The following is a 72,089-nucleotide window of genomic DNA, read 5'->3' as shown; positions in this document are numbered from 1 at the left end:
GCCACTATGTCATATAAAATCCCTATTCCCAGATTGTGTTAGTTTATTAGGGCTGCCATAACAAGTACTACAGACTAGGTAGCTTAAAAAATAGATTGATTTTCAAAGAAATTGATTTTCTCACAGTTCTGGAAGCTGGAAGTCCAAGATCAAGGCATTGGCAGAGCTGATTTCTTCTGAGGCCTCTCTCCTTGGCTTTTGGGTGGCCATCTTCTCCTTGCATCTTCACCTAGTCTTCCCTCCACGTGTATCTGCGATCTAATACCTTCTTATAAAAGGACTCCATTCATATTGTATTAAGTCCCACCATGTAACCTCATTTTACCTTAATTACCTCTTTAAAAGCCCCCATCTCCAAACACAGCCAAGTTCAGAGGTACTGGAAGTGAGGACTTCAGCATATAGATTAGGGGGAGGTCACATTTCAGCACAAAACACGGAGTCGGGGTAGAGACATATGTGCAGTATTCAAGAGATAGAAGAGAAGCAAAAGCCTTTGTTTTGGTCTTTGGCAGGTGGTTGTCATAAGGTTTTTTTCAGTGTCTGCAACTTCCAGGCATCCTCTTAAATCACCCATTTTGCCACTGCAGACAGCCTAAATTATTAGTGGTAGTTTCCTGTAATTCCTCCACTTCCTGCTTTTCTGAACACTGGCAGTAGTTTCCCTAACCTTTGTTCTCCTGCATCTTCTAACAGCTTTGTAAGCATCTAATTTCCTGTTTAAAATTCATTCTTGTTTGAGGTAACTACAGTGCTTTTTGTTTTTTGACTGAATCCTGAAGGCTGCAGTAGCTATTATTTTAAATGGTGTTGGTGAGTCAAGTTTCAAGGGAACCATTAAAGAAAAGAGGGTGACAAGCCAAGCATAAATAGATTGTGGAGAAATCGAGGATAGGATACTTGGAATTTATCCTGTGGTCTAGAACATTACAGACTTTTCCCACTGAAACATTTCTATCGACAGAAAAGAATAAACTGATACTCCCACAGGTTCTGACAGCAACTGCTACAGTAAGAAAATTCTTTGAAATCTTTTGAAAGTCGCCCCAATTTTTCATCTTGATCTATAATATATCCATTTGTTTTAAGTAAAATGATATTTTTATTTACTAGCCATCAAGTAAAATGAACATCCTAGAGTGATGTTATGTTTACTCTATGGTTTTGAGTACTGTCTGGACTCGGTCACAAACCACAGTTTGAAAAGCACAGCACAAGGCAATCTGGAAACACCGAATAGTTTTGAGGAACAAAGCAAAATATGGCAGTCATTTTTCTAAATGATCTTTGTGCTACTGTGTAGAGAGTGAAAAAAAAAAAAAGGCAAGGATGGAGGCAGGGAGATCTGTTAGAAGACTATTGTAATAATAGTGATAATAGTGTATTAATAAAGGTGAAAAATAATGAGACACTGAAGTAAAACCCTGGCATTGAGTATGAAAAGAAAGGAGCCGATACAGGTGACCATAAGAGCTTGTGCAGGCCATTTTCACCTCCGGACTTTAGCAGAATAAACAGGTTGAAACATTATGACACCCAAAACTCCTTCCCAGTCCAAAGATATTGCAATTTCTTTCTGCTTATCTGTACCTTGCGCTTGCTTCATAGTCTATTGTAAATGTTTATAGTTTTTTCTCTCAAAGGCCAGCTACAAGGACTTTTGCTGCAAGTTTGCCAATGATTCAAAATTTTGTAGACTTGTTTGCTTTCAAGGAAAAGAGGAAGTTCTAGGTATACGGAACAGTGATATTTTGACAGATTTCTAGTAATTTGTGATTCTAATTTGACATGTTACCTGGCATATAAGAGGCACACAATAAATATCAGCTGAATTATCAAATGAATGAATAAATGACAAGTTACATATTTCAATGCATTCAAACACTTCTTATGGCAAATCTTCCCTTATATTATCTGTGTAACCTTACATTATCTAAGCACTTTAGCTTACAATTCAAAGCTTTGTTCATGTATGTGCTGTTCTCTCTGTTATAAGGCTTTTTGCCTCTTAATCCACCTGGAAAATGTCTACTCACTTGTCACAACTCAACTTAAATATCATATTGTCAGAGAAGAGTGTGGCTGCATTAGACAAACATAGGTATTTAGAGTCACACAGACCTGGGTTTAAATGCAGGCTCTCATGCATACAGTAGGAAAATGTCTCATGAGTCTTTTCTCATAAACTTTTGGTTTATTAGATGATATGTAAAACAAGAAAGAAAAATTATTTTACCAAATCTAGCCATAATTATTTTACCAAATCATGGCTATGAACCATATTTCTGCAGGCAGTTCACCCTGGTAGTAGCACCAAGCCTCATGTTTGGCCTTCCTTGGTGTCTCAAATTGCTGTTCACATGGAAACATGATCAAAGGTTGGATAGAAAACATATCTGATGGTGTAAAATCTCAAATACATACTGGATGCACCAGAACTTTAACTCTATACACTTCCTGGCTTTTGTCTGGGTCAAACATGTTCATGAAGCTTGTACAATCTTGTGCTCAGGAGTCCAAACTTTGGGTTGACCGAAGCTGGGCAATGAGGCTCAGAAAACCTGAAAACTCTCATTAATCACACTATTATTCAGAGATCAGTGAGGAATTCATGGCAAAGCTGTGAGGAATCAGCTGAAAGTGTGGAATCCCTCATACTTCCATCCAACCCACACCATCACCTTTGTGGCTAAGTCAATCTGGTCAACCCACCAAATGTGGCTTCTGCTTCTTTTTAGTCATTGTCACCCTCTTGGCCTTCGAGTTCACAGATGTGTTCAGCTGCCACCTTCACTCTCAAACCTGTTTTCCCGAAGAAACTCAGAAATACTCGAATTGTACTTTTGTTATTACACATTTGGAGGCCCAAACAAAATAAAATGTATGTAACGGGCAGGGAATTATGGGAACCGTGAAACAAACTTCAAGATGACACCAAACCTGTTTATATTCAACTTGACTTTCATATTGCAAACTTGGCATCAATAAAATCATTCTTTACTACAAAATAATTTTTGAGACACATTAGATTTCAGTCTTTAGACAAGTTTCCTAAACGCTCTTAATTTTCTCATTGTAAATTGTGAATAATAATTCCTACTGTGAAACATCAATAGAATGTCGATATATAGTAGCTGCTCAATAAACAATGTCTTCAATTATGCCTCCAAAAACTTTACCTTTCACAAAATGAGTTTCCTTCCTTAGTACCATACATACGGAATGCCCTTACCTATTAAGTGAGCAAAATAATACCTAATTCATAGGATTATTAGTACTAAATTAGATATGACACATAAAATGTACAATCTCATCACAATTTTCATTTGACTTATCCTAAAATCTAATATGTTTCCATTAGAGTTCCAATCACTTTGTAAGTGTTCATTATGTGTCTCTCTTGACATACAACTATATATTCTTTGCGTTCTTCATGTGTGTCTTCGGGAAAAATGAGTGAATAACATGTGTTGGGTATCTACCACAGGCTAGACCTATATAAGATACTTTTCATACATTATCTCCTTGGCTCTTTCCCCAGACTCTGTCAGGAGACATCAGATCCCATCACCAGATGAAAATACTGATGCTATGAAAGGTCAAGGACCTGAGACCAGGTGTGACAAAATGCTCTTTGCATGAGTCTAGCCTAACTAAGGCTAAAGCCTGTGTTCAATCAGTGTCGAAGAATGTCCCCGTGGATGATAAGGCCCCTACCCTGACAATAAATATTTGCTAAGCACTTGAAAGCAAGCATTCTGAAGCCAATATACCTCGGTTCTTCCACTTTCCAGTTGTCTGACTTTTAACAAGTTCTTAACCACTCTGTTCCTCACTTTAAATCAATTATACAATAGAAATCATAATAGCATATACTTCATCTTATTGTTTGTTTTGAAAATGAAATAAGATAGTGTATGTAGATTAGTTTTTATAGTGCCTGGCATATAGTAAGTGCTCAAAAAATGTCTCTCCTAAATAATTAACTCTTAGAGCCCTTGAATTGCACTGCTGGAAAGACTTAGGAAGCCCCCATGAGCTGTGGTAGGTCTGGGCCTCGGGAACCACAGAAAATTGAATGCTGCTGATGATGGGTAGCGAGGCCCATTTCCAGCTGTAACAGCCTCTGCATTGACAAAGGGATGGTGTTCATTTCCTTCGAAAGTTATTTTTCTCTCTTTTCAAGGCTTTAGGGCAACTGCTGTTTCAATAGGAAACTCTCCAAAGCCTTGAGTCAACAGTCACTCATTCTAGGAGGTGATTCACACACCAGAGTGTGTGGTCCACAAATGGTGTGGGGGTGGTACCTCTTGAGGAGAGATGGACATGCCCCTAAATGAGTTGTTTGTGATCACAGGCTGCTCACGAACAGACAAGAGAACAGATGCACCAATTAATTTCTTGTCATGTCCCCTCCACACTTCTTCAGGAGGGGCACAAATGTTGCTCTAAAAGATGTTAAACTCAGGAATGAGAAGTGTCATTTCTCCTGTCCCCCAGGCCTTTTCGAAATGAGGGCTGGTTAAGAGTCAGAATGAAGAACTGAAGATTTGGATGGTTCCGAGGTTTGTGCTGTTCATATTGAGGTAAAACAAGAGTTCCTGAAAAGCTGACTGGAGAGGGATTGTGGAGCCAAAGGCAATTTCACTAGGGTCATAGTTTTGCCCCTAAATTTTTACTTGATGGTAAAAATTTTATCAAGAATAATTAACCTGTTATCTGTTTGTTTTTTCCAATAGATTGTGCATGCCCCAGGGGTACTAAATCCTCTTCCATATCTGTAATAGTCAGGACGGTAGTGTCCTGCACTGGCCATGTATCAAAACACCTGGGTCTGAATCTGAGCTCTGGGTAAATTACTTAACTCCTTAGTACCTCAATCTCCTCACTTGTAAAATGGGGACCCTGGACAATACTTACCTGATAGAGTTGTTGTGAACATTAATTGATCTAATGCAGTACTACTGAAAATGAGATCCACAGAGGAGAGCTCATCTACAAACTGTTACCAATCCTTTGTTGGTTAAGTAAAAAATGTGAGAGTCACCTTTTGGGAACCTTTATAGCAATTGAACATTATAGCAACAGTGTTATTATATTTTATAAAAGAATTAGTCTGTATTAGATAATTTAAAAAAACTGTCCTTAATCAGTTTGAGAACCACTTCTAGTGTGCCTCTTATAAAGCAGATGTGTTCAAGCATCTACTTGTTAAAATACATATCCTTGTATTATAGATATCTTCCTTTTATTTCTCCTTTATGGTTGTATTTGAGCTTTATGGGTCAGTGGTATGATTTCCATTTCAGGATTTTTAAAGAGGTGTTTAAATTGCTTATTATTAAAAGTGAGTGTTGTAGAGCTAAGAACCACTGATGTAAAACTTTATTAAACACAAGGACTTTGAATTTGATTCTAGGATGGAGTGTGAGAAACTTATGGTTCTAAGTGGGAACCCTGGGAGCATAGTGAAATCCTATCCTCCAGCAATGTGGTACATGGTGGGCTCTTCTCCTTGGTTCTGCTGTTGGGAAAGCCCTCTTGATACGCTCTTGCTTGAAAGCAGTCTTTCCCACCTTATAGTGCATTCCAAAAAGTAGAGTATAGGTTTCGCTCAATACCAACTCATTAAATATTAAACAAGAGCAAATATTGGGCCAGAGAAACTGTCGTAAAAGTGATTATTTTAAAACTGACCTGTTCACAGGCATTTAAGTTGCCCTCAATTTTCTCCTCCATAAAATAAGAGTCATCATAGATGAATGATAGTGTAGTGTAGCAGAAAGAACAAAAACTTTGGATTCAGGAATAATTGAGTTTGCTTTTTAATGCTGCCATATATTGACCAACAAGTCACTTAATCTCTGGGCCTCAGCTTCCTCACTAGTAAAATGAGCATAATAACACCTATATCTTCCAGGATTTGTGTGAGAATCAGCAGTGATATTTGTGTCCTTGACATAAAGTATTTCAATAATTATTAACCGCTATCTCCCCGTCCTCATGTTTCCATGAAGGAATCTCTGTGAAGTAAATTAAAGATAGCCACATATCTTTTGCTGTTCCTTTCACTGAGAGGTTGGGTCTAATTCTCTTCCCTTTGAATATGAGCTGGGCTTAGTTACTTTTTTGACCATAGAATATACCAAAAGTCATGTTCTAGGAATTGCAAAGCTAGGTCCTAGGAAACCTTGCAGGTTTCACCTGGGGCTCTTGGAAAGCTTACAGTGGGGGAAGCCATCTGCCAAGTAAGTATCTGATTACTGTACATCTTCCATGCCGTGAGGAAAACCAAGCTAGAAAAGGAGAGAAGACATTGGAGAAGAAATGCTCGGCTAGTCCCCAGCTGGATCAGTCATTCCAGCCCCTGTCAGACATGAGTGAAGAAGTCTTCAGATGACTCCAGTGCCAGCTATCAACTCTGATGATAACCACCTGAAAGGCCCTGAGCAAAAACACCCAGTTAAGCCTGCCAAAAGACAGAACTATAAGAGAAAATACTATAATGCTACGTTAGCCACTCCATTTTGGTGTTGTTAAGCAGCAGAGGATAACCAGAACATTCTTCTAGAGTAAAATTTCTGGTCTACTCCTCACTAAATTATTAATGATTGGTTGGTTGTCAATAGTTTAACCTCCATTAGTCTACGATCCTGTACTGTCGAGGGTTACGGTATTCCAGATTGCTATTCCCGTGTAGCCCGCCCTTTTTTCCCATTTTGCGACCTGTTAGCATTCTCCTCCTTCTGCCTTCTGAGGTGAGTGGTTGTTCCTTGCGGGGAAGGGCTGATCGTCTCACTGATCTTGCCTGTGACTGGATGGGCAGAAAGAAGAAACCAATTTGGCTTCAGGTTGAGGCTACTTTCTCTAATCCAGATATAATATTTTTATCTCCTTCTTTGATTCAACTGGTTAGAACCAATAGTGGGGAGCTTTAGACCTGGCATCTCAGAGAAACCCCAAGCTCCCTTTCAGCTCTGACCTTCAGTAGGGTAAATGATTAGGAATGAGGCAGGTTTCTAACGTGCCCTGTACCCTTGCTGCTATGGAACTCTCGTCCATATTGCTAATAATATGTTTAATTTCTTTTAACTTACAAACAAGCTAAAGCAATTATAATTATGTTGATAAGTGGCTGGTTTTCTCTTGACACTTCTGATGGTTTCCTCATATTACTTCTCACAAAGATCAAGACAAAAACTTTATACCACAGCCAGGCTGATAAACAAAGGCCTGGAGACAGCCGTCATATCCTGTACATGACTCAAACATGACTTCTAATCTCCTCAACCCCTGGGAAACCAACAATATGCATCTGCTTTATTAAATTCTGCTGGGCCTTTATTATTATTTTAGTTACTGTTGTATTGCGTCCAATCATTCTTGCTGCTCAGGACATAGAAGGAGAATGGAAATTCTGTTAAAATGACAGATATGGCAGTTTTCTCCCTCTTCATAATTATTTGAATTCATTCAAATAATTCGTTCATTCATCCATCCATCCATCCATCTAGTCATTCATTCAGCATGTCTTCATTAGGAGTCTTCTCTGAACTAGGACCTGTGCTAGGTCCTGGACATAAGCGAATTACTCTCAAGTCCTTTCCAGAACTGTGAGAAATAAATGTCTATTGTTTAAACCATAGTCTATGGTATTTTGTTATAGCAGCCCAAGTAGACTAAGACAGCAACAAAATTCAACACAATCAGAACTATCTAATACCAAGGTACAGAACAAAAACAACAGAAAAGGGGTTTTAAACTTTACTTCTTTTCTCTCTAAATGATGAAAATACTTTTCCCAAACTTTTCTATATTTTCTATGTTTATAAAATAGCTCATACACGCTCCAAGTAGTCACAGGCTAACATTTATTGAACACTTACTCTATGCCAAGATCCATGATTTCAGTTGGTCCTCAAAACGCTCATATGGGGCAGAAACTATAAAGTTCTCTGTTTTACATAAGGGAAAAATTAGGCACAGAGAGGTTAAGTCATTTGTTAAAGATCACACAGCTGGCACACAACAGAGTAGGTATTCAAATTTCAGTCAGTCTGTCTTTACAACTCCCACTTTTAAGTTCCAAACTTCATGTTCTTCCTTGCCCTCATCCTTAATTTAGACTCCAAAGATGTTATACTACTGCAAAACTTTAACCCTCATTTGTGTATTCACATTTTAATACTGGGAAGGCAATAAGCCTATGGAGGTGGCTCAGAAATCCAGGTTGCCTGAAGGAATAAATTCCTTACTTTGAGGACATGAATGAATTCTCAGGGATTACTTAGTAATATTCTTCATCCCGGGGTTCTCTTCCACCCTTTCCAGCTTTAGCTTTCTGTTATCTTTCTCATTGGCTGAATCGCAGAACCCAAAATTGGAAGGACCACAAAGACTATCTACTCCAATTCCCAGCAAAGGGGTACTCTAACCACTCCCTGAATACGCCTCCAAGGGCAATCGCTGCCCTCAACATGATGATGCCACATGGCACAGCTCGCTGTTAGCTGGGGCCATGTTCTCTCATTGAGGAAATTTGCTACAACCACATTATCTGCAGAGGAAAATAGAGCAAATACAGTGCTGTTCTTACTTTTCCCTCACAGAAAAGAAATTTTAATATGCCACAATAAATTGCTTGTCCAACATATTCAAGATATATCAATGCCTAACTATGGTAGAAAATGTCGCCAATACTCTGTCAAGAAGCATCTTGGAGCAGGCCGAGCTGCCTCTGACTATGGCCTTCTTCCTCAGTCTGCTCCTGCACCAGTCTTCCACATCTCCGCAAACAGCACTTGCATCCCTTGCATTGCTCAAGCCAAAAACTTAGGAGTTATTCTTGATGCCTCCTCTGTCTCACCCCCACAGCCAATCTGTCACCAAATCCTGTTGATTACATCTCCAAAATAGATCTCAATTTCATCTACTTTTCTATTGCCACTATTCATGTCTAAACAGTTATCATTTCCCATCTGGATCCCTGATCTCCCCCATTCTCACATTCTCACAATACTTTTACCAACAGATCGCGCATCTTTTTACACACACACACACACACACATCCCACAATCCATTAACCATCCAATACTCAAAGCGATCTGTTAGAAAAATATGCTAGATCATGTCACTTTCCTGCTTAAAACCCATAAATGGCTTTCCATTGTTCTCAAATATCATGAAAAACCCTCCCTGACCCTTCCAAGGCCCCCGTGATCTGGCCTCAGTCCACATCTTGGCTTCATCACATGCCATTGTCCACAGCATTTATCATATTTCAGTCTCAACAGACAGTTTTCATTTCCTGTCTGCCTTGGGGCTCCCATCACTTACCATCCTGGGATACTCTCCCTGTGCTGCCCATTCCCTTCCCTGATCTCGGTTTGGCCAGTTCCCACTCATCCTTCAAGAGTCAGCTTATATGCCACTTCTTCAGGGAGGTCGTCCATGATTTCTCAATTTATATTAGCTCCCTATGGAAGCCAGGGCTCTTTTCATGCAAATAACAAAAACCCAGTTCTGACTGATTTAGTCAAATAAACAATTTTTCTTAAGTAAATAAGCAAAAAGGAATTTATTGACCTGCGGAACTGTAAGGTCTAGATTTGGTCTTACTTCAAGCACAAGAGATCCAGCACTCGAACAGTGTCGTCAGAACTGGGTGAAACTCCATCTCTTTATTTAAGCTTATATTTGACAAATGTTTATTGAATATTGATTAGGTACTAGGCACTGTTCTAAGTGCTCGGATGTATCAGTTAAGAAAAAAAGAAAAAAGATTAAAATCCTTGCCTTCATGGAGCTCCCATGGAGCAAAGGAAGATACACAAAGAACAGTAAAGATAGTAAATATGTATACCATATGTTAGAGAAATGCAGCTAATATGAAAAATGCAGAACAATATGATGCAGATTATAGAAGAAGGAAATAGAGTTTGCAATTTTAAATAGGGTAGCCATGGTAGACCTCATGAGAAGGTGAACTTCCAGCAAAAATTTGAAAAAGATGAGGGAATAAGCCATGGGACTAGAGAATGGCCAGTAAAAAAGCCCCACACAAGACTATGTCTGGAATCTGGAGGACCATTAAGGGAGCAAGTGTGGCTAGAATGAGCAAAGGTGAAGGGGAGGAAGTCCCAGGTAGCAGGAGTCCCATCCTGGAGAGCATCCACAAGCCATTGGAGTGTTCTGAGTAGAAGAGTTAAAAATCTGACATGTAAAAGAATTGTTCTGTGCTGAGTGAAGATTTTGGAGGAGGGCAAGAGAAGAAACAGGGAAACCAGATAGGCAGCTACTACAGTCATCCAAAGGAAAGTGATGGTGGCTTGGACCATAGTGAAAGCAGTGAAACAATGAGAAGGGGATAGATTCTGGACATATTTGATAAATTTGACATGGGGTGTGACAGATGCCCAGGATAAATACTTCATTTCTCAGCCTCCCCTGAAGGTAGGAGGAGTCACCTAATTCTAAATATTGGCTCATAAACAGAGGGAAGTAAGCAAGTTCTCAGAGGAAAGGGGCATGCCCTCCACTTAACCTCTACCTCTGCCTTGCTGGCTGACATTCAGCTGCAACGCTGGCAGCCACCTTGATCATCCCAAGGAGGGCAACACTTTAGAGACCTACAACCTAGGGGGTAGCTGTCACACCAGCCCTGGTCTGCCAACGCATGGCTCCTTATATGAGAAAGAGAGACACTTCTGCCATGTTTAAGTTCTCTGCAGAAGTCATATGTCTGTTATGCTTAAGATAATGGCCATGTGGTGTTCCTCATCTCAGGAGTTCCCATAGGATTTCATCTTACAATCTGAAAGTCTAGGTCAGCCCAAGAGAGCTATTTCAATGGTATCAATTAAGCCTTTTAGAAGATACTAACAGAAAGACAGAAATATTAATGCCTTACTTTCCATAATGAATTATTTAACTCACAAACTACTTTAACTCATTATTTTAAATAAATAATTCTTGAAACAATTAAATAATTCTTGAAACAACACTATGAGATGAGTATTATTCTCTGCTCCACTGTGATTACTCAGCAGGTAAGGACCACACATTTTAATCACCCCTGTATCCACATCCCCTGAATCTTCAGTCCAGGGCCTAGCAGGCAAAGGTGTTTACTAGATATCTAATTAATAAATAAATTTACAAATCCTTTGATAAGTGAAAACTGTTTCCCCCATTTTCTAGATATATAAAACAAAAGATTCAAAGTTAAGTGACTTGCTCCAGGTCACACAGCTCACAAGAGATGAAGACAGAAAGCTATGCCAAGTTGACACTGCTTCAGATTTTACCCAAAGAGGGTGGGGAAAAGATGGAGAAAGGGTCAGAGAAAAAGCTGAGGGAAAATTTAAAGAGACAGAAGACAAGGGGTAATAAGCAGAGATCTAACTTTTTCTCTGAGATATATAGTCTAAAGGGAATGGAAAAAATACATGAAACTGATTTCTATGTTTCCAAGTCCTCAGGTGGAGCATGGCCCATATAGCAAAGGCACCTCAAAAGCCTGGGCCTCTCTCAGAAGGCAAGCATACATCAGGGCAGGCATTGGAGCTCTCAGCTGTCTGAACTCCAGAGCTGCTGCCAGTCACTCTCCCAATGCACATTCCCGACACAGATACTCTCTCTGGGTAATGGATCCTTCTGTAAGTAAAGATTTTTTCAAGAAAGCCAGACCAGCAAAACATTAGCTGCTTGTGTTTGCTGGGAACAGAAATGAGTGTGTTTTTTCTCTTAAATCGTTCTTGTGTGATTGCACAACCTGAAGGGAAATTCTTAGACCCCAGATTTTTTTTTTAAACCATTCTGCAGCTTTAAGTCTGTCTGCCTTACTCATTTAGTGGGGAGGATGTGGGCAGGGTCACATGATCTCAGCTATAAAGTGAGCAGCAAGACCATGGTATTTATCTGAGGCTGTAACTGACAGCAAAGGGCCACGATGACCAGGAGTCATAGAACTCTCCCCCCAGACGGCAGCAAAGGCCTGGTCCCCAGTGTCATTCTTAGCCACACCTTGCAGGGCTCCAGTTTATTTGAGGGAGGGGCTGTTCTGAACAAAGACCTATAGCAGGTGTTATGGTCAAAACCAGACGGGTTGTGTATGGAGTGCAGAGTAGCCAAGAACAACTATTGCCTGAGGCAGTAATATTTGTTAGGTACCTACCATGAGCCAGACCCTGGGCTAGGCCTTTCCACTTTATTTCATTTTGTTTTATATCATTTCATCCTTCCAAGAGCCCTGTGAGGATCCTTACCCACCATTACAGATAAGGAAACTGAGACTCAGTAAGGACAAGGACCCTTCACACATATCCCGCTAGTTAATACAAAACCAGAATTTCTTCCTGTTCATTTTCCACTCTACCCTTCACTATTCACTCCAGCAAATATCACCTTTTCCATTCAGAGACTCCGCCTAAGCTCTTAAATTAGGATAAGCCGTGAGCAGACAAAATAGAAATAAAAATGAAACTCCTGCAGCAGGAGAGTGTGTGTGCACGCGCATGTGTGTGCATGTGTCTGGGAAGCTCCTCAGTGACTCTGTGTTGCCATTCAGAGATGCAGGTCGTCTAGGTCCCAGGCCAGGATGGGGAAGTGTAGACAAAAAGGGGAAGGGGGAAGGGAGCCCTCGCTCTGGAGCTAATAAAGTGTAACCACTGCATCCCAGGCATCTGAGTCTTCCAAGGTCTCTGGTTCCTTTTATGCCAGATCCAGACTAAGGCTGAAAAATCCTAGCAGTCATAGTATATTTTCAAAAGCTTAGTCGGATTAGTCAGAAGAATGCCCCGGAATCTTTGCTAATGCAGTGAGGTCTGTGTTCCAAGACATGAGGCTTAGAGGCCAAGAATCTTACTGAATATCATCTGGGCTGCTTAATGGAGGAAAATCACAGCAAGTTCAAGGTGTCGGTGACTGTGATGGAAATGGGCTCCAGTGAGCATGAAATTAAATCAAATAAAAGCGTGGAAAGCCTTGAAAAATCCCTTCCTGCCTTAAATAAAAACCACAGAAAATGTATATAAATAATTCCTGATGTCCAATTTTTTTCTTTCAAAGTAAATCCTTTCAAAGGGTTAGAAGAGTTTGGGACAGCATGTGACCTCGCAAACATACCCTCGCAAGTAAATAAGTAACACAATAGCTGTACTTTCAAAATTATTTTTACTACCACATTTATTTAAACAAAGATTTGTTTTAAGAGGTCCTTGGCTTTCTTATAAAGGTGAGAGAATATGATTTGTGGCATGGAGACAAACATACACAAAACAGATTGTGGAAAATCTTCATACACTTTAAGTTCTTGAGTCGGCATAAACAAAAAGATGGTAATATGATATTTTTTTTCGATGCTGAATAGTAGTAGGTCTGTTTCATTGTACTCTGCAGGTTTCTGAGATGGATGATGAAATTCTCATCCTGTGAAATGTCGTGTTTGAAGCAGGCTTTTATTTTATATTATTTTAGTATAGTTTATATATAATATTATATTAGTTATATTAGTTTCAGGTGTATAGTATAGCGATTTAACATTTTTATACCTTACAATGTCATCACTCCACTAATTCTAGTAACCGTCAGTCACTGTGCAAACTTATCACAATATTATTGACTATGTTCCCCTTCACCTTTTCACCCATCTTCTTACTGTCCTCCCCTCCAGCAACCGTCCCTTTGGTCTCTGAAGTAGGTTATTAAAGCTATGTCAAAATGAGTAAAGATAGGTAGAGATCTGCTCAGTTCAGCAAATATTTGTTGAGTACATATCAACCATACATATGCCAGGAATTATACCAAGTATTAGAAAGAGTCAAAGTTGAACAATTCAAATTCCTCCCCGCCCCCATAGCTCACAGTTAGGTAGGGGACATGAAATTGCAAGCATCAATTTTAAGTTGTATAGTTTCACAAACCTCCGATATCAGGATGCAACTTACACTTTAACAATATGTCAAAATGTAATTAACACCGTTTTTTCTTAGTGTCATAAAAAATAATGAAATAACTGTCTATCCATTACAAAGAAGCTCAGATTTGATGAAATATTTTAGATGTTATATAAGATAGAACATAGACAGAACTTAAATAAAAAAGGAGGTCCAAAATTCTCTCTTAAACCTAAATGTACCATGCCTCCCAGGAAGAGTATTTGTAGCTGAAGAACTTAAGTCCTAATTGTTAAATAAGGGTAAATAAGGTAGGAGTAATTACACAAAAGCACATATTTTTTGTTCATAATCATAAGACAATGAAATACACTGCTATTTTATGTAACTTTAATTAATAATAATAGATATTACACAATTCATTTCCATTTACTTTTCTTCCTTGAAATTTTTCAGGATCCCTCTCTTTCAGTCATAATAGATGGTTATAAATTTGATTTACACACCTGCAGATAATATGCATAAAAGCAGTTTTATTTTCCAGAATTTGGTCTTTCACCCAAATATTCAATTTTGTCTTGATTGTATGGGTTCAAAGTTATTCTCCAGTCTGTGGGCCATTGCTTTCTCAGAGATGAAGAACAATATGGACGCTTATGATGAAAAACAAAAAAACAAACAAAACTTTGGGGAAACAGTTTTTCAATATTTTCAGCTTAGCATGTATGATAAGTATTTCTCAATCAACAAAACTTCCCTCTAGTAATTTCCTCCTCTTCACAATCTCCATACACCTTCTGGTTCATTTACAACAGTTTACTGCAAATCCCTTAATACAACTTTCACTCTTCATGCCTCCTTATCTTGGCTCCGGCTTTTTCTTGTGACTGGAATGCGCTTTCCCTATTTCCACACTTGGAAGATTCATGCTCAGCTTTCAGAACCCAGGTCTTAGATTGGGCTTTCCCAGGAAAGAAGGGATTAAGACCAGGCCTTGAATACAGAGAATTTTGGAGGAAGTAGACCCAAGGATTATGAAGGATGTCTGGAAAGATTATAACAGTGAAGGAAAGTCAATATAAGAGTAAGTTATTGCTTTGTTCCCTTCTTGTGGCCAACTGAGACTCCATCCTACAGGGATCCTTTGAGGAACTACGGTAGGATGCAATTCAGAGTTGTTAGCTGTGAGTTGGAAGACAGGGGCATTTATTCATTAGTTCCTGCTTCCCACTGATCATCGGTTACCTTATGGGGAAGCCCTGGTGCAGACAATGAGAGCTGCATGGTGCTGTCAGGTTACACTATTGGGAAGCTAGTTGCCATTGCAATAGCTGGTGTAAAAGGTGAGTTGAGAGGAGGAGAGGCAGTCCACAAGACTCGGCTTTCCTAACATGCACAGAATTAGCTTTGCCCCATCAGACCTGCATGGTGCCAGGCACAGACCTCTGCCTAATGGCATTTTTTCCTGCTGTTTTGTAATTATCAGTTTGCATATTGAGTATAAACTTCTTATTGGTGGTAAAAAGATCTTGTTCACTTCAGCGGCTACTGAAGCTAGCAGAGTAACCTGTATAAAGCACGTAGACGAAGGACGCCTTAATGGGATAAAAACACACAATTTTAATTAATGGGAAATGACTATTTCCCAAATGGTTGATATGACCATTCATATGAGACCTTACGATGTAGTGCAAAAAAAGGAGAAATAAGTCAGGTGGACTGAAAATAAGTCAGCATAGACAAAGATGTGATCATCCATGATCATGGAGAAAAGGAAATATTTTTAAAAAGTATCAGTTATATTTGGCAAGATTTTTTCCCTAAGAAACCTGATAATAAAAAGAATCATCACATGATCAACCACTCACTATAAAATTCTAAGCAAATTTCAGTTAATTCATATTGATAAAATCTATCTTTGATCTCACTGGATTGCTGCAATGACTTCCTGATTCACTCAGAATAAAAACCGATGTCTTTACAATGACACCTAAAGCTCTGCAAAATGTGGTCCTGCCTGGCCTCCTCTCCTAATGTCCTCTTTGCTCCCTTCCCTCCACCACACTGGCCTCTACCAGGCACAGTCTCGCCTGGAGCCTTTGCACTGGTCACTTTCTCCTGATCACTTTCTCCTGACATCAGCTTTGCAACTACCTCAACTTTGCAAGACTCTGCTCAGATGCCACCTTTCTAATATGAGCTCCCCTGAGCCTTCTATTTAAAATCTGCAGCCCTCCACCGTTCTGAACTCTTGAGCTCCTTATTCTGCTCTACTTTTTTCCCCCATAACACTCAATCACCTCTAACAAATATATAATTAATTTATGTCTATTGTTTATTTTCTCTCCCCCTCTACTGGGATGTGTTTCCACCAGAGTAGGAAACTGTTTGTGTTATTCATTGATGTATCCCAAGAACAATGTCTGGCTCATAGTTATTAAGTTGAACTGACTATCCTGAAGCTCAGGAGATAACAATATGCTTCATAACATAGAGGACATATCATTCATCCATTCTGCAAACATTGAGCACTTACTAAGTGCTGGGCATGGATAACTTAGATATGATTCCAGTCTCAAGGAGGTCCCAGGCTGGTGTAGACACAGGTAGGCCAGGGTGATGGGTACTCTGACACAAGCACACACAGTGGCTGTACGGTCGCAGAGGAGGGGGCGTGTGTGGATGGTCAGGAAGATGTTAAACAAGGAGATGACAGTAAAGCTCTGTAGAAAGAAAGCTTCTAGACAATGAAGGGAAGGACACTGGACTGGATTTATGCATACACATTCCATCATATGTGAGCTACAGAAATGAGTCAGCACAGGTTTACATTTGATCTTAAGCAGTCTTTCAGAATCAGTATAGAATGAACTTTTTCCTCAACTTATTTACTTTCTGCCTCCCCTTATTTTCCCCTGAAAGACTCTAAATAAATAAGCAGGCAGCAGAACTTCATGTATTTCTCCCACAGTAATGGGAAGGGACTTTGGGAATCTATTTAGGTTTATAAATTTTCCCTTTTCTATTGGATTTGTATTTCTTTTGGTCAGGATTATAATTTGATTGCTTTATAAATATCTCTCTATGTATACTTTTTCTCATTTAAAATATCCATTGAAAAAATATATCCATTGATTATGTATTTATAAAGTATATTTTCTGTTTTCAATTTTAAAAAATTCTGGCCTTATTCTTTGCAGATCATTATTTTATTCATATAACAAGTAATGATTAAGTCTTTGTTATATAGCAGACATTGTGTTAGATGCTGTGGATAAAAAGGACAGAAGCATATTCCCTGTCCATACGAAAATTTTAGTAGTGGGATAGAAAGGCATGTGAAATAATAAGAAAACTGAAGCATTCCATTAGATACGCGAGAAGGATTTAAGGCAACAGTTACAAACGTTAGGTCAGATGTAGCTCATGTAAGTATTTGTTTGGTCCAATTGTGTTCTTTAAAACACTTGAATTTGTGGTTTTCACAAATTAAATCTTGATTTCTGGCTTCTCTTAAAAGAAAAATTAGAAGATCTGGCAACTCTGAGCCAGAATTCCAAAATGGCAACAGGAGGTTAGAGCTGAATCAGAACCAGCTCTTTCAGAGGGAGGGAAAGAGGGTGGGAGAAATGCACAGTGGCCCTGAGAATGTGGATGGGCTGAGAATGGGAGATGGGGTATGGACTCCAGGCAGAGGGAATATTTTGTTTGTGGCTTATACTTAACTAACCAGCCAACCATATAAAAGTCCATGCAAATTCCGACACTCTTATCGCCCTGTTTTAGCCCATAACAATGTTCAGTAAATGTCTGTGAGATGAATAAGAACACAGTCAAAGAATTTCACCCCTGGAAAAAATTATTTCATAGGTCATTTTAGAAATGAAGAAGCGGGAGTCTAGAGAGGTTGGGTTAATTTGCCCAATACAATGTTAACGTGAGCCTGTAGTGGTTAACAGATTGTACTAAAGGCTGCCGGGAACCAAGGGGAATTGCAACATAGAACAGTATGGTGGGCATCTGTTGTTTTGCCTACCCAGCATTTATTCTCCTCTCTCTGGAAGCAGTGCCCTTATTTTGTTGGGGGAGCCACCAATCCCCTTACTCCATGTGGTCCTGGTGGATGTGAGTCCACCTGGCTTCTGGAATAGCATGTGACCCAAGCCTGCCCAACCACACTCGTCCTCCTAGAGCTATTGAGAAAGAGGCATAATCCTTCCACTGAGAGTTGCTGAGAAAAAAAGATGCAATTCTGAATGATGCTATTAGTATCCCACCTAAGATAGCATGATGTAATGAAAGATGATAAGCTACATTTCCTCGGGTAAATTGTTTTAAGTATTCTGGACCTTGATTACTACATCTGTAAATGGAAATAACAATTCCTTACCTCAAAGGGCCATAAAGAAATAATGTATGTAAAATGCCAGGCACACAGTAGGAGCTCATTAACATTGGCATCTTTTCCTCCCCTTCCAAATAGTGTCAGATGGATGTAGCATTACTGTAATTAAAATGTAAGAAGTGTATTGGCAGACTTGCCTTACAACATATTGAGAACAGCTTTTTCAGTAGCTACCTTATGTGATTTCAGGGAATTGGGGAGGGAAAATAAAATAAAATGCAGCTTGCTTTCCTGGAACAATTCAAGCCATATCCAACGCCTGCCAAGCATAGCCTATAAGTCTATGTCTGCATTCATCTATTATCTCACCTCTATGTAGATAAAGTGGTTTTCCTCCCCGCTCACTGGCCATTTTATTTTTAAAATGGGAACTCTTTTGAGTCCTTGGCAATCATTTAGCTGACAGTTTGGATCATAACGTAGTAATAACATTAGTGAACAGTTGTATGACACTTCCCGCTCTAAAAGCATTTTGCAAATCTGAGCTAATTAGCATGAATGCTAACATGCCAGCTTTTTATGGATTACTATTGCAATTATACTTTGCCTTTTCAAAAAAAAGAAATGCAGTGATTTTTTTTCACCAGAAATGAGAAAAAACAAAATGAATAAGCTGCCTCTCCAATGGATTCAAACACAATGTAGTTAAAATATAAGACAGATGCTTTATTGACTGAATGTTCCTCTAACAACGTTCATGAGAATTTATAGGTATGGCACTACCTGCTAATTGTTTTAGAATCAACAAAGAAAATAAACTATATTCATTAGAGAAAAGGGATTTGTAAACCTAAGACAAGTTTCCAACCTTCAAAATGCACTTTCTACTCATTTCTAGACTTAATTACCTCAAAGAAATAAGAAAATTATTTTTTCTGTGATTCACTATGATTGTGATTCATAAACCAAATGAGAAAATGCCAGTTCACATGGTATTGAAAAATGCCCTGTTCTTTCCATTGTAATATGAAAATGGAATAGAGTCAGTATGGAGTCAGAAAAGACTTGGGTTGGAGTCCCAGGTCTGGTACTCAGTTCTGTGACTGTAACTCCCTGAATCTTGGTTTTCTTACCTCTAAAATGGGGATGATAATACTTACTTTGCAGGATTCCTTGGAGGAATTCCCTGCACTCTTCCTTTTTTTATACAAATCCAGATTTCCATCTGATATCATTTTCTTCCTTCTGAAAGATGTCTTTTAACATTTCTTGTAGTAAATATAGGTTGATCCAAAAGAGATCCTGCCTTCCACAACATCTGGGATATGACAGGTGATCATATTACCCTGATCCACCCTGTCTGTAACACATCTTCCTCTCCTCATCTAAAATTACTCTGATGCTCAGCCATAAAAAAGAATGAAATCTTGTCATCTGCAATAACATGGACAGACCTGGAGGGTATTGTGCTGAATAAAGTAAGTCAGATAGAAAAGACAAATGCCATATGATTTCACTTATATGTGGAACCTAAAGAACAAAACAAACAAAACAGAAACAAACTCATAGATACAGAGAACATTTTGATGGTTGCCAGATAGGAGGGGGCTTGGGGGAATAGGTAAAAAGGGGAAGGGATTAAGAAATACAAATTGGTAGTTAGAAAATTGTCATAGGGACATAAAGTACGGCATAAGAAATATGGCCGATAATATTGTAATAACTATGTATGGTGTCAGATGGGTACTACATTTATCGGGGTGGTTGGTCACTTTGTAAGTTACATAAATGGTAAATCACTATGTTGTACACCTAAAACTAATATAATATTGTATGTCAATTATAATTGAAAAATAAAAAAAAATTAAAGGTTTAGATTTAGAACACATCTACCACCAAAAAGTCCCCTATCCACCCATCTCGCTTAATAACCCCTCCCCCAAAGGTAACCACTATTCTGACCTCGAATCCAACATCTTAGATTAGTTTTATCTGTTTTTGAACTTCATATAAATAGCGCCATAAGACATGTAAAAATTAAAATAAAATTACTCTGTTCATTCAGTTTATAGGAAAGCTGAGCACTGTAACAAATTAAAATCTTCTTCCCTATATCTGATTTATGTGTTTTTAAATATCTAATTACACTTTAAAAGGATTAGAAATAAATATAAAAGTTCATTTTGATGGGAAATATATAATCACCTGAAAACTTTCCTTTTAACATACCATGAAATCGTAGAGCTCTCTCAGTTAAACTTGGTCATTTTGTCCTCTGTTCTTTGTACAAAATTAGCAAAAGTGATGTGAGGAGATATGACTCTGGGAAGACTGCCTGGAGCACACTTAAATGTCTATAAACTGGCTTATATCCTCTTAATGTGCAGAGTGGTCAGAACCCAAGAACTTGAAACTCACACTACCTGAAAGGCTTGCAAGACTAATGTGGCCACCAGTCTGTCAAATTGTTCCTTGCATTGAGAATTGTGACTGTCTCATGTCTATAAAACTCACATCAATATGGTCAGACCATTCTCTTGTTTCTGTGGGAATATAGTTCACAAAATCTGAAGATTGCTTTCTGACTACAGAGTCAGAACAAGGAGAGTTAAGTATGTTTCCAAGGTAACATACAAGTTTCATGCCATTAGTCATGGTCTTTCACGACCATTTATTCAACAAATATTTGTTGAGTTCCTGATATGCAGCCAACACTGTTATGAGCCATAGGAATAAAGCAATGAACAAAAAAAGTCCCATGGCACTTACATTATCATGGTATAGGTGGTCTGGCTAACAGGATGAAAAAATATTAGAATCTTTCTCTATCCATACTAAAACAGAAAACCTGTAATACTCCAGCTTCCTTCTTCTTAGACATTGCTTGAAAAACTACTGACAGCATTTACTCCTGTGAATTTAGATGTGTGAATTCATTCAGGCCTGAATGTCTTTTCATTGTTTTGTTTATTTAAATATCTCTGCTCTGATAAGGTGATCTCACCATTTTATTTACAGTCCTTGAGGATCAACTATCTATAACCTCAAGAACTGAAAACATTTGTATGTGATACATATATAAACTAGAGAGAGGCTGGTGTGTAGGAAACAATACCAGCTTTGAAGCTGGCTTTGTTTTGAATTCTTGCTCCATTAATACCTAGTTCCCAGTTCTATGTCCTTTAGCAAGTTAGCAACCCTCCTTTAATAGCTTTTTAAAAAAATAGTACAAGTAATATATGAATAAACTTTCATTGTTAATATTCAAACTTTGTTTTATTATTTTAGTAATTACATTACAGTTGATATTATACATCTTTAATATATCACAGTGATAACATATTCAATTACCACTCCCTGTCTAGAATAGTTATACTACTTCATGTATAGTATAATGATCTGGCAATAATATACTTACATTCCTCCATTTCTGGACTTTATATTATTGTTGTCATACATTTAACTTATATACGTGTTATAAAGCTCATATTTTGTTGCTATTATTTTTGCTTAAATAGTCAATTCTCTTTTAATGAGATTTAAATACTAAGAAAAAAATTTTTATAATTTATCATAATTACCTGTGTTCTTCCTTTCTTTATGCAGATCCAGATTCCCATCTGGTATCACCTCCTTCTGCATAAAGGATATCCTTTAACATTTCTTGTAGTAAAAACAAATTGATGCTGAGTTCCTTCAGATTTCATATCTTAGAAATATAATTTGGCCTTCATTTTTGAGATATATTTTTACTAGGTATACAGTTTTCTAACCTGATTTTTTTTCCTTTCAGTCATTTAAAGATGTTGATTTAACACCTTCTTGTTTCCATTGTTTCCAACTAGAAGTTTGTTGTCGTTTTTATCTTTTCCCTGTGTAGGTAACATGTCTTTATTCTCTGGAGAGTTTCCCTCTTTATCACTGTGATTATGATGGGACTTAGTCTTCTGTCTGGGATGCCTTGAGTTTCTTGGATCTATGAGCTTATCATTTTCCTGAAAGTTGGAAAATTTTTCAATCATTATTTTTTCAAATATTTTTCTGACCCCTACTGCCTACTTTTCAGAACTCCAGTTGCATGTATATTAGGAAGCTTGAAGTTGTCCTACAGCTCATTGATTGTCTATTTCTTAATTTTTAAAATTTCTCTGTGTGTTTCATTTTGGATAGTTCTTTTGTTGCACATTTAAGTTCACAAATCCTTCCTTTTTCGATGCTTAATTTTCCATTAATCCAACTCAGTGTATTTTTCATTTCAGGCATTGTAGTTTTTATCTCTGGAAATTCAGTTTCATTCTTTTTATATTTTTCGTGCCTCTACTTTTTGAATACATAGAATACAGTCATAACAACTGTTTTAGTGTGCTAACTTTAACATCCATGTCAGTACTAGGTGGGTTTCAATTGATAGATTTTTCTTATTATGGATCATATTTCCCTACTCCTTTGCATGCCTGGTAATTGGATGTCAAACACTGTGAATTTTGTCTTGTTGAGTGCGGGATATTTTTGTATTCCTATAAATATTTGGAGGTTATTTATATATACCTTGTGGTGGGGGGAGGGGTGGGCAGTGGAGATACAATTACATTTACCTGGAAACAGTTTTATCCTTTCACATCTTATATTTAAGATTTGGTAGGCAGTACCAGAGCGGTGCTTTACCTAGAGTAAATTATTCTCAACTGCTTTCACAATACTCGTCTGAGTTATTTATCAAATGCCCCATGAATCATGAGTTTATTCCAATCCGGCCAGTGGGAATAGGCACTATTCCTGGCTCTGCGTGAGTATTAGGCACTGCACTATTCCTTCCAATGTTTTTCCATTGGTTGTCCCTTTCATTTAGGGAAGAGGGTCTTCTATTTTGTATTCCCCAGAGTCTAGAGCATTGCTCTCAAATTTTGACTGATCAATATCATCCTCAAAAATGTGGTGCAGGAGAAGGTTCATTCTGGGATGAGTGCCCCTCTTTGTGGTCCCACAAGAGCCTGTAATAGCAGAAATTATAGTATCATCTTGAAATTGCATGTTTGATAGACTTCATGAGGGCAGAGACTGAGTTTGTCTTGTTCAGTGCCATTTCTCCAGTTCTGAGCAGTAGGAGTGCAACAAGTGATTATGAAACATAAATTCTGAATTCTTCATTCTGTTTCCAAACTGCTTGGTGAGAAAATTGGTCTTTAAACAAGTCAGAGTGCAGACCTCTAGAATAGGAAATTTTAAATAGACCAGGTCTGACTTTGAGGCTTTAATCCTAATCTGGCAGGTCTAGGATAGGATTATAAACCTAGACCCTTATAAGCTTGTTTCACATAAAGCCAACTAACAAGGAGCATATAGGAGGAGACTTCAGACTAGTCTAAAGGTCTTAGGGGGCATATTTGAATTCCATGCAGGCCTTTCCTTCCTTACAATTATATTTTAATGCCTGCTGATGCTGACATTGGGCCAGAAAGCCGTCAGTACAGCACTGCGGGAGACACTGTTCACAGGTATTTTGTTTATGATCTAGGAGGCATTTGATACCATGCATATGTAGCCAGTACTACCAAGGTTCCCATCCTGGCCTGCTATGGAAAGATCAATGGAAAGCATCTCTATTCTATATTTTCTTTTGAACATCTGGCCATATACATCTTTCTAACTTTAAACCTTTCTAAGCTGTAAACCAAAGTCAACAAACATCTTAGAATTCCTACTCCATGTCAGGCATTCCAGTTACCACTGGAACTGGTCACTGGATAAGCCCTTTAACAACAGAAACAGCACCCCCAAGGTGGCCTAAGGATGGGACAATATTCAGATTCTGAGCACTGGATCTCCCTCTTTACAAATCTTTTTCTCCATCCTTTGCCATCACATTCATAATACAGCTCATCTTATGCCCTGAGCAAAAACAAAAGTGAGATGGAACAGATTGAGAAGTGTAGGGAGTGAATTCATTCCACTGATTCATTCATTCATTCATTCATCAGTTCAATATTTATTGAGCACCTACTATGTGTCAGACTCCAGGCTGAATGTCGGTAGTATAAGGACTAGCAGACATAGCCTTTGTCCTTAAAGAATTCACAGTCCTGTGGTAGAGGAAGACAAGTGAAGAACAGTTACAATAATGTGAGTGAGGGGTGCTAAGGTAGAATACATAAAGCTAATATCTAATTTTTTGAAAGAACATACATTCTTTGAGAAAAATTGTTTATCTTTCACAGTTCCCAACAACATAATTTGTAGAAGGTGAGCACTCCTTAAAGAGCCAAGAACCCTGGATATCCTTTGTCTTTGACTAGCTGTATATCCTTTGACAGTCATTTCAGCTTTCTGAGCCTGTTTCCTATCTATAAAGTGTAACTGATGATACCAGTCCTGCCTACCTCGCCAGGTTATTGTAAAGATCAATGGTCATGGGACTTTTTAATTAATTATAAAGACCTCTAAAAAATAAAATATGCAATCCTAAGTTATATTCTTAAATGTGTTTTGAATTTTAAAATAGAAGTTGTTCAGCACTTCACATAAGTGCTGAATGATCTTGAAAGAAAAAAAGGAAGAAATGAAGAAACAGAAATGAAAGAAAAAAACAAATAGATGAGGGTTCTTCATTGTACTCACTTTCATAGTTCAAAGCAGGTCTGGCTTGACTTTTTCCGCATTCCAGATATTTACTAATATTTACTATCATCTCCATTTTACAGATGAGAAAACTGAGGGGCCAAAGAATTTGTCCCAGAGCATAATGTCTTCAAAACTCAAGCCTGGGCCACTTCCCAAGGTCTTTAAACGTCGACAAAAGTCAAAAGGACCAAGCGCCAGAAGACTGTAGGAAACTTTTCTCTGAAAGCTTCGCATCCCTTGCTTACGGCTGACCGAGGCTTCGACTCCGCCCAGTGACGCATAGGCCCCGCCCCCTGGCTCTCCACCTCTCGCGGGATCTCTCGGGAGGACGGATGGGGTCAGGTCCCATCATGGCGGCTGAAGAGGCAGATGTGGACATCGAAGGGGACGTGGTGGCAGCGGCGGCAGGGTGAGGCGTAGAGACTGGGTCTCGCTGGGATGCGGAGGGGCGCAGATGCGAGGAGAGTACCCCAGAAAGGCCGCGGATCTGTCAAGGGCTAGGGGAGCGTAAGAACATCCGCTGGTTCAGGGTCTTTTGGCGGCCGGGGAGGGGCCGCGCCCATCCCGCCAGTCACCTATATCTGAGCCCAGAGGGCGGGTACCTGGGGCTAGTGTTGGACAGCTCTTTCGCCTTTTACCGGGCGGCTCCGACTTCGCCTAGCACATTGCACTCTCTCCAACAATTAAATTCCTTCTTCCATTACCTCCACCCGAGAATCTCGCCAGAATCCGCCCTCTTGCCCCCGCCCGACTATAACTCTAATAAGGGTGGCCTCTGGACGGACCTGAGTTCAGGGATCCTTGTTTCATTACTTGCAAGCCGTGTGACCTTGGGCGTGTCGTTTCATTTCTGCTGGCCACAGGTTTTCTCTTCCACATAGGGATAGTTGTGAAAAACTTCCTGAGAGGCAGCTTGACTTAAAGGAAAGGGTAAGGAGTTTTAGAGTTGGACAGCTCTCGGTTTTCCTTCTGCATTGGTTGGCCCTGCTAGTTACTAGCAGTGTGACCTTGGGCCAGACATTTAACTTGTCTCAGGCTCATACAGCTCGTGTAAACTGACGCTCATGATATGTACCTCATACGATTATTGTGAAGTTATTATTGGATGTATTTTAGCATATGGTAGGTGCTCTGAAAATGTTGTTTTTGTTTTTTACCGTTCTGTTACCTTCAGGGTTGGTATTGTGAAGACACAGTGAGGGGTCACAATTTATTTAATACCAATTCCTGCATAACAAGCCATTGTGGTTTTAAACAGCAACATCCAGCTTGAGAGATCTAGCCCTTTGGCTCCTTGCTTTCCGAATAAGAAATTGATACATACCATTTTGAAAGTGTGCTTCCAGAATCTCCTTTAGTAATGGAAGAGGCCTGGACTGCTAAGGAATCAAAAGACCTTGGTACTAAACTCACATACATTGCTTGTAATTATGAACAACTTTATTAGGTTAAACCATGTGAAATTGCCAATCTTAGACCATTTTTGACCTATATAAAGGCAATTTCATATAGTCCAACTTCGTTTTAGGGCCTCTGTAATTGCAGAGAAGAGTACGAACCCTGGACTAAGATAGGGGGTTTAAAATTCTTTTGAACTACAAAGTACTGTCAAAATGTGAGAAATGATTAAATTCATATATAGTTATTCTCCCCCAAATCTTTAGCATACCAGTCCAAGCTATACAATGACTAGGGAGCCTTTAATGACAATCACTGTTTACATTTATGTAGATGAAGTTAATCTTGACCCAGTGCTTTTGCACGCATAATTTACTGCTCACAAGAGTGTGTAAGATAAGTGGACAGGGATACTTATCTGCAGTCTAGAGAGAAATGAGTTGGCCTTGGAAACACTAAAGATTATCTGAGAGTATTGGCTTTCCCCCATTTCTATAGGTTCTTTATTTTTCTGATTGTACTTGGTTTTTCTCTTTTCTCTTTCTTCCTATTCTGTTTGAGCCTTATGTCTAATGGTGGCACGGATGATCATCTTACTCTTATGCAAGGAGGATTTCAAAGGTTATTGGTTCCTGATGCTCAGAGCCATTACCTTACACAACTCCAGGGAACGTCAGTAACATATTCTGGTGTAGGGTGACCCTTGAAATGTGTAGTTATAGCTCTAGATAACATCCATGGAACCCTTGAGGGTTAATTTAAACACACTTTTAATTACAGATGGTCCCTGATTTACAATGGTTCAACTTAAGATTTTTCAACTTCACAGTGGTGCAAAAACAGTATGCATTCAGTAGAAATCATACTTCAAAATTTGAATTTTGACCTTTTCTTGGCCTAGTGATATGAGTGTATGATACTCTCTTATGATGCTGGGAATTGGCAGCAAGCCACAACTCCCAGTCAGACTCTCAAATCACAAAAGTAAACTACTGATACTTTACAGTGAACTGTGTTGCCAATGTTTTTTGGATATTGTGTTTTGAGCACGTTTAAGATAGGCTAGGCTAAGCAATGATGTTTGTTAGGTGTATTATATACATTTTTGACTTAGGAGTTAAGGAATATTTGTGCTTGCTAAGTGCTACGTACTAAAGTTAGAAGATGGCATTGAAACTTTTTCGTTTCCTTTCTATTTCTTCTACCATTCCCTCTCTTTCTTTTCTTCGGCTGCTCTTTTAAATCAGTGTTCCAAGGGGTTTTGTCCATAAGACTTCTACTTAGTAACTCCACAGTCCCTGGTGATACCACTTCTCAAGAATGAAATTTCTGTCTGTTGGGTGGGACCACATGAAATTTTGCCAATGTTTGGCCATTTTTGACCTACAAAAATTGTAGTTTCATAAGTTCATCTAATAAACATCTAATGCTGATGTTTCCCAAATCTGTTGCCAACCCAAATCTATCTCCTAAGCTTCAGATTGTTTATCCAACTCTGAATCTGTATGCACTTGGATATTCAACAAGCACCTCAATCTCAGCTCAATCTCAGCTTTCCCAACCAAACCTGCCTCTCTTAGGTTCCTAGTTCAATAAATGGCACCGTCCACACAGTCACCCAAAGCATAGACCTACATATACCCTTTTCTAACCTCTTTCCTGCCACTCTTTCTGTTCTATTATTAAGGGTCTGTTGATTCTAAGTATCCTCTCAAATCTATTTCCTTCTTCCTATTCACACTGCTAAATTACTGTTACCTTTTTCTAGTATTTGTATTATCACTCTCTCTTAACTGCTTTTTGTCTTTTTGGCCCCTTCTGTTTTTGTTGTTGTTGTTTGTTTGTTTTTTGAAGTAAGAGTAATTATCTTTTTTATATGCAGTCCATGTTATCCCTTTCAATTTTCAATTGGCTTTATGATAAAATATTCATTCCTTAACTCCTAGAGACCTGTGTGATCCATGCCTCACCTACTTTAATCATTCAATCATTCAACAAATATTGGTTGAGCACCTTTTGTATACCAAGCCCTGGGTATATAGCAGATACCAAAACTTAAGTCCTTCCTCTCATAGAACTAACATTCCTATTAGATAAGACAGACAGTAAACCTTATATTTTTGTCAGATAGAGATAAGTGGAAAAAGATAAAGGTGAGAAGGTGGATGTCTTGTCAGCTTTATCCCTTGTACTTACCCAGGGAAAATTACAAGGTCTGAAACTACAGGATCTCAGGTCAGTGTGGATATTGTGTAAGAACTAAATTTGAAAAAGAGAGAAGCAACAGAATTAGCAATAAATTGAATGTGCATTGTGAGGAAATAAGAGCGGGCTCAGATTTCTACCTTGGGCCTCTAAGGTGGTGGAGATGCCATAGACTGAGATAAGGAACAATGGAAGAGTAGCATATTTGAGAGGAAAGGTGAGCTCAGGTTTAAACATGGTAATTTGTTGTACCTATGGAGATTCAGCTGGATGTCCAGATGCATACACCAGAGGTGTGGGTGTGGCTAATCCTTATTAAAGAACACAATGTAAAAATATTTCTGAAGTAGACTTAGAGTGATACCAGTCCCACCACTTGTACCCATGGTAGACCTAGTTAGTTAAGCAAAGGTTTTTTTCTATGAGAAAGAAACAAGGTTTAAAATCCTTTATATCATTTTCTTGGTAGCCTCTACCAAATCAGAGTTGACACATGAGTTAAAATCTTTTTGCCATCAGCAGTTGCTTTTAAGTTATTGTAGATAATCTGTTAACTCCACTGTAGGACTAATTGAAGATTCAAAAATATAAACCCATGTATAGGTTTTTGTAGGCTAAGAAGTACAAAATTCTTACCATTAGAATAGGTCTGAGAAAAGTTAATAACTTAACTAGGAAACTTTATAACTTTAGGACATATAAAAGTAAATATTAAATTTAATTATATCATAGATTTGGCCTCCCAAACCTTAACTATTTAACTATTCAGCCTTTTTGCATATGAGATGAATAGTATGACTTTAGAGAGTTCTAATTACTTCAGTGAAAGGAGTGAATTAACAAAGTTTAATCCCTCATGGACATAGAAAAGACCTCAAGTTAATTTTTTAAATTATATGAGTTATTAGAACGACATCACACTTTCTTAACTCTTCACTGTACTTCCCTTCTTTGAGTATTATATTTTGGTTCTTCCACTATTCTTGGTTTTGTTTTTGTCATTTTGAGAGTGGTGCTACTTATTGTGGGTTTTATGCTTAGATATAGCTAAAAAAATTAATTATGAAGTTGAATTCCAATATTTATATATGGGTACTCCTCAAAAGAAACATGAAGTGTTGGTTCATGGCCACAGAACATGTGTGGCTGCTACTTTGGTGTATTTTTTTGCCTCGTGAAGTTGTTTATTCTTGGGAAACAAAAGAGGTAAACAGACTTGATGTTTAGCAGTTGAAGTAGGGTGGCTTAAAACCACTATATATATCATAAGCTAAAGAGATAGAGTAGGCACTTCTGTAATGCTAAATCTGTTAAGAGGAGAAGGGAACTAAATATTTGCTTAACGTTTCAACCTGCCAGTCACTGTGCGGTGTAAATTATGTCCATTAACTGGTATAATATTACTTTATTATGTATTTCTTAATTATTACAGAAGTGATGAAAATACAGCATCTGTTTTGCAAGATCACTATCTTGATTCATCATGGAGAACTGAGAATGGCCTTATTGTAAGTATTTAATGAATCTATATGGCGCATTAACCTATTACTCATTACTCAGAGTACCTCCTTTTTTTTACTTGGTGCTAGTACTCAGCAATCACAGAGGTAATATATTGAATGCTCTTCTTAATTTAAAAATAGGAAAAAATTATTACTTTTGACTTTGAAAAATGGCCTGGATTTGGGTACAAGTCATTGCCCTACCACTTATCAAATTTGTGAAGCTGAGTTTCATCATCTAAATAATGGGGATTATTGCAGGGTTCATTTCCTCATTTAACATTTATTGAGTACTTACTATGTGCTAGATTTGGGGGATACAACTATGATCAAGAGAGAGGAGCTTATATTCTAAAGGAGAGTCAGATGATAAGTAGACAAACTAATTATAAATTCTGAAGGACGTAAGCAAGATGCCCACTAAGAGTGACAGGGCGGGGAACTTACTTTAGAGAAAGTTGTCAGTGAGAGAAACCAAGAAAACAACATTTAAGTTGAAATGTAATAGAAAGAGAGGAGTAGATATGTGAAGAGTTGAGGGAAAACACTGTAGGCAGAAAAGATAGCATGAAGGCTCTGGTTGGAAGCAAGTGTCTAGAATATAGTGGGTAAGGGGGAGAGTGACAGCTGTGACATGTGAGAAAGGCAAACGAGAGCTCTATCATATTTATAGGAAGGAAGACTAGAATCAAAGAAACCAGTTAGGAAATATTTGCAGTAATCTAAGCAAGATTTGGTGATGGTGTGGCCTGAGATTGTGGCAGAAATAAAAATGTACAGATTTGAATTATATTTTGGAGGTAGAACTGCTTGGTAGATTGGATATGGGATTGAAAGAAAAGGGAAGAATCCAGGATGATTCTTGGGTTTCTAGCAGGAATAACTTGATGGCTATTTACAAGTTAGAAAGTCAGGGAAGAAGCTGGTGAAGGAAGGTATGTAATGGTATGTTATGTTTTAAATATGTTAAGTGTGAGAAGCCTGCTAGATATCCGAGTGGAAATTTTGAGTGGGCCATTGGAAATAACAGTTTGGACAGAACTTGGAAAAGAGACCTGAGCTGAAAATTTTTGTTTTGAGAGTTGTAAATGATTGTGATCATCAAGGGGAGATTGTGGCTTGAAGGAAAAAAGAATTGTGAATTTTGGAAACAGGCAAAGTATCTAGCAAAATGCTTATACCTAATAGTTCTTCATACATCATAGCCATTATGACTTTATTATGGGTAGGAACTTAAGCCTTGGAATCCAGCAGACTTGTGTGCAAAGTCTCTGCTCTTCTACTTGAAAAGTTAGCAGTGCTATGGATGCATCCGTGAAGTAATAATGCCCATCCGATAGCAGTATCATGGGGATCAAAGACATCTTGTGTGCTTAGTAAATGGTATTATTTGTTATTATTTGTAATCATATAATGTATTTTCATTTACAAAATATAAAAGATAATTTCAAAAAGTAGTGAATAAGAAGAAAAATATATTCTCTTAATAGCCTTGGACTCTGGATAACACCATCAGTGAAGAGAACAGAGCTGTCATTGAGAAAATGTTGTTGGAAGAAGAGTATCCTTTAATGATTATGAGGAAAGAAAAGATTTAAGGGTTAAAAATCTCTAAATGCAAACTTACAGAAGAGACCACTGTTAATTACTAGATGGATTATATTTAGCCCCAGATGACTACTATATAATGTTACCTACCTAGGCAAAACTGCTTTTTATTCCTCTGCTTCTGTTTTACTGCTAAGTCTGAGATATAACTCAGTATTTTTGAGTTTCTGTTGTTAGCCAATTCTTTATACTGTCTGAATATTGAGTTGAAATTATAGAATGTTTTAAGTTAGCCAGACCCTTTAGTCCAAGTACAAGTTCATTTAGTTGAATCCTGCATTTTCAATTGTATAAGCTGAAATCCCAAAATGTTGATTTGTCCAAGGACACAGAACTGGAATACGCAAAGGTTCTTCTCACTTCCTATGCTGCCAGTTTACAGGTGTTACACGGGAGGAATCTAAGTAAAAACCACAAATACAATATGATGAAGATTTTTCCCCCCAGAAATTGTGAATTCTTATCCCATGGTCCAGCCACTGGCTTCTTGTCCTCATTTCTTTCATCTATATGTGATGTTGGCAGCTTAACTTCTTTGAAACTCAATTTTCTTATATGTAAAATGAGAGGACCAAACAAAATGATTTCTGTTTTTTATGATTTATAAAGACTATCAATACTAGTCTATTAAGTAGTGGTTTGTTTTTAACTCTTTCATCTATATTTCATGGATTTCTACCTCTTTTTTAAGCCAGAACTTTTCTATTCCCCTTATTTCCGATTATTGCTATGTTGATGTCAGAGTGTCTGTATACATTTAATTATTATAACTTAACCTCTTTTAGGCTTTCTTATTCTCTTATTCTCCCCAAACATGACAGTTATAGCCTATATCAATGCTTTTCAATAGAAAAATAGAGTCAACATATAACATTTAAAATTTTTAGTGGCCTCATTTAAAACTGGTGAAATTAATTTTAATACTATACTTTAAGCCAGTATATTTAAAATGTTATTTCAGCATTTAGTTAATATAAAAACATTATTGAGATCTTTTACATTCTTATTTGATACTCTTTGAAATTCTGTGTATATTTTATACTTAGAGTACATGTCAGTCAGTTCATGCTAGCCACATTTCAAATATTCAGTGTTTACACAATAGGGCTATTGGCTAATGTATTGAACAGTGCAGTTCTAGGTTAATGAATATGTAAGTAGTCACTGGTTCATTTCCAAATTTGGAAACAAAGAGTAAAAGCTATGTGAGAACTTGGAGGACAAGGATAATGTTTCCTTGTTTCTTTGTCTTTGTACCTGGTACTTAGTAAAGTGCCTGACATCCACAATATATAGTTAATATTTGTTGAGTGAGAGCTATCTCAGATTAATCTAAGAGTAGTACAGTAGGCCAATTTTAAGAAGTTTGAGAGGAAGGCTTTCTGGTAGATTTGACTTAAGAGTTTGTTATTTTTATTAGGATAGAGAATAACCCTGAACTCTTCTCTGTTACTTTGAGAAATATGAAAACAAATACTCCTAAATTATCCTCGACAATCAAATTTATCTATTACATTCTCCGTATGTTTTAGGAAAAAAGAATTAAATAAAATATTGAAGATGTTTCGTAGCCACTTTTAAAAAGAAAGAGAAACTAACATGTAGCACACATTTTTTTGCAGATACTGTGTTGTGTGATTTCACATTTAATATTTTAATCCGTGTAACAACACTGTGAGGTGTAAATAATTTTATCGTTTTTGCAGACCTGAAAAGGGCTTTGAGAGAAATTCATTTAGCTGGGATTCAGATGGCTTTCATGCATATATGAGTGCCTACTTTATATAAGTTACATAAAAATTATAACTTTATTATTATTTTTCAAGTTTCCTTAATAATTACACAGGTATTATTTATCTAAAAAATCACTTCCGGAAAAATACTGGCTTGATCAAAAGGAAGATGATAAAAAATACATGAAGAGGTAAAATCAATTTATAATACTTTTAAAAGTCTGAATTGTATTTTTAAAAACTTTTTCACATACTTCTTTATTTTCTTTTTTTCATGTATTGCAGTCTGCAGAAAACAGCAAAAATCATGTATGTACTTATGTTTTATAGTTTAAAACCTTTTTTATTAGTTAAAACATGGGAAAATTGAACAAAAATTATAATGTCCTGTGGAAAAGCCCTCTTGATTTTGGGTTATAAAAAAATACAAAATCAAAATTTCTTGTACAGGTATTGAAATATGCCCCAAGGTAATTTTATGATGTCATTTATTTGCCAGAATTTCTCTTTTGGTTGGTTCCATCACATTATGGGAAAGATGATTTCCTAGGAATTTGTGGGAGTTTTTGAAAATCTGCTACTTAATATATTAGGAATTGGCTTAATTTCTATTGCCCTATCAGTTAATTTTCAATCATTTCAAACAAAAATTTAATTTGAATTTGTAGCTTTCAAAAAAATTAGAGAAACTTAACTATTTTATTTAATGTTTATGAACTTGTAGGTTTATGATCCCTTAAAGGGTAAGGCTTACAAATTTGTATTGGCCAGAAGTTTGAGTACTGAACAGACTTTGGCTTTTGCATTTTGCTAAATTAACAACAACAAAAAATAAAATTAATGAAAAGATTAATAGTTTGTTTGAATTAAGTTAGTGAGCCTCATCACTACTTTAATTTCTTAAGATACTGCAATTTCAAAATCAATAAATATAATGCCATAGTTTTTTGACTTTTCTGGCTCAATATTTATATGGAAGAATCAAAGAGAATATTTCTGGAGCCATTTAAAAATCTTACATGCCTTTCAGGATTTAGAAATGTATTAACATCTGCTACTTCGTGTTCCAGTCTAAGGAAGCCTATTTGCTTGTTACACATTGACTTCCTTTGATGTCTTTTAGTGTTATCTTCACTTAGACCCAGGATTATGTCTTTTGGGGCTCCTATCATCCTAAACTAGAGAAGTATATAAAACAGGGTAAATCTGTCCCTCCAGGTAGAGGCTGCAGCTTTCTTCTTCTTCTTCTCCCTTTTTTCTTTTTTTTAATTCTTAAGACTCAACATATTGAATTTAGCCCATGGCTATCTATAACCTTAGCTGCATAAATATAGAATGTTCCATTTCAGAAATTTTTTTGCAATTCCTTTTTTTCCCCTCAGGGTACAATCTCCTACAAAACCAGCCAGTTTCTCAGTAAAGTGGACGATAGAAGAAAAAGAGCTGTTTGAACAAGGGCTGGTAAATAGAGCAATTTTTGATTTATAGTAAAATAATTTTAGAAGCAAATATTGATAGAATTAAAAGGTTAAATTAATTTGTAGAGTCCAGGAATTTCTTTTTAAGTACAGTGATCACGTCTATAGTTTTTCTGTAATTAGACCAAAGACGTTGATAGTGTAGGACAAAAGACTTCAACTCATATTTAAGTTACAAAAATGTTAAAATAGACTTGGATTAATATTTTGGATCGTTTTCACCTTTTTTTTGTTTTAATAAAACCCAAGAAATTGAGGTATCTCTCTATACATGACACCAACTTCCTGGATTAAAAGGCAAAATTATTTAGTCATCTGATGTTTTCTCTTGGAAAAAAAACTTGTATAATTGGAACTGTCTGGATGATCAGCTGAGTTCTTTTTTATTCAGATATTTGGCATTGTGCATACAGTCTAAATATTTTAGTGGATATAATTGAAGACTAAAAACATTTCTTTTGCATGAATTTTTCACTGAGATTTGTATAAATTTCTACAAGTTACATAATGGAAAAATATGCACACAAATTTCTAATTCTGAAAATACTCCCTAATATGAAGAAACTTTTAATAATATATTCAGAATTTTTTTTAACTATTAAGAATAGGTTATATCTTTTCCTTTAAGGTACACACTACCTAGTATTATACTAACTAATTTTGAAATTACATGTATTTATATATTACATATATAGAATATTTAATATTTATGTAGGAGTCATAAATGCTAGTTGAAATATTATTAATAATGTTTCTGCAGATAATGGGAAATAAAATGTTTGTATTTTTATATTTAGTCATCACCACGATATATATTCTGTGATGTTCTTATATAAATACCTAAACTATCTTGAAGGTTTTATCTCTTCCCAAGGTTTTTCTCCTGTGCTGTTGATGTTTTTTGTATTGGTCTTTCAGTCTGTTGTATAATTATCATTTACATTATCTAACTGTAACCATTAATTTAAGATTGCTGACAACTTTGGTATTTTGCCCCTTACTAAAGACCATATACACACATACAAGTGGGTTGTGAATTTTTAGGTTATTACTATTGATATTGATAGTAGTTATGGGGGCTACATCTGTATGGTTGAAAATTTAAAAGGTACCTAAAGTTATGAGGTAGTAAGTCTAACACCTGTCTCAACCTTCAGTTCTCTATGTGTGAGGTAACCATGTTCATCTGTTCTTTGTGTATCCTTCCAGATATATTTGTTCCTAAATAAGCAAAAGTGTATTTATGTATATACATATGTAGATAATCTATCTATATACATTGACAGATGTTTTAAACTTAGAATGTTTTCCTATAAAAATACATGGAGTTATTAGTTGTATTTCAGCCTTTTTAATCTTTTCACATAGTTTGTTTGTAGACTGAATGCTCTCAGGTTTGAGAGAAAAGAATTGTGTGGTGAAGATTTTTCCTTCCTTCCCTTAGGCATAGGGTTCTCCCTTTGCTCTATTTTGAAATTGGTGAATATTTTCTTTGCTCCTCTTGTTAGTGTCCTCTCCTTAATTTTCATAGTGCCCAAGCCTCTACAGTCATACTTTATCAGGATCTTTCCTGTCTCCTAAAGTGCACCATGCTACCAAGTCACCTATTTGACTTTATCCCACAATAAAGATAACTAATTCTTCAGTAAGGTGTTAGTTAACAGCAATATAAATAATTAATTTATACCTACTAGTAATTTTCCCAGAAGAACTTTTCAGTTTTAAGAAAATATACATATATCGTATTTTCTAATGAATACCAGAAATAGTGTACAAATTAAGATTTATTAATTGGGGCAGATATTTGAAGATGACTTGCTACCAAAAGTCAGGACTACTTGGCCAGTAAATCTGCCCTGGGATCAACTTCCCTGAGTTGTGGCTGTTTTTTTGTTTGTTTTTCATAGCTACTTTGGGAAGTAGAGAGAGAGTATATTTTGTTAGAGATATTACAAAGGAGATTTATGTATGTAGCAAATGATAGACTTGATACCTAAAAATCCCTTTTAGATTAAAATTATATGCGTGCCTTTCTTCAGAACACACCAGAGCTCCCTTGGGTTCTCAGTTTTTTCTCACCACAGCTTCAATGTTAGCAGATGGACAGCCTTTACCAATAGAGTTGTGTAGGGAAGTGTTGGTTGTAGGTCACGTCATCTGTGATTCTTTCTTGTAAGTCAGTTCACTGTGATATGTGTGTAGAGTTATAGCATCTACTATGGAACACGTAATGAATGTTGTAACAGATCGAATCTGGGTAAAAAAGATATTTTGAAATTAGTGTCAGAACATATTCAGTTGATTCTATAAATGGAAATTATAACCTACCTCCCTTTCACATACTGGTTTTTTGGGGTTTTTTTTGTTTTTTTTTTTTGAGTTATCTTAAAATTTAGAACATTGTAATGTGCAATATGAATATATACAATTAGGAATACATAAAAGTGATGGAACGTTGTTTAGATAGTTATGAAAAGAAAACTAATTTATAAATGATTTTGGTCCGTTTTCATACATCCAGATTCCAAATGAGGAATGTGGGCTTTGATTTTGAGTCTTAGCTGTATATGAGGCTTTATTGTATACTTTAGAAAATAAATAAAGATGGGTTGTTGTTTTAGTTTGCTTTTTTTTTAATGTGGCAGTTGCTTGGAACACTAACAAGCAAGTTGAACAAAAGCAACTTCTTTTCCATTTTGATAATCTAGGCTAAATTTGGCCGAAGGTGGACTAAAATTGCAAAGCTAATTGGAAGTCGCACTGTATTACAAGTAAAGAGTTATGCCAGACAATACTTTAAAAATAAGGTAAGGAGAATATAAATATTCTAGTTAATAATGATAACATTTTAAATAATAAAGTTAGTAAGGAAAAATAGTTTTTTTTAATTCAGGCATTAAAGTCTTAATGTTCAAAAATTTTATAGTCGAAGTATTTTATACTCATTAAATATTCTACAGTTTTTTACCTTCAAAAATCTGAAAGCTTATCTTCAGTGTTTTGATTATTCCTGTTAAATTGGTATTATGTTATTCTACTTAATTTCATAGTTAAATAGAACAAAATATTAATTACTCATTTAATATGCAGTTGTAAACATGTTAAAGAAAAGCACAATATATGTACACTATAACAGTAACGTACTCAGTTTAATAGCATTGTATTTATCCTATTTTTTTTGTGCCAGTGATTAAATTTTAAAATCTTAATATTATGGTGGTTTTATCTTGATTTTTAATAAGGTAAAATTGGATGGTCCAGAGAAGGAAACTGCAAATCAGAAAAATAGCAGTTATATTCAGATTAAAAATGAAGATGAAGGCATAAAGGCATGGACACCATCAAGTTTAAGGGGACGTGCCGATCCCAACTTGAATGCTGTAAAAATTGAAAAGTTATCTGATGATGAAGAAGTAGATATCACAGATGAGGCAGATGAGTTGACTTCTCAAGCACCCCAAGAGAATCCTAGCAGTGATCTCTTATTAGACATTTCAAGTAGTAAAAGTCATGAAACCTGTCAAGGAGAATTTATTGCCTCTGAGAGCCAGGAAGATCCCATTTCTAATTCTTCCAGAGAATATCTTCAGAATATAAAGCAAGGTGAAATGGAAACACTTTCAAGCTCAGGGATTACATTTTGGACTGAAAAACAAAACACCAGTGACAAAAAATCAGTTGAATTAACTGATCAGAAATGTAATGAACTGATGAAAAACTATGATAAACATGATGGAAATGGAGTAGTAGGTGATACCAAGCGGTTGCCTTCTCCAGAGCCTTGTGAAGTTCGGAAAGATGTGAGTGATAATGAAATGCTTTTTCATTCTTCCTGCCAAATGGAGGAGGAGAGTCACGAGGAAGAAGAGCTTAAGCCGCCAGAGCAAGAAGTAGAAATAGATAGAAATATTATTCAAGAAGAAGAAAAACAAGCAATTCCTGAATTTTTTGAGGGGCGCCAAGCTAAGACACCAGAACGCTATTTGAAAATTAGGAATTACATTTTGGATCAGTGGTAAGGAAGAATTATATTTTAGATGCTGTTTAAATGATACTATAGAGTATTTTAATTAGGGTTATGCAGAATTTCGTATTTTACATTGCTAATGATCCAGAGAGCTTTAACACAGTTAATATATTTCAATAGGCAAAACTTAAAATTTCTCACAGTGAAACTTTTTTTGTTAAGCTTTAGTAAACATTGTCATCTGTAGCTATCTTAACTCATCTGTCTGTTCATTAAGAGTGTTTGGACCTGAAAAAAAAAAAAAAAGAGATAGATGATTGCCTTAAGCAGTTTCTTAAGACAATGTAGGAAGACACAGAAAACACTACTGCCTTGGTAAAAAGAGATAGTGTCATTCCTCATTTATCATGTACTTTAAAGTACAAAGGAAGAAAACTGTGGTGACAGTAGTGTCATTAAATGGGGCCAGATTGCAGAATCCAGTCTCCTGAATAGCTGCCTTAAATGCTTTCAGCTTTGAACCCGTGGCATAATGTGTTGACAGTTCTTTCATCTAGCTTCATTGGGATACAGGAATTTTCTGATATATGAAGTTTACCCTCTAAATTGTCAGTACTTTTTACTTATATCATTTAGTGAGGGATGGAGAACAACCCAAAAAAAACTCCGCACATTATTTGTTAAAATGCTTTGAAAATAATTTGAATTTTTTATAATTGTTTAAGACATCATTAAACATTCATAATTGTTATTGCTTGAGGATTGTGTAGGGCCCTCTTTACAGAGGGCTTCTGCTATAACCTAGGAAGATTATCAAGGAAAACAAACAACCAGCTTATTAAATCACTAACCTTCATTTTATGCACACAATATTAAGTACATTGGCTCTTAAAGATAGCCATATTCTAAAAGAAAGATTTTCTTGTTCCTGACTCATGGTTATCTTGAAGATGAATGAGACTGCTAAAAGTCTAAGTTCTGGATAAGAGTGATATCAAAGTAAAGAATACTTAGAAGAAACAATTCTTGACATTTGCATAGTGCTTTACAGTTTACAGAAAGCTTTTCTGTATCATCTCATTCCTCACAACAATCCTATAAAATAGGCAGGTGATATTTTCTCCATTTGATAGAACAATTCTGAGGTCAGGAGAGGTGTAGGGACCTGCTTTGATTATACAGGCAGCCACTGACAGGAAGGACTTCAGTGCAAGTCTTGACTATAAGTCACTCTTTCCATTATTCCACATTGTCTGAGTCACACTATTAAAAAAGATAGATCTCTCTTGGTATTTAATTTTGATTTGCAAATAAGAAGATGATTGGCCAAAATTGAAGGACTTCAAAATAACTAACTCAAAAATGTCTATATGAATCATCAGTGAATACTTACTGTTATTTTAATCAAATTTCAATTGTTACTTTGAATTTTGGATTCTGAGATATTAATTTATATAGATATTTTAAATTATATAGCAGTAATTTCCTGATGTTACTTACCTGAGTTTATGAAACCAGTTAAATGTTTCTGTTTCAGTAGGTGTGAAAGCAAAAAAATGTTTTGAATAGGAACTCAAATGTTCTTCTCAGAAATAGAAAAGAGAGTGGTTAGAGACTGGGGGTGGTGGTAAAAAAAATAGAAGGAAAAAATGTTTTAAAAATAAAAAGTCTTGCTAGATTTGTTTGTAGCCAAAAGATCCTTTTCATAAAAGCACATGCAGTGGACTCCCTGTTTAGGAGAATGTAATAAAAATAGTAAGCAATACCATTACTGAATGCCTGCCAGATACCATACATTATATTTAAATCACCTCAATCCTCTTGACAACTTGTCCTTATGTTACAGATAAGTAAAAAGGACTTGTTAATAGGTCACATTAGATGAAGGTGATTTCCTGAGTCTGTGGTGTTAACTCATTTTCTCACTTCCAACTCAGAGCCATTTTATTCTACTTTGGATGCTTTCACCTCCAAATCTTGGCGAATCTTGCTTTCTCATCTCATTCAGGTCTGCTCAAGGGAAATTGGAAGCCTTCTCTGACCACCTGATCTACAATAGCTAACATTTCTCCTCCCTCTCATTTCTTACCATTTTTATTTATCTTCATAGAACTTACTACTACTGAAAATGTGATTTTTTTATTTGTGTATTGTCTCCTCCTCCTCACCTCCCCATGATAATGCAGGCTCCATGAGGGCAGATTTTTTTCTGTTTGTTCATTGTTAAATCCCTAATGCTTAGAACAATGCTTGGAATACAGAAGGCACTATTTGTTAGGGGGGAAAGATTGAATGAATGACTCATCATTGTATCATGAATACATGTTTTGAAGGGTCTTACCATTTGTTCAGCACTGTACTAGATTACTAAATTCTGCTTAAAGCCCTTTGACCTGAGTTATCGTTAATTAACATTAATCCAGTTTTTAGACTTCTGCAGTTTTTTTGGTAGCCAGTTATACCATGCTCATTCCTGTTTTCTGGCCGCCTTTCATGCAATCTGTTTCCTTTTCTTTCAAGACACTCTGAAATCTCAGCTTTTCAATGGAACTTTTGATTCCCTCCTACATCACAAAGTACTTTTTACCTTCCCTGAAGTATTATAGAATTTATTTTAAATTTGGTTTCTGCTTAGGCCTTCTCTAAACACCCTATCTAAAATAGTCTGTGCCCGTTTTTCTCATTGTATCCATTTATACTCTTCCTAGCACTTAACTGCTATCTGACAATAAAATAGATTTCATTAATTTATTGACTGTCTCCACCATTAGAATGTAAGGTTAGGAACTTTATTCATCTCTGTATCCTTAGTGCCTAGAATAATGCCTCATGCAAAGAATATGAAATATTTGTAGGATAAAATCAAGACTGAATAGGAAATACCTAAGTTGTATGATTTATCTGAATACTTGGTTTATAATGTCTGTTTGAATCCTGTCCTTTCCTAGTAAAGTAAGTGCTTTAATTTCTCTGACCTTTTTTCTGACCTCTAGCAAATCTAGCAAGACTTTTTATTTTTCTGCTTTAATTTCTCTGACCTCTAAAATGAGAATCTTATAGAGGAGTTCTAAGGATTAAGGATGTTAACTCTTGGTACAACATCTGGCATAAGCACTCAGTAATTGTTTGCTACTGTTATTAAGTTCTGTATTACTCTTAAACTTTATATTGTACCATCTAACATGGTACATTAAGTATATTCAGTAAATATGTATTTGATCATACAAACCTCATTTCTTTCATAGTCTTTGGGAGTTTCTTGATTCCTTTGATACAAAGAATAGATATAAAGCTTGTAATATCTGTTTCTGTGTTCCACTGAGAGTAAGCACTTAATATTTATTGGCTTAATGATTAAAAACTAGTATAAAACTTATAAGCATTTTAAGGTAGTTGATAATTAAAAGATACTGTCCAGCAAAGTAAAAGTAGATGAATTTAAGTAACATTAAAAATTGGAAAAGTCTAATACTAAATACTTCCAATATATTATCAAAGTTCTCTTTTTATTCAAAGATTTAGGCTTGACTTTGGAACTGTATATAAACAAACTTCTAAGTTAAAAGTCCTGGGATAATGGAAGCTATTGAATTTAATATCGGGGAAGAAATAATACTTGTAAAAATCACACTATACTTATAAGTTATTGTATCATTTAAAGATATTTTATTTCAGAAAAAAGTACACTTGGGACTTATGTATCAGCATTGTATTTACTACACATTTAGATATTGAGGGGATAAATTTTTAAGATATTTCAGATATTAAAAGTTTCCCCCGGAAGTCTTTTTGCATGTTTTTATCCAAAATAATTGTGCTTCCATCTCTTAATTAGGGAGATATGCAAACCGAAATACTTAAATAAGACCTCAGTACGTCCTGGCCTGAAGAACTGTGGGGATGTTAATTGTATTGGACGGATTCATACATACCTCGAGTTGATAGGAGCAATCAATTTTGGATGTGGTAAAAATAAAAACCCAACAACATCTTTTATTCAACATTTTTATCCTTATGGCACCTTTTAATTTCTTTGATGGTTAGAATTCAAGTTGATTTAGGTGTAGATATAGAATTCAGAGAGCTACTATAACATTATGGAATAAAAGTATTGAGATTTTGCTATAAAACAGATTTTTGTTGATTAAATTATATTTCCCTTTGACCTATGTGAAAATTAGCGGTGTAATTTTAAAGAAAATATATTCAGTCTAAGTGGTAGAAATAATTTAAGAATGCAGTTCTTTGTCAAAAGTAAAATTATTTTATGAAAAGTCTAATAGCTCATTTAATTTGCAAATACTGTATTCATGCTAGAATCACTGTCTAGCAATGTTTAAATAAAGGAAATAATTATGAGCCTCTATACTTAAATGTAATAAAAGTGCCAAAATATTTTTCATGAAAGAAAGTTTTTTTATCCTAGTTTTTTCTATTGTAAGAGTTGATAAATATGCATATTTTAAGTATATTATACCCTTTTATTAACATGACACAAACTTTTTGAAAAAAAGTAATAACCGTAGTTGCAAAGTGATAAAGTAATTAGAACCTGTGTCTATGAAAAGACAACTAACCAGAAAACTTCCTGTCAGAGATGGTTTTATTTTATATAGATAGAATTTACAGTCTGCCATGGGGTCTCTCCATTTTAATGTCTTTATTGAAAGCAATGTACATTGGGACTGGCTTTCAGGAAAACTAAGGTGTCATATGACGCTTCCTTAGCCACTAAAAGAAAAATAAAATCATGTTTTCTGTATTAGACTTCCGGAGTTGCAAAGTGAACTTAGCACTTATTTAATCAGAAATTAAACAGATTACCCATTTCCTAAGTATCACATTTTATTGAGGTTTCCTTATAATAATAGAATTACTTTTATGTGAGAGAATTAAGTGGCACATAAAATGTGTGATTGTTGAATAAGATAAAATTATAGAAGCTCGGGTATAAAGAAATTTAGAAATTGGCTTAGCTTGTATATTCAGTGCAGATGTGTCTTCCTATTTAACAAATGAGTTTCATAAAAAAATAGATTGTTTTGTTTTTTCTGAATTCCAATAGAACAGGCTGTATATAACAGGCCACAACCAGTTGATAAGGTACGAATCAGAGACAGAAAAGATACAGCAGAAGCATACCAACTTGCCCAGCGTTTGCAGTCCATGGTAAGCAGTCACCTTCCTCACTAAATGATTTCTCTAAATTGCCTCTTACCCTATTAAGTAAGGTATGCCTGCTTCTCAACTGTTTAACAAATGGCCATTTAATGGAAGAATATGTTAGCTGTTGTATTTCACCTTAGCCGTTCACTTTTCTGGTTTCCATTCAATTTCATGTAGGTTTATAAGGCACAAACCAAATAAACCTCAGAATTTACTGGCAAACTTTACACAGAAGCGTAATATTTTGCTAAGATGGTCTTAGACAGCTTAGTTTTAATTTCTAAACCTAACATTTTTAAAAACTATACAGTTAAGCTCTTTCAGTTATTTTTGTTTGAAATTCTTACTATAAGATTCAACTTTTTGGAATAGCTATATAAAGTATGTTAGCCTTTATCTTTTTAATTCTTGATATTAGTGAGTTTTACAATATTTAAAAATTCATGAATCTTATTTAAAAAATAAGTGATCCAACAAGTGTCCTAAAAGGCAAAGTCGTATCGTGAACCAATAAGATAGATTAAATTGGTGGCAGGTAAGAAAGTATAGATGCTAGAGCAGATATCTTTCTCAGAATATTTAGACTGAGAGTATTTAAACTCTTTCTACCTAGATTTACTTTAAGAAAGGATGTTTCCAAATACAGTTTTTGGGATTGGTACTAGTTGGACAACAGCCTCTGGCAGCTAGTCTATTTTAAAGGCTTCAGTATTGAAGTTTGCAAACTTAGATGTTAGTAATCCAGTCATCCAACCTTGCAATTTTTTACTATTTGTATTAACTAAGCAATCTTTTTCTAAGGCTGAGATGTAATTATTGTGCTTCTGGTTTTCAATATTTTACCTCTTGCTGCATGTTCTTGCAAGTTTTCTACCATAAGTAATTGAACAAGAAGTCATTTTGTTGGTGGTTCTTTTTGGTTTTAAAAGTATTTTTTATCTGAGTGTTTTAACTCCCAGAAAATTAAAGAAGAAATCCAAGTAGAATACAGAAGATAATCACTGATTAGTGAGCAGAGTACTAACTATTGAACATAAATTAATAAAGTAAAATTGCTGATCAGAGATTATAATATTTTAATGGAGAAGTTATTTTTTAGAAAATTATCATTTTGATTTTGCATATTATATGCTGTGATTTTCTAAGTTAATCTTATTACCTTTTGCTTTATTTTAATTTCATCACAGCGCACAAGGAGACGTAGGGTCCGAGACCCATGGGGAAATTGGTGTGATGCAAAAGACTTAGAAGGACAGACGTTTGAGGTAACTTTGACCTTTTCAAATGGCTTATTAGTGAAAGTTATTTTGTCAGTATATATTTGTATATCTTAAAGTCACATATATTACACTTTTTTACTATGTGTACATTATCTTAATTTGTCTAGAAGTCACTAATAAACAACAAAATAGAAGGCATTGGGGGTGCAGTTAACTAGGAGTTTGACTCATTTTTTGCACTTTGATTATCTATTTCTACATTCTACTTTCTAGCTCAAGAATATCTCTCTCCCAGGGTGATGGGAAGAGAAGTTGGTATGCACAATTGATTTCAGTAAATATTTACTGAATGATGTTCTGATATATCAATTAAAATATTGTCCTAAACATTAGACATAGCTTGAATTATAAATAATAAAGTATTATTTCTACTAATAAAAACTATGTCCTACAAAGAAAATAGGCAATAAATGTATGTATACACCCATACACGTTCTATATATATATAATTTGTTTGCGAACAACCAGTGCAGTAGAATGGAGAGTATGAGAGTGTGGATAACATTTCCCTCAAAGGAATTGTTATGAGAATTAAGTGAAATAAATGAAACAAGATGTGTGAAGCTCATAGTACTAGGTACTCAATAAACCTTGCATGTACCAGGTACTCCATAAATGTTGGTTCTCTTCTTTCTCTTTTCCCCATTTTCTGCTCCCAACCTCACACCTGAGCACTGTTCTGGGCACAACAATTCATATTATGTGGTTTCTGCCTAGAAGGAACTTAGATTTCTAGCAAGAAAGATATAACCTGTGGTAAATTCTATAACATTGGTCCCAAGAAATACAAAGTCCTCCCAGAGGATGTGATCAAGGAAGGTTTCACAAAAGATGTGCTGTTTCATCTGTGACGTGAAGGACGAACAGGGGAAACTTTCAAAATTTAGAAAAGTAGATGAGGGCATTCCAGGTTGAGGGAGTGGCATAGGCAAAGATATAGACATGGGGAAATACTAGACATTTTCTAGAAAAAAGTACATAGTTCATTTGGGCTAGCGTGTAAGGTTGGTAGTAGAAATGGAATGAAAAAGATTTATGTTTACATAGAACTTACTATGTATCAACCACTATTGTCACTATCGTCAGTATTTTACAAACATTAATTCATTTAATAATCTTCACAGTAACTCATTGAAATTGTTATTATTACTATTATTGTTCCCATTTAAAATGAGGAAACTAAACCATGGAAAGCTTTAGTACCTTGCCTAGAGTCACCCAGCTCTAATGAGTAGCAGAGCCAGGCATTTTACCTCCAGAATCTGTGCTCTTTATCATTATGCTGCGATGTCTCTCAGTTGTGAAAGAAAACTCAATATAGTAGTTTAGTAGGTGACTAAATATAGTAGTAGTATAGTAGGTGACTAAATATAGTAGTATAGTAGGTGACTAAAAATGAAAAATATAGTAGTATAGTAGGTGACTAAAAATGAAAAATAGGAAAGAGAAAAGATTCAAGTGGTCCTGGGGTTTTTGATCTTGGGTACCATTAATTGAAATGAGTAAGTCAAGAGAAGGAGTAAATTTTAAGTTTGGTATGGCTGTGTATTTTGGAACAATTTTTTAACATTTAGCATTTCTCTTTGTTAGTAGCAAGAAGGAGACACATCTATATAAACTTGTCTTGTTCTCACGTGCCCTTAAATATGGTTTTAAAGGAGTATTTTTATTCTACTTGTCTGTGGTTGATGGACTCTTTGATCAACTGGTGTTTTATGTTTTAGCATCTCTCTGCTGAGGAGTTGGCAAGAAGAAGAGTAGAGGAAAAATGCAAACTTCTTAAATCTTCAAAAGTGCAAAGACCCATAAAAAGGTATGTTATATATATGATTAGAAAATGTATGAAAAAAGTATTGTTCTTAGTAGTCACCTCTTCACTTGCTAAAGGCTTACTAATCTGCTGTTTGAAAATCTTTTCTAGAATTTTTTCAATATTCAACTTCTGATTCATTTCTAACATCGGCTATTTTTATGTGTTTTGAAACACGCCCAATAACTGCCTATTCCTAGGTTTCAAAAATTTTCCCATTCTCTGCAGCTCTTCAGAAAACATTGACAGTGCTTTCATATCATGGTTCTTCAGTGCTTAGGGTTGCATATGCTCTCTTGCTATTTTCTATCTAGCTTGGCCTTTCATTTCTTTTTATTTGCATTGATTAAGCACTTTCTAGTTTAAATGTCTGTCTTCTCTATTCAATAAATGTTTTTTTGAATGCCTGCTATATGTCATGCACTATTCTAGGCTCTTGGAATACAGTATTCAGCAAAACCAATTGTTCTGGAACTAACAGTCTCAGGTAGAATAGAAATCCTGCTTTTTTTCAGTTGTGTTAACATGAACATTTTTCTTGTTTGTTTCTTTTTTTTTTCTTTCTCTAAACATTACCTAAAAAACCTTTTTATTATTCTTATTCTTTCTCTCAAACCTCAATTCTTTACTGGTCAAAAAGCCTTTCTAACATTTCTCTTAGATTTACACAAGCTTTTGTTTCTAGCCTTGCTTAGGTGCCCCTCTCCCTATCTTTTTTTAACAGTTTCACTTTAAAATAGTTTATCATAGTATACATTAATTTCCTTAGCATAACTGTCATTTATTCATTCACCAAATATTTATTGAGTCCGTACTGTACGCTGACCCCATTATTGTACTGACAGAAATGTTTTTGAGAAACTTCTTTTTTTCTTGAACTTTCAGGTCTCATGTCAGGAAATTGGTTAAATCTTCATTGAACGTTTTGAAATCTGCTTTCAGTGCAGGCCACATATCTGACTATTTACAATGTTCTCCTCATTGGGTATTAAAAGAAATTAAGACAACAGAATTATTTTTTCCCAAAGGTCCTATCATTTCTTTCTTTTTTTTTTTTTTTAACAAATCCAAAAGAACAGTGCTGCTTTCAAAAGAGTTGTATAAAATGTTCTAAGAAATTCCCATTTAATATTTTTCTCTCTCAGATAGAATTTCAGTTTAGATTATTGATACACACTTTCAACTTTGAATAAATGTTATTTTCCTAATCTTGTTGTTGAGATTATAGTAGAAATAAATATTTATTTTTCTTTTCAGCTCCTTCGATCCCTTCCAACTGATACCTTGTAATTCTTTCAGTGAAGAAAAGCAGGTACTACTTATGCATTACTGAATGCCAATAAATAATACCCTCCTGTCAAGCATTAAATATTTTTTTCTATGTATGCAAGGCATATGTATGTGAAATATTGGGTGAGATAGGGTATATTAAAGGTCAGATGAGTAATACAGATGGAAAATGAGAGGGAATTTCTTTATGCTTGGGTTTTAAATGGTAATTTTTTTAAGTCCTGTTCTCACTGAGCCTTGATTGGTGGTGAGACTTTGTTATGATTAGTAAAAGATAAAAGGGAGGACATTCCAGTTAGGGAGAACAAAATCTCTATTTTTATGCTCCTCCATTTTTTTTTTTTATATTTCAGGAGCCATTTCAGGTGAAAGTGGCTTCAGAAGCACTTTTAATAATGGATTTGGTAAGGATAATCTATTGTGTTTACTTAGTTATTCTGATTTGTATTCTTGTTGTATTTTTATTGCAGGCATAAGAGTATGGAAGACCTGTATTTTGGATCTTAACTATCCTCTTTTACAAGGACTCTAAAAATAAGTCTTTTCTTTTGGAGAAAAGCCAAACAATTGCATGTTTCCATATTTTAGAGAAAATAAATTAATGTGAGTTTTTGCAGACTGTTTATCATCATTAACCCTATTTTCATTTCCTAGTATTCTTTGTCTGCTAGATAACTGCAACAAAACAGAACTCTTATAATTTGGAGTTTCCTTGTTTGGATTAAACTACCGAGACCTCAGATAGTTGTGTATTTGTTTATGGTCTTTTCCTATAGGAGGACCCAGAGTGATTTTTACTTCATATCCTTCTATCTTTCCTGAATAAAGAGAGCAAATGGTATTTTTTATTTCGTAAGTGAAAAAGTGGCCTCAGCCAGCCATGAAGATAGATCTGAAATCTTAAGTCTCTGTGTACTGAACATCTGTGCATCTAGTTCTTCTCTTATGCTACTTTATATTAGAAAAAGCACAGTTACCATACTTGTAAATGACTCTCCTATGATAAGTGGGTTGTATTCTGATGTTTTTTTGTCAGGTGATTGGTTTGTATGGGCTAAATCTATCTTGTTTGTCTTTCAGCATGCTCATGTTTCCATGGCAGAAGTGATTGGTCTATTAGGAGGAAGATACTCTGAAGCTGATAAGATAGTTGAAGTAAGTTCTCTATTGTAAAATTTTTAAATGTATCTTTTCCTGCTGCCATACCAAATATTTTTATAGATTTCAGTGGATGTAATTAAAATACAGATTTTACCTATGATATGAATGAGAATATGCAAATGTAGAAAGTTATATATTCCCAAAAGTGACTTAACATTCCATATATTGAGCAGCTGTTTCCTTTCACCATGGAGAAAGAGAAAACACTGTCAAGCCTTGGTTTCTTTTGCCTTCACCAGTAAAAAGCTACAACTACTATGAGGCCAGGAAACGTGCTAACCTTATAGTTGAAACTTGGTATGCATGATTCTGTTAAAATTATTATCATAAATTATAGGGGTCATTGAAAGAATATGTTTGTACAGGTATTATGTAGGCTAACCTGGAAAATAACAGTTATGATGACCTTGTTTACGTAGAAAAGCACATTCTGAATTCGTAGCATACAATCACACTCTTGAAGTATAAGTCATTTGTATGTTAAAGCCTGCCTAGGATACAGTCAAATAAAAGAAGTTTCTGTATCTATGTATGAAAGAACTAAAACATTAAAGTAATAGAATTAACAGAATTTCCGTGTAATCATATAAGGATTATTCCTTTTTAGATCTGTGCAGCAGAACCATGTAACAGTCTGAGTACAGGACTACAGTGTGAGATGGATCCTGTCTCACAAACACAGGCCTCAGAAACGTTGGCTGTAAGAGGCTATAGTGTTATTGGATGGTATCATTCTCATCCTGCCTTTGATCCTAATCCTTCCCTACGAGATATTGACACTCAAGCCAAATACCAGGTGTGTTCATAAGTCTTAAACATTTGGAAAATCAGCTGCTTTGTTTAATACAGACAAACCATCAAAGTAACAGTGATAATTACTCTCAGAGCCTTTAAAAATTGATGGGAACAATTAGGACAGGGGCTGGGAATAATTGAAATAATCAAACAATATATATTTTGCATCTCTGGGAAAAACAAAGTTTTGTTTTGCAGTTTTATGTTTGATGTGTTAATGTTTTTGTATAGGCAGCTATTTGTAAATTATTACCATATTGATAAAGATTATCAATGACGGGTAGCGAACTGATTAGTAAATACATTCTTAGCAAATAATAGATTTTGTAGGCCAGGTGACTTTTTTAAGGTTGGGTTGAATGCATGTTGGCCTGAAAAATTTAGCATACAGAATGAATATATAAGGCATTTTATTTAGTTGCTTATTTGGATGTTAAGATTTTAACACACCTTTATGTTCCCTTTTCCTCTGTTAGTTGTGTAAAATATTGGTGTGTATAGATACTGACTTTTAAATTTATGTACTTGAAACTAATTTTACTTTACTTTTTATTGTAGAGTTACTTCTCCAGAGGTGGTGCAAAGTTCATTGGAATGATTGTTAGTCCCTATAATCGAAACAATCCTTTACCTTATTCCCAAATTACCTGCCTGATTATAAGTGACGAAATTAGCCCAGATGGCTCTTATCGTAAGTTGTCAACAAAAACAATTTTATCCTATTTCTGTCTTTTAATCTTACAAATCAAAGACTTTACATCTAAGCAAAACTATTTGAATGGAAAATTTGTGCCCTCAACTGGGGGATTACTATTTGCATACCACGTAGTACAGCTACCTTCTTCCCTTTTAAGATATCCTTCTAGATTCAAGTCCCCACTGTGTTACCATGACCACTGAGCAAAATAATTGCGACATGGAGAAAAGTTATGGCCAAGCAATGTGTGTTAGGTACTGGAGACACTGCAGTAAGCAAAATAAATGCAGACTGGTTTTCTCTGTGATGGCATACAAATGAAAAAAAAAAGAGAGAAAAGAAAAAATGACCACCGACTACCAGCTTTCCATTACCTCTCGGTTTAGGCTTAATAATGCCGAACTCCGTATATCCCTTAGTTTCCATTTTATTTCAAGAAAGAATTTGGTTGGTTTAGCCCATCACATGAGTTGGTTCCTTTGGGATTTATGTCTATTGCAGTCTAATCAACTATTGACTGAGAATTCATGTAGCATACTAGAGGACAGAAGTGTGAATGGAAAGGAAGCGATTGGAAGAAACAGTTGACATCCCTAGGATATTTATTATTCATTCTTACCACCACTACTCTAGTTTTCTGTCCTCTCTGGAAACTGTCACTGCACATTGTACTCTTCCCTATTAGCTCGTGAGCTCCTTGAAGGTTGACATTATATTATACTCATTTTTCTATCCTTAGTTTCTAGCACAAAGCCTGGCATAAAGTAGATAGTAAGTGAATGTTTGTTTATTAATTTCTCTTCATTCTTAATGATGCTTTCCCATCACTACCTCTATGTCATTTACTTTAGTTGCTCTGGTTGCTCAGTTCTTTATGCATCTGCTACATTTGTTTCCTGTCTTCATGGTCACTTTGTCTTGGTAAATGATAATTTATCTATTTAGCATGTCTCACTAAACTGTGAGCCCCAAAGGGCTTTGTCTTTGTATCTCTAGTAGCACTTAATCAATTTCCCTGCACCTAGGAAATGGTCCATGCTCTGTAAGTTTTTATTGAATGAATAGTATTGATACTAACTTTATTCCAGAATGCCCATAGCACACATGTACATTATTCTTTAGCCAGTATAATTTTACAGAGTTGCAAAAGGAGGAGTCACAATTAACTTGTTCTCAATTTAAAGAATTTCTTAATTTCATAATCTGCTAGATTTTGATAGTGAACCTCTACTCTGATGCTGTTCAATACAGTAGCTACTAGCCGCATATGATTATTTAAATTAATTAGAATTAAATTAAATTTAAAAATCAATTTCTAGAATTTCACTTCTAGCCAAAATGAAGTAACAAGGACTTGTCTGAAACAACCAAAAACTGGACAAAATAATGAGCCCCCAAATTATCTTAGCTTATTAACTTAAAAGAATTGCCAGGCATAGCACAAGGAGAAGAAACCTACCCAGAGCCAAGCAAACTGAGTTGAGGTGATAAGAGGTAAGACCGAGGAAACCAACGCAGCTAAATTTTACAGGACAGAGGACCACAGAGCAAAAAGCTATGTAGAGAATACTCTGGAGATTTGTAGAAGGTACAAATTTAGCATTTATCAAGATATAGACCAGTGCAAGTGTGCAAAGAAACTACACTAGACAGGGGAAAGAATTACTTGAAAGGATTAAAGGAAACTACCAGTATTCACATAAGCTACCATTGGACAGGAACAGGTGTCAGCATTAATCAGTGTGGACAGTTCTGTTGGGCAGAGCTGCCTCTTAATGGTCATGACTTGACCATTATTAACAAACACTGCTTGTTACATTTTATGTTTTTCACTACTCCTCTTGGAAACCCTCTGGTTCAAGAAATAAGATTTTCTAGAAGCCAAGGGATACCTTGTGTATTATAGTACTTTTAACTTGAGTCCTTCCTTCCTTCCCGCCCTCCCTTCCTCCCTCCCTCCTTCCCTTTTTCCCTTGTTTCCCTCTCTCTGTGTCTCTGTCTCTCTCTGTCTCTCTTAAGTGTATTCTCAAATCCTATCCTTAAAATGTCTCTAATAATTAAGCATTTTCTGTACTGGTAATAGCCAGGAAATATACATAGTAATTAGGTTTCTTCTTATATTTTAGTAACTAAAAATATTCAGCGCAAAAGGAAATTTTTAGTGGTTTTAGTGCCATTTTTTAACTTGGAAAATATAATTAATACTAAATAGAGCTGTATATCTCACACACACTGTGTGTGTGTGTGTGTGTGTGTGTGTGTGTATTCCCATGGTTTTCCATCGACACAGACTGAAATGCATTTATTTGCCTCTCTTTATTCTCATTTTGACTTTCAGAGTAGGAGTTTCTCACTTGGATTCATATCTCAGCTCTGGTGTTTATTGATTATTTTACCTCAGGTGGATTAGTTTACCTCTTTCACATTCTTCTTTGCCACATCTGTAAAATGAGAAAAAATTACTTTGTTTACAGGGAGTTGTAAAGATTGTCGATAATGTGTATAAAGTGCTTAGCAAATAATAAGATCTTCAGTAGTTGTGATTATAGCTGTTGTCTGTGCTTACTAGATAATCAAAGTATATCAAGTAAATGATTATCACCAAAAGGAGTTTGCTTAATAGCTATAATGTGTCGCTCTTCTTAAGTTTTTTAGGGGAGAAATGAAATGGAGGAGAATCGAGAAATAAAAAAAATCAATTATAATCAGGCTTGCTGTTCCCTCCTTCCACAAACCTGAAAGAGATGGGCTGGGAAAGGCTTTTTAGAGCATATTGACAAGCTCTGTTTTATTGGAAGGAAGTATAGTCATATTTTTTTTAATGCTTTCTGATTTGATATACTGACATTTTATGTACTTGAAAGCCTTATGATGGCTTAAACCCAATTAAGAGGTAATATAATGGAAAGGTTAAGATTATAAACTCAACACAGACTAGACTACCTGGGTTCAAATCCTGGCTCTACCTCTTACTAGTTATATATGCCCATGAACAGGTTATTTAACCTCTCTGTGGCTCAGTGTCCTCATTAAAAAAAAAAAAAAAAAGGACAATGTGGTAGATAGTTCATTTAAGTGGCCTTATCTATAAAGTGCTTTAAGTTTGGCACATAGTAAGCATTATATAAGTGTTGTTATGGTATTGGCCTTTGGTAATGAATCAGCTGAGCTCTTTTAATACACCGCAAATACGTACCATTACACGAGGACTTTGAGAGATATGTGAGAAATATCTAAGTAGTCTCATCCTTTGGTATTTTTTTCCTTTCTAGCTGTGTACATGATGTCCACCCTGAGGCTGCTTTCTAGAGTTTAGCATGACAGCTTTGACTCAAGTACGGAATTATTCTTATTCCCTGTCTAGTCTTAGATTAGCACCTATCAGGAAGGTGGAATGAGTGTGGGCTCAGAGTCAGGCAGGCCTGCTAGGATTTAAATTTCAACCTCTTTCTCTTTACTAGTTTCAACAGGTTGTCTTAATCTCAGTTTTCTTATCTGTTAAATAGGAGTAATACTACCTACTTACTTTATAGGATTGTTATAAGCTTAATAACCTGTGTTTTAAAAAAAAGTCACTGGAATAGAATATGTCTTGGTTTGTTTAGGTCAGTCTCAGTTTAAGCCTGTGGTTCTGATATAGTTATTAATAGTGCCCTCTTTTACTCAAAAAGTATTTTGGTTTGGATAATAAATTATGTGATCATTTTATGTCAGTTTCTTGAATAGAATTGTCATGCAAAGGGCACTTTTACTTTTCTTTATTATTGTTAATTGCTTGGCATTAATATCTGGTGGACCAAGTAGTCAATAAATGTTTAATGAATGCCCACTGTAAAGTTTAGGCAATAAATGTTTAATGAATGCCCACTGTAAAGTTTTGTTCAGCTGGTCTGCCAAATTTATGATTGTGAAAACAGTGAAGGGAATTTTAAGTAATTAAAAGGAGATTGGAGATTTAAGAAATAGTTGATGAATATGTGCTGCTTTATACTTTTTTAGGTTTACCTTACAAATTTGAAGTACAACAGATGTTAGAAGAACCTCGGTGGGGATTAGTATTTGAAAAGACAAGATGGATGATAGAAAAATACAGGCTATCCCATAGGTATGTGCAGTGGTTTGAGATGGTTTCACATCTGCAATATTTCTCATTAAATTATGTTTTAGAGAAAACCCAAGTTAAATATAAAATTGTGATATATGGCATCAGTGATAGTTTAATTACAGAATTGATTAATTTATAGTATTTGTCTTATCAGTTTGTTTTCCTGTTTCTTCTAACAGCAGCGTCCCCATGGATAAAATCTTTCGCCGGGATTCTGACCTGACTTATTTGCAGAAAGTAAGCCGCCTTCATTTTAATTGGTTCTGTTGTTCACAGATTCTCAAGCTATTCATCTTGATGTGTTTTCTCATGATGCCTAATGTTTTATGGATACATTTTCTGTATATTTCCTTTATTGCTTTTTTTCTTACTAAAATTAATTTCTAGGAGATAATTAGTAATGTGTTTTGTTGCCCACACTTGCATATAGAAATAATAATATTTTAGATTAAATTTGTCAGTGTTAGCTGATAAATTTCTTAGCAGATTATTATTATACACAATAGAGACCATTTTTCTCTTATTAAATTCAAAAGCGTTGTATTTCCATTTAGCTGTAACAATTGATCATTTGTAAAGAATGGTAGTATAAATCTAACAATTAAATTTAAATGGTAATCTTACTTAACTTTCTGGTATGCAGTAAGTCTTGAATTCTTTTATTTCACATCTAGCGTTGTTTATGAGTATAGCGAATTAAGATCAGTAGACTGGCAACATTTGTCTTTTTTTATAGCAATTTAGAAATAGAAAACTTAAACATATTGTTTCTTTTTAATATTTTATATCCCCTCCTGTTGTAGCCACTTTATCTTTGTTTTGTTGGAAGATTAATATGCACATTTCCCAGGAAATATTCTAGCATTCTAATTTTGAAATGGTAGAGTTCTGTGTTTGGGCATAGATTTTTTTTTTTTTATCCTACGGGATTATTTTTGCTTCGTAAATGTAACTTAGAAACAAAAAAAAAAAACAAAGTCAAAATTTATCTAAAGTAGAAAGCATCACACCTGCACATCCAGTCTCAGGTTCGTTTCCTCACGTAAATCATAAAGGAACTAACCTACGCAGTCTTCAGCAATGGCACCCTGCACTCCAGCTGCATGATTACTGCACACCAGTTTATCTTCACCACATTTAAGGAGAGTGTTTCTCATTTGAGCATTAGAAAATGTGTGATTTGGAAAATGTGACCTTTATCATTAACTAAAGATAGTAATGAAAACTCTCTATTTACACTTTTTGTGTGTTTAAATGTGAAACTTTTTTTTTCTCCCAGCTTTTGGAATGTCTGAGGAAAACTCTGAGCAAAGTGACAAATTGTTTCATTGCTGAAGAATTCCTGACTCAAATAGAAAATTTGTTCCTTTCAAATTATAAAAGCAAGGAAGAGAATGGAGTGGCTAAAGAGAACTGTACTGTGGGTCCAAAGGAATTGTTAATGTAATTATTTTAAAGTAAGACATTTTACTCTTGACACACGAGATCCTTTCAGTTACAACCTTGAAAATATTGTAATTTAATTAGCAGTGGCACAGATTTTGATATTTTTTTTTCTCTAGTTCATATAATCCAAACTTTGCCACCTATATCATGTGATGAAAAAGAGAGATGGACTTGTTTTCATGAAGTGTTTGTAGAGAGGTGTGTACACTAGGGCCAGCCTCAGTGCTCCCGTCCTACCATGGCTGGTAAGCAGTGCCGTAGGCTTGAAGGGCTGTCTGCGTTTCTGTTGTATTCAGGTTAATACGTGGAATGTCTCTCTAATTTTTATTTCTCCCCAACCTAGCCATTCCGTTTTTGGTATCTCATGTCTCATTAGGAGCACTTCCATACTTTCCATGTGTTTTGGTAAGATTTGTTTATGATTGTAAATGAGCTCTGGATGGGTAGTCACTGAGATAATTAACATGGTTGAGCACTACTCATTTAATAACTCTAACAGCATGCTATGGGAGGTCAGGGGAAGCATAAGGAGAAAATCTTAAAACTAGAGAAGAGACTCAAAAAGACAGAATCAAATTACCAATTTTATAATTACAGATATTTGCTTCCATTTTTATTTATAACAACAATGCTATAGAATATGTCATTTTCTCAGTTATCTGAGATATTATATGTAGACTCCAGGTACATACAATAATTAGTTTCACTGTATATCCACTTAATTAGTGTGTGTGTGATAAAACCTCATTTAACTGGAACACAGATAATCCTAACCCTCCAACTAGATTTTTTTTTTCCTACTACTTGCTATCAGAAGAAAGAGGCAAATTACAGTAAAGTTTAAATAAATCAGAGATTAATTTTAAAAACAAAAAGGCCTTCCAGGACGTATTTCATATGTAGCTCAGTTTCATATACTTTCTGAATCTAAAACAGAGGTCAGCAAACTTTTTATGTAAAGGGGCAGTTAGTCAATAACTTAGGCCTTGCAGGCCACATTCTATCTCTCTCCGACATTATTCTTCATATTTTTTTACAACCCTTAAAAAATTTAAAAGCATTCCTAGCTCATAAGCCTCACAAAAAAACAAACAAAACAAACACTTTGCTGGCCGTTATCTTCCAACCCTTGCTCTAGAGAATTGCAAACATATAGAATTTATTTTCAGATGCATGAGCCTGAGACACTGAAAGGTCTTCTATCATTTTCAGACAACACTCAAAACAGTGATTTATATTCAGGTACTATGAGGAACTCAAAGATGGCAGTCCTCAGTTTAGAGCTTTGAGAGCACAATTTTAAAAATTATATTACCGTGTTTTTTTCTAATGATAGAGGACATTTATTTTATAAAATATTTTTAAAATAACAAACATAAATAAAATATCTCAATCTTGTTGTCTGTGAAACCACAGTTAACATTTTAGTATTAGTCCTTTACCTTTTTTTTTTTTTTTTTTGGATCATGTAGTTTTAAAACATCAAAAGCTGTGATATTTTTCTCTCTTCCTCCCTACTTCCTTTTTTCTCTTATCATATAGTCTTAGAATGTTTTTTCAACTGCAGAGACATACCCACATTCTTCTTACTGCCAACCTTGGGCTACCGAGGGTGGTTGAAGCCAGGGCCCAGGACGAGCACAGAGGACTTCTGGAACTGGGTGGCGGGGGAGTCAGTAGGGCCATTTGGGGGGCAGGGTCTCATAGGGGAGCCTGCCTCTGGCAATGTTGACAGGAGTGGAGCCAGGACTTGGAGACATCCAAGTCTCTTCAGCTGGATTCAGTTCTTTTTATTGCAGTGAGAATAAAGTAAAAACTTAATTTTTTTTTCCAGCTTGGCTAGAAGAAATTGACACTAGTACTTTGCCAGTGTTAAATTTAGCTCTCTTTAAAAATCTAATCCCAAAGCAACATTGAAAAAAAAAAGAAAAATCAGTGGAACAAGATCAGTAAGATCAGTTTCCTTTCCCCTCCATTATTCTAGCCTTGTCTCACTGGCCCTATATTCAAAGCTGCATTATAACTTTCATGGGCCTTAGACACTTTTGCCTTCTTGGACCTCTTCTTCCATAAAAAATTAAAAACTAAAATATTACAATTGTATTTGTATAAAAATGAATGTAATATTATATATAAACATGTCCGTCATTCTAAAAGTTTTTTCTTCTGAATTGAAAAGAAATTAAAACATTTTCATAGGCCTTTCAGAGTATTGTAGGCCTGAGGCATGTTGCCTAATAGATAAGTTGCCCCTGAAGGATGTCATTAGAAAAATGGCAGTCACTGTCCCTCCCCTGTAAAACTCACCTCACAAACCCTGGGGTAGCTTTGCCAAGAACATTGCAATTCCCGCAGCTTTAGATCTATGAACTTGAACTTCATTCTTAAAACTCAGGAGTATTGCTGGGGCCATTAATCCTCAAAAAAAAAAAAAAAAAAAAAGTAGTTAGTTTTAGTTTTCAGTTAGGTATTTTCATTTGATCCCTAATCTATAGTTTTGCAACTCATGCCACATATCCTATCATCTTTTCTCTTTTCATTTCCCTCCAGCCCTTTTCTTTACCCCTACTCCCTCTACTTACCTCTCGGCATATAAGTACAAGGTCATTTCATTCTATCTTTTGTGGAGAGCAGGACCTGAAGAATAGAGATGAACTGACCAATTCAGATTTCTGAGAAGCGGCAGATTAATGCCTCCCCAGCCTTCTGTCTATAACTTTTCTCCCACCCACGAGTGGGATGAGTTCTGTGATATGCAAACTGTATGTAGAATCAGACCCTTGCAGCTGTCTGGGCAACATAGAAGACTGTGGCCTCAGGTGCCAACCTGAGCAGGCCTCCTGCTCCTCAGTTTACCTTCTTGGTTATCTTGCTGGGTCTTAACCAGGTGACTATAGGACCTGGAGGAGTTGATATGGTCAGGAAGCCCTAGGATTAATGCTTTGTCCTTTACCAAAATAAGCCATATGACACCTGAACACCTGAAATGTAGCTACCTAGCCTCAGGTCATCAGCAGATATCCAGTTGATGGATTTCTCAGTAGAAATTGAGTCAAAGTATCCCCCTCCCCCATTTTTTTTTAAAATCTATACCGATAGCTAGAGACTAAATCTAGAGTCACACATATGACAGTTAAGAAAACTTACTTCACCTGAGCACAAAGAAAAAAGCACATTTTATCATAATCTGCTCTATCGGGGTTAATACAAATTTAACAAAGAAATTGGATCAGAGTCTTCAGTTTACCAGTAGCTTAATAATTTTCTTATAAATGCCACATTTTGCAATATTTCCAGAAAAATCACTGTGGAGAATAATGTAACATACTTTAGCTTACTTCCTTGCCTTTTTTTTTTACATGGTTCTATGTGTGCTGTTTCCCTCAACTGTTTTCTGTTTTTTCATTTAATCTGTAATTTGTGTTTTCTGGTATTTTTTGAATCTTTTAAACCCAGCTCAAATGCTTTCTGGAACAAGACAGAATAAATATTATATCCCCCTAATTAACTCATTATATGTTCCTGTTTTTATTTTCTTCCTTTGAATATGTTTATGAATATATTCATAAAGACTTTCATTTCAGGGGAAAATGCCTGATTTTTTATCTTTGAGGTTTCCTAAAGTAGTCTCTTAGGAATTAAGAAGGATTGTTAAATATGATTTCATAGTTTGTATTCCTGTTTCATAGGGTACAATAGAACATTAGTTTCAACCTATGAATTATAGGATAGTATTTAGATTCTAGCATGATTTAAGTAGATTGGTCATATATCTTTAAATTTGTGGATTTGACATGTAAATTGTGTATTATATATTATTGATAAACCTGTTTTTGTTTTCCCTAAATATTATCAGTGTTTATGGATTTCTTTTATTAGTTTGTATTTTGAAATGTCCTGTGGTTAACAATGATTTAAACTGTTTTGTACATTTAAATATGATGCCATGTTGTCTGTATATTAAAGAATATTGTAAATATTAATGTTTATACAATTATGAAAGCTTTTTCTCAAAATGATTGAACTCTCTTCCCCATACTTAAGTGTGTCATATTATAAAATATCTGATTTTAAACTTTGGGATTTTGTCTAGCTAAAATTAAAGGGAAATATTCTGAAGATTCTGTATAAATAAAGTTTTGAAAATAAAGTGGTGAATCATTTGGTCTCTTTCTAAATTATTAGCAGCATACACATTGAATTGCATAAAATTTATTTCCCATTATTCAGCAGACATTGGTTGAGCATCTGTTACATTGAGTATTATAGGGGACACAAAGATGAGTAAATCTCGGTTTCTTCTCAGGAGCCTATTACCTAGTAAGTGGGAAACATAAAACCTGACGTGGAGAGTTAAGATTCTTACGATACAAACTGGAATTGATTATAAATACCTGTAAAAGACTTCAAGGGTAATAGATGTTTAGACAAATGAGAAATAATTGTCTAGAATGTGAACATTGAGATCAATTTTTTGGAGATCACCTTTAAACAGCCTAGAATGGTTTGGTTAGATGACTTTTGGGGGAAGATGTTTCAGAAAGAAGTGATCTGAGTTAACATGGGCATGAAGATAAGGAATGAGAAATAAAGTCTGGCCACAGGATAGAGTATTATGAGGATGTTAATTATGAAGATAATTCACATTCAGTCAACTAAGGAATAAAGTATAAAGAAAGGAAAAATCTCACCTTAAAATCAGAATTAACTCTTTAACTGATCTATTAACTTTCTAGTCTTTTATTCTAGCCATATACAAAACCTATCAATTTAACAATGGAACGAAAGGGTCATACTACATATATCTTTGAGGACTTCTCTTCACACTAGCACATAAACATCTATTCTTTGCGAGAGGTACATAGCATTCTGTAGTACAGATTTGCCATAATTATGTTGATCACTTGTCAATCGATGAACTTTAGGTTCTCATTTTTTATGTTCTCATTTTTCTATGAAAAATTGACCTTTTCTGCATGGTGTTAATATTTCTCTGAACAGATTCCTGGAAGCTTAGTTGCTAGATCAACTAAGTTGCTAGACCCTTTAAATTGTTAGTATCTGCAGGAAATTTTTAAGTTTCTGAGCTAATTTTCCTCATAATAGTAGTCACATTCATTATTTTGTTAACAAAACCAATTTGAACTCAGGCTCCTAAATGATAATTTAAGTGGCAAAGTACAATGAAATCCTAAAGTTGCTAATTTCACAAGGCATTTATTTCATTGGGAGTTCATTTCTCTATAGCTGATTGAGCATTTGCTATAATTTTCTGATCGTAGCCAGCATCATACTTGGCCTATGGCTCCAGAACAGCATTGTCCCACAATCCTGTTTGTACTGTAATGGGTTTTACCTACTGTCGCCGATGATGTGTTTCTACATCACTGATTCTCAATTATCTTCCCATAGAATGCTAGCTTAAATAAAATATTAGTATTTGTAGTATAGCTATATATTTAAAAAATTGTTTTGTCTTCCATATTTTTCCTGCTATCAAAAATAATTATCAATCAATAACTTGGGTATAAGCAATGATTCTCATCTCCCCCATTAACGAGGGTCCACCTCAAAATATAGAAGAGTGGGAACATTTCAGAAAACAATTAAGTTAACTGCTTAGTTCATTTTCTCTAGATCAATGATTATGTGACTTTCTTTTGTTCCAAAGTACCTGATAGCATCACTCAGCAGTAATTGTGGCATCTATACCCATCAATGACCAGATTGTCTGCATCAGACTCCCTTTGTGTAACAAATTACATTAGTTTAATGGAAATCTTGATAAGACCTTTTTTCAGAACAGAACTATTTTCTTAAATCTCAGAAATAATGAGTAAACCAATCTCATCTGCAGGTTGGGGGCAGAGAGAATTTGCTTTTATGAAATCAGTTTGCTTTTATGCAATGCCTCAAATTGGATTCCAGCATCATGGAGCTGGAGAGTATGTTAGGATAATTAAAGCTAGCTGCTATAACAAACCACCCGTAATTTTCAGTGCCTTCACACAGAGTTCTCACTCACACAAAGTCCATTGAAGATGTTCTGATTGGGTGGCTCTCCTGGGCAGATAGTCTCCAATAGGTAATTCAGGTACCCAGGTTCCTTTCACCTGTGGCTCAGCCATCTTATGACTCCAGGTAGCCTACATGTCATTCATTTGAGGACATGATGAGTGAGGAGAAAGAATGGGGTGGTCACACATTTGATATTTAACAACCATGGCTTGTAATTGGTACCCATATTTTTGCTCACAGCTCTTTGGCAAGAACTAGTCATCTGGTCCCACCTGGATGAAAAGAGGGACTGTTAAATAGAGTCCTGATTGGGCAACTGCTTCTCTGCAAAACTACACTGTGGAGGGAGAACATGAATCTGTTAGTGACTAACCATCTCTGTTACAGCTGGCTAGGGGTGGTTTTATAAAATGTTATAAACTCATCTTCAAATGGACTGTAAACTATTGCACTTGAGACCCTAGTTCGTAAAGAAAAGTTGACAAAGTTTCTTCGAAGTCAGAGCCCTACTATTAAAAGAAAATGGATAATTTATCCCCCTCAAATTAAGGAATCTTAGAGCTGGAAAGGACCTTTGAAGCATTCATGCTTAGAGTCCTATATTCTAATATGAGGAAACTGAGGTCCACAGAATAAGCAACTTGCCCAAAATCACAGCCAAGTTCGTAGCAAGGTAACCGCTGGAAAAACCCCAGTTCTGCCATTGCACCGTCCTTTTGAGTGATTCCCAATTAGTTTCAATTTCATGCCACAAAGAACTGCTCTGAAGATTTTATGTGCAATTCCAATGTTCATTATAATTTATGTTTTAATTTAAAATGTAATTTTGTCTTTCAGAACTGCAAGATCTATTAAATGCCCAGAACATGACTTTTACGGAAAAGTTGACTAAGGAATTACTATTAGAAGTGATATAATTAATGGCACTTTATTAGCTTTATCTAAGATTAGCTTTATTAGCTTTATCCAAGATTAATGAACCCCCAAACCCTTGCTGTTTGCTTATAAATCTAAAAGCTATGTTCTTCAATCATCTTAATGAAAATGCTAATATCTAAAACCACGAGAGGGCGCTCTGTCACAGTGTATGAGCACGATTATCTTAGCATTGTAAACACTGGTTTAAAATCAGAAAAGACTGCGCATGTGGCTGTAAACATTGTAACCTCAGTTTTCTGGTTCCTTGACATTGCATGATCTAGGAATGAGTTTCCTTGTTTCATGATCTCTCCAGGTTAGCCATTTTTTTTCATTTTTGAAGGTATTATATGAGAGCAGCCTCCATCCATTTACATAGAGACAATGCTAAATGCTTTACATATAGTGTTTAATCCCCAGGACAATCCTTCAAGAAGTTTTATTGTCTCCATTTTAAATTTAGCCTTGGAGTGTTTAAGTAACTTATCCACAGCCATGTAGCCAGAAACGGCAGACACAGAATTCAATTTGAGATCTATATGATTCTAAAATCAGCTCACCAAACTATCAAGTTATTGTTTTCAGAGCTGGAAAGAAACTAAGGAACAATTGAGTTCAATCTTCTCATTTTTTTTGTGGGAGAACTGATACCCAGAGATGAGAAGTTACTTGTCCACATCAAGGCCAGACTGAGAAATGATCTTCCCACTGCCAGTGTTTCTGGGTTAGGCCTCATGGAAATCTCTGCCTTCTCTGTGCTCACAGATCCTGTACTATGTTGTACCCCAACACAGCAGATGAAACCATAGGATGATTAATCTCTTACCTAGACAATAGAAGAAATGGACTTTTTGGATAGAAATTTTGCTCCATCATGGTTCTCTGTCTTTCCAACTATGGCCAAGCCCAGGAGAAGTGAATTCATAAGAACACCTTGCATTTTCAAAAGTAATTCATCTCTGCCATCAGTAGGTCCCCACTGCAGGCAAAGGGATGTTTTCTTATAAAGCACGCATCTGAGCATGTCACTCCTCTGCTTAAAACTCTCCAAAGGCTCACCACACTTTCTGTACTAAGTCCAGAAAGCTTAGAAAACCCTATCCATTCTTCAGTCTTACCTCTTGCCAATCCTCCTTCCCCTTTTCCAGCACTCTCTCTCTCTATATATATATCTCTCTCTCTCTCTCTCTCTGCTCTAGTCATACTAAACTATATGGTGAATCTAAACATGAGCAGCCCATCCTTGCAGGCCTACACACTCTTTCTCTTTGCATAAAACACCTTCCCTGGTTCCACTGTTGTCTTATTTCTATGCCACCTTCAAAATTTGAACATCACTTCTACCTAGAAGCCTTTCTGTCCCTTTCACTCTTTACTCCAAGACTGGATTAGAGCCTTTTGATTGATCCCTTCTAACACCCTCTTACCACCATCACCACCCCAGTCACACTGGCTTTTACCTGTCTCCTTACTTTTCTGCCGCCTTCACTGGACCGTGAGCTTCTGAATAGCATGGATTCTGCCTTTCTAAACTTCATATCCCCAGTGCCCAACATAAGACTTAGCACTTAATAGCAGTTAGATGAATGAATAAATGATTGAATGAAAGAAAGAAAACAAAAAGAAAGAATGGAAGGCAGATCCTTCTGAGGGAAAGCAGTTCTATTACACTCAGATGCCAGATTTTCTTGTATGCTACTAGAAGGAGGAGAAAAGAACTGAGGCAGAACTCTTTGTCCTGAGAAATGAGCCCCAGAGTCTGGGTGTGAGCTGAGAGCCTCCGAGAAGCATCTCTTCATTAGCGTGAGAGCTTCCGGAGACAGGAATTGACTGATTAGCAAGGGCAGCGTGCTCCAGAAGATGTATTCTCCAGCAATTTTCCAAAAGCACAAAGGCAGGTGAGATTACAACACTATAAACATAATTGCACTTTCTAATCAAAAGTGCGACATACCTCAAATAAATTATGAGACTTCAGTAGCCACACCACTCTCCAACCTAAGTGTTTTTATCTTTGAAAGTTGGGGGAGGTGAGATGCTCAAACATTTTGATTCATCACCTTGTATTCTTTTTCAGGGCACCTACACACGGAGAAAACCACTCGAAATGAAAAGGCAGGCAATGAAGTAGTATCTATTTAAAGACGACAAAGGCGCCTCGGTAATTTGAGGCCAGAAAGTGAAATGGGCTCTGCAGTCTTTTGGGCAAGTGGTGTTTCTCTGTCAGTCAAAGGTGAATGATGAGTGCATGGTTCTGAGACCTGGCTGAGTGGAGCAGGGAGAGGTGGCTCCAGCTCCCATCCAGGCCTTTTCTCCACTTTGAAAGATGCCCTTGAATTGCACTACCTTTTCCCCCAGGGAATCAGCATGGTCGACTTATCTGCCCAGGGCAAATGGAGGGTATACATGTGCTCCTGGCACACCTGCTTCTCTGAACCCAGAATGGAATTACCCTCACTTCCTTAGAGGAGAGAACAAAAATCAGAATAATAAAACAAGAAGCAGGTCTTTGGAAGGCTGGAGAGCTTTTTTTCACTGCTTCAGAAGAAAAATAAAAGAATTCCACCCTGCCCCATGGTTTAGCTGTGTAACCGCCCTTCCTCCTGACCCACGACAGAATCTAGCTGGGTGTAGTGGGCAGTTTCTTCTAGTTTTGCGGAGAGGCGGGGCCATGCAGTAGGAGTCCTGGATTTCCCCTCAAAAGATTTCTCTGTAAAATGGGGAGCAGGATTTGGGCAGTCAGAGAAGGGAGAAAGGCACTCTGGGCAGAAGGTACGAGGCACAATGACAAGAGAAAACGGAGCCCAGATGGGGTAATGTGAAGATTTCCATGAAGCTGGTGTACACTGTGCGTGGCTGCAAATCAGGGGCCACAACACGAGATGTGGAAAAGGAGTCAGATCCTCAAGGTTGGAGTGTTTAAGTAACTTATCCTCAAGGGTGTCACATGCCATTTTAGAGAGGGCTGTAGTCTTGATCCTCATGAAGAGAGGTTCAGGCAATCAACGGCAATCATCTTCAAATCTTAAAATACAGAGATCCCACTAAGCCTGTCAAATTCAGGCTTTAATTTAGCTAGAGGTCTCCGTTTAAAGAAAAGCTTGCATAAAAACCAAGCATAAATCAAATAGCCAGAAAACTAGAAACAACCAATTGGCCATCAACTGAAAAATTAATAAACAAAAGTGATCTATCCATATGGTAGAATAATATTCAGCCATTAGGAGGAATGAAGTACTGATACACACTACAACATGGATAAACCTTGTAAACATTATGCTCAGTGAAAGAAGCCAGTTACAAAGGACCGCATATTGTATGATATTTATGTGAACTATCCAGAATATGCAAATCTTAGAGATAGGAAGTAGATTAATGACTGCCAGGGGCAGGTGGGAGGAGGGAAGGGAGAGTGACGGTTTCTTTCTGGAATGATGAAAATGTTCTAGAATTAATGATGATGATGATGGCTGTAAACCTTGTGAACAACTAAGAATTACTTAATATACTAAAAACCTACGTTAAATGGAGAATTTTACAGTATGTGAATTTTGTCTCAAAAAAAAAAAAAACGGAGCAGAACATCTGCTGAACGGAGGCACACGGAGGCACTGTAGCTGTCCTGATCGTTCCCAGGGTCCCTTCCAATCTCTCATCCAGAGGTTTTAAGCCTAGCTTCCAGAGCCCTGGGGAGCTGACTAGGAGAAAAAGTAGAGAGGTTTAAAACAGAGTGTGTAAACTTTCACTTAATTCTCCTGTTTTCCCCCAATCCTATAAAGTCCTTCTTCTCCCTCTCCAGGGACTTAAACAGCCAGTGATCTAGTGGGGTGGGAGAGGATCAGTTATCAGCAGAGGAGGTGGGAAGCCACTGAACTGCTTCTTAATCATACTTTCTACCAATCTTACTTTTTTTTTGCCCTATGTTCGTTCCCAATTCCAGATGTGCTCAGTGCTGTAAATTCTTTTTTTACATAATTTTTTTTATCTTCCAGTTACAGTTGACATACATGTTATATTAGTTTCAGGTATACAACATGGAGATTAGACATTTATATAACATATAAAGCGATCACCCTGATAAATCTAGCACCCGTTTGACACAACATGTAGTTATTACAATATTATTGACTATATTCCTCATTCTATACTTTACAATTCCATGACTATTTTATAACAACTAATTTGTACTTCTCAATCCCTTCCCCCTTTCACCCACTCTCCTAAAACCCCTCCCATCTGGCAACCATCAAAATGTTCGCTGTATTTACGACTTTGTTTCTGTTTTGTTTGTTTATTTTGTTCTTTAGATTCCACATATAAGTGAATTCATATGGCATTTGTCTTTCTCTGTCTGATTTACTCTACTCAGTATAATACCCTCTAGGTCCATCCATGTTGTTGCAGATGGCAAGATCTCATTCTTTTTTCTGACTGAGTAATTTTCCATTGTGTGTATGTACTGCTACTTCTTTATCCATTCGCCTATTGATAGACACCCATGTTGCATCCACATCTTGGCTACTGTAAATAATGCTGCAATGGATATATGGATTCACATGTCCCTTTGAATAGTGTTTTGAGTTTATTTGGATAAATACCCAGAAGTGGGATTATTAGGTCCTTTTCTGTCTCTTTTCAAAGTCTTTGTTTTAAAGTCTATTTTGTTCAGTATAAGTACTGCCACCCTAGCTTTTTTGTTTGTTTCCATTTTTATGAAATATCTTTTTCCATGCCTTTACTTTTAGTGTGTGTGTGTGTGTGTGTGTCTTTCCATCTGAAGTGAGTCTCTTGTGGACAGCATATGTAAGGGTCTTGTTTTCTTATCCATTCAGCTATCCTATCTTTTGATTGGAGCATTTAATCCATTTACATTTAAAGTAATTGTTGATAGATATGTATTTATTGCCTTTTTGTTATTCATATTTTTAATCTTTTTTCTTCTTCTTCTTAAAGAAGTATCTCTAACATTTCTTTTCTCTTTTTTTAATTTTTAAATTTTTTATATTTTAGGCAAGGCAACCTTGGTTGACCTCACAGATTGCAAGGACCTTGTCAGCTTACAATCCCTTCTTTTTTTTTTTTTTTTTTTATGCCTACAGCACCTGGTCTTCCTAGGTGTTCTCCCATCCAAGTACTAATCAGGCCCGACCCTGCTTAGCTTCCGAGATCAGACGGGATTGGGCTTGTTCAGGGTAGCATGGCCATAGACAACATTTCTTATAATATTGTTTGATGCTAATGAACTCTAGCTTGTTCTTGTCTGGGAAGCTATTTATCGGTCCTTTGATTCTAAATGAGAGCTTTGCTGGGTAGAGTAATCTTGGTTGTAGGTCCTTGCTTTTCATTGCTTTGAATATTTCATGCCAATCCCTTCTGGCCTGTAAAGTTTCTGTTGAGAAATCAGCTGACAATCTTATGAGAGCTCCCTTATAGGTAACTAGACGCTTTTCTCTTGCTGCTTTTAAGATTCTCTCTTTGTCTTTAAGCTTTGACGTTTTAATTATAATGATTCTTGGTATGGGCCTCTTTGGGTTCATCTTGTTTGAGACTCTCTGTGCTTCCTGGACTTGTACGTCCATTTCCTTCGGCAGTTTAGGGAAATTTTCCATCATTATTTCTTTAAATTGGTTTTCAATTCCTTGCTTTCTCTTCTCCTGGTATCTTTTGATGCAAATGTTGATATGCTTGATATTGTCCCAGAGGCTCCTTTAACTATCCTCATTTTTTGTATTCTTTTTTCTTGTTGCTATTCTGGTCGGGTATTTTCTGCTACCTTATCTTCTAAATCATTGATTGGATCCTCTGTTTCATCTAATCTACTGTTGATTCCCTCTAATGTATTCTTCATTTCAGTTATTGTTTTATTCATTTCTGACTGGTTCTTTTTTATGTTTTCTATCTCTATTTTTATGTCTTCTGTCCCTTTGTTAAAGTTTTTACTGCATTCCTCTACTCTTCCCCTAAGTTCACTGAGCATCCTTGTAACTAGTGTTTTAAACTCTGCATCTGGTAGATTTCTTGTCTCCATTTTGTTTAGTTATTTTCATTTTTATTTTTATTTTTTAGAGCTTTGTTCTTTTCTCTCACTGAGGACATGTTTGTCTCCCCATTTTGGCTTCCTCCTTGTGTTTGTTGCTATATATTAGGTAAGGCTCCTATGCCACCCAGTCTTAGTAGAGTAGCCTTAGTAGAGTAGTAGTTGTTCTGTGGGGCCCAGTGCCAGTCTCCCTGGTCACCTGAGCCAGGTGCTCCAGGTATGTCCCTTGTCTGGGTTGGGTATGCCTTCCTGTTGTAGCTGAACCTTGGGTGCTGTTTGCACATCAATGGGAGGGATTACCCCTCAGGCTGATTGGTTGTGAAGATTGGTTGTAGTGAGGGGCTAACCCTGTAGAGCAGAAATCGCTTTAGCAGGGCTCTGGTGCCTTCTTAGTCTGCCCTTTGGGTGTGTCATTCTTGGATACAGTTCTGGCTGGTGGTCTGGCTTGGTCCAAAGCCAGTCACTGGGAATGCTGACCCCAGGGCCTGCTTGGAGGTGCCTCGAGAGGCCAAGCTGCAAACTGAGGCCAGCTGCCACTAGTGCTGGGCTTGGGGCTGCTCTGCAAGAGGTACAGGGCATGCTGAGGCTAGGTGCTGCTTGTCTGGGTTTGTGAACCTTTGAGGGATTTTAGGGAAGTCCACAGCATGAGCCAAGACAGCCATTTGTGTGGAATAAACCACTAGAAGCAGGTTGGGTGGACTTACAAGTTGGATGGGGCGGAGTCTCAGGGAATTACCAGGGCAGGGCAAATAGTGTTAAACAAGTTGATGGAAGCTCAGATATGGTGCCCATCTGCGTCTGTATGCCAGAGGAGGGTGGACTCAACAAAGGAGCAAAAGCTTCTACCAGCAGTTCTATTTGAGAGAAGGCTGCCCCTTTAACCCTCGCCCTGAAGCCAGACAATTCAGTTCCTTCCCATATGTCCCTGGCACCTTTCAAGCTACTGCACCAACACTGGAGCTCAGAGTGAGTGAGTCCATCAGTAAGTAAGTTTGTGCATGGGCCCCTTAAGAGGAATGTCTGTGACTCCAGCCACCCTTATCTCACTCAGCCACAGTCTCCACTGTTTTTCACTGGTGCTGGAAATTCTTGAGCCCTGAGAGGTAGAAGAGATCCTACAAAGTAAATCAGGTTACTTCTTGCCTTCCCCCACTGTGGGGGTCATCTCTCACCACCTTCCCAGTTCTGCTAAGTCAAGCCTCTCCTATTTATCTGCTATTGTCACATCTGTCAGTACAAATCGTCCACCTCTACCCTCTGTGCTTTATTGATGTTCCAAGAGGAGATGGAGGTAATGCCCTGCATATTTAATCCTTTATCTTTAATCCAGAATTAACCATGTTTTTTTTTTCATATTTCTTAAACCCCCTTCAATTAGCATACATTATTTTTATAATAGAGAAAAAATGGGTTGGAAAAAAGTGGACATTTTGGCATTTCAGAGATTGATTTGAATGAACTTGAAAACTGCAAACAGATGTGAGAGCAAGGCAGAAGTCTGGCATGACTCAGAGAGATGAGGGGCAAGGCAGAGATATGGACACAGATCAGAAACAGGTCCAATGACAATCACTCAGAGTTTAAGTTGCTCTGTTCTTAGAGAATGGATTTGTCTTTGAGCTATGACCATAGGGCACGTGGGCAAAGACCGACTTTCCAGAGTGACCAAGGCCTGACCCCAGGCCCCAGGTGCCCCTGATCTTGGAAGCTGGAACCACTTGACACCCTGTTGCTCCTCCTCCCCAGACTCAGCCCTTCCCTCTATTCTGGGACCAGTTCTGACTTTATTGGGATGGGGTGAGATATAGAACACTTTAGGCTCTGAAGTGTTGAATATCCCATAAGCTCAGCCACAGATTTCTCTCTGACTCACACACCTCAACCCTAATCACCATCCAGGGGATAAGGCCCCAACTTAAACCCCAATTCTAGCACTTGCCTAATCAAACATATTTTTAAATCCAGATATTGTTGGACCTTCCACCATGGCCTGAAATCTAAGCCAGACCCCAAACCTGTAGATGGATTCCTGTTGCCTGCTGTCAATCCTCTACAATGTGCCCTTCTATGTTTCTCACAGCACACCACCACCACCCACCCAGAACCAAAGTGCTGCTTTCCCCAGGCACATTCATGATCAAAAGGTACTTAACATAGCCAACAGCATCTCCGCCCCTTGAAGACTGAGGTAATGATTCAGAAGTAAGACAAAGAAACATTTCACCTGAGCTGGCTGCTCCAAATTTACCCTCAAATGGATGTCGACTGCTAGGTTAAACCCAGACTTGGCCTGTCTTTCTGGAGCTTTCTGGGGCACTTAACAGCTTGATGATTTCTTCCCAATTTCAACAGACAAATTTTCCTGTTGCCCAACTTAGACCTGATTTGGGGAAGGCCCTATCTGGAATTGCTGAGCTGGTTTTGCAATGCAAATCCAGAGAAGAGACTGGATCTGAGCTGCAGTAATGGGGTTGCATTTTCTATGATCAGATCTCATTTGTTCTCTACTAGTAATGAATAAAGTGCTTTTAGAAATGTTCAAGGCAGTGAGGGGCCATGGAGTCCGAGGGTCAGTTGGGAGAAACAGAGAAGACATCTAAGAAAGAGGTCTTCCTGG

At 36.3% G+C, this 72,089-nt stretch overlaps 1 protein-coding gene, 1 long non-coding RNA gene and 1 pseudogene across 14 annotated transcripts; 1 reads left to right on the top strand and 2 right to left on the bottom strand.

Moving 5' to 3' along the window:
• Positions 1 to 13,156: 13,156 nt before the first annotated feature.
• Positions 13,157 to 25,184, bottom strand: LOC120621849 (uncharacterized). Of its 8 annotated transcripts, none has more exons than XR_005658318.1 (7): positions 24,856 to 25,184; positions 24,242 to 24,320; positions 21,822 to 22,235; positions 19,401 to 19,485; positions 18,286 to 18,399; positions 16,432 to 16,632; positions 13,157 to 14,548 (listed from the first exon to the last, which is right to left on the bottom strand). It is a non-coding gene; the product is annotated as an uncharacterized LOC120621849 (long non-coding RNA). The 8 variants fall into 8 exon arrangements; XR_005658314.1 differs by having other exon boundaries at positions 16,432 to 16,618; XR_005658323.1 differs by having other exon boundaries at positions 13,157 to 15,490; positions 16,432 to 18,399.
• MYSM1 (Myb like, SWIRM and MPN domains 1) lies at positions 25,162 to 60,661 on the top strand. Of its 6 annotated transcripts, XM_039887505.1 has the most exons (21): positions 25,162 to 25,267; positions 29,894 to 29,969; positions 31,454 to 31,524; positions 33,418 to 33,495; positions 33,590 to 33,613; positions 34,687 to 34,765; positions 37,491 to 37,589; positions 38,025 to 38,797; positions 42,585 to 42,715; positions 43,815 to 43,918; positions 45,103 to 45,180; positions 46,920 to 47,008; positions 48,263 to 48,317; positions 48,649 to 48,699; positions 49,376 to 49,450; positions 50,064 to 50,252; positions 50,810 to 50,942; positions 54,948 to 55,053; positions 55,233 to 55,290; positions 56,333 to 56,510; positions 56,616 to 60,661. In XM_039887505.1, the coding sequence occupies exons 1-20, from the start codon at positions 25,191 to 25,193 to the stop codon at positions 56,498 to 56,500; spliced, it is 2,514 nt and encodes an 837-aa protein (XP_039743439.1). In that variant the 5' UTR covers positions 25,162 to 25,190; the 3' UTR covers positions 56,501 to 56,510; positions 56,616 to 60,661. The 6 variants fall into 6 exon arrangements, 5 of the variants coding, with proteins under 5 accessions (XP_039743439.1, XP_039743450.1, XP_039743432.1 ...); XR_005658312.1 differs by lacking the exons at positions 56,333 to 56,510; positions 56,616 to 60,661 and adding an exon at positions 54,221 to 54,283 and having other exon boundaries at positions 55,233 to 55,296; XM_039887516.1 differs by having other exon boundaries at positions 55,236 to 55,290; positions 56,333 to 60,661.
• Positions 60,662 to 68,525: 7,864 nt separating this feature from the next.
• On the bottom strand, positions 68,526 to 68,644 carry LOC120581568 (uncharacterized; annotated as a pseudogene).
• Positions 68,645 to 72,089: the final 3,445 nt, after the last annotated feature.

This window comes from Pteropus medius, unplaced genomic scaffold (assembly GCF_902729225.1).
Source record: "Pteropus medius unplaced genomic scaffold, Ma_sr-lr_union100, whole genome shotgun sequence".
NCBI lineage: Eukaryota > Metazoa > Chordata > Mammalia > Chiroptera > Pteropodidae > Pteropus > Pteropus medius.
Note: the sequence above shows the minus strand (reverse complement) of the source record. Positions and strands in the feature narration are given on the sequence as shown.

Excerpts from the sequence above, each read along its gene's own strand:
- MYSM1 (XM_039887505.1), top strand. The coding sequence starts at position 25,191 with ATGGGGTCAGGTCCCATCATGGCGGCTGAAGAGGCAGATGTGGACATC. Across the intron at positions 48,700-49,375 it reads CACTTTTAATAATGGATTTG|CATGCTCATGTTTCCATGGC; the intron begins GTAAGGATAATC and ends TTTGTCTTTCAG. Across the intron at positions 55,054-55,232 it reads AAATACAGGCTATCCCATAG|CAGCGTCCCCATGGATAAAA; the intron begins GTATGTGCAGTG and ends TTCTTCTAACAG.